The sequence below is a fragment of the Ailuropoda melanoleuca genome, chromosome 8 (genome assembly GCF_002007445.2).
Source record: "Ailuropoda melanoleuca isolate Jingjing chromosome 8, ASM200744v2, whole genome shotgun sequence".
In the NCBI taxonomy this organism is placed as follows: Eukaryota; Metazoa; Chordata; class Mammalia; order Carnivora; family Ursidae; genus Ailuropoda; species Ailuropoda melanoleuca.
This window is the reverse complement of record NC_048225.1, coordinates 58112252-58184340: the sequence shown is the minus strand read 5'-3', so window position 1 is coordinate 58184340 and position 72089 is coordinate 58112252. Positions and strand designations below refer to the sequence as shown.

The 72089-nt window shown below is 35.2% G+C and overlaps 5 protein-coding genes across 5 annotated transcripts; all 5 read right to left on the bottom strand.

Annotated features, from left to right (window-relative positions):
• Positions 1-1712: 1712 nt before the first annotated feature.
• LOC117803350 (putative olfactory receptor 56B2) lies at positions 1713-2672 on the bottom strand. Its single transcript, XM_034666171.1, has one exon. It carries the CDS (start codon positions 2670-2672, stop codon positions 1713-1715), a length of 960 nt encoding a protein of 319 aa, XP_034522062.1.
• A 9739-nt stretch (positions 2673-12411) lies between these two features.
• On the bottom strand, positions 12412-13371 carry LOC117803344 (putative olfactory receptor 56B2). The gene has a single exon (XM_034666107.1). It carries the CDS (start codon positions 13369-13371, stop codon positions 12412-12414), a length of 960 nt encoding a protein of 319 aa, XP_034521998.1.
• A 12354-nt stretch (positions 13372-25725) lies between these two features.
• Positions 25726-26692, bottom strand: LOC105240626 (olfactory receptor 52N4-like). The gene is given in 2 exon segments (XM_034667616.1): positions 25726-26016; positions 26018-26692. Coding segments are annotated over 2 exon segments (966 nt in total).
• Positions 26693-41899: 15207 nt separating this feature from the next.
• On the bottom strand, positions 41900-42865 carry LOC100473467 (olfactory receptor 52N4). Its single transcript, XM_002926087.4, has one exon. The coding sequence runs from the start codon at positions 42863-42865 to the stop codon at positions 41900-41902; it is 966 nt and encodes a 321-aa protein (XP_002926133.2).
• Positions 42866-56142: 13277 nt separating this feature from the next.
• LOC100473724 (olfactory receptor 52N4) lies at positions 56143-58126 on the bottom strand. The gene is given in 3 exon segments (XM_034667730.1): positions 56143-56174; positions 57195-57685; positions 57687-58126. Coding segments are annotated over 3 exon segments (963 nt in total).
• Positions 58127-72089: the final 13963 nt, after the last annotated feature.

The window sequence follows — 72089 nt, the reverse complement described above, 5'->3', positions numbered from 1 at the left end:
AATAAACCAAATCCAAAACCCCTTCATAATCATTAACCAACACTCCATATGGATTCATCCTTCCAAGCCAGGGCAACAGCTAATTTGCTTTTTGGTTCAATGGACATTTATTTATTCTGGACATACCAAATAAATGGAATCATACATCCTTGTACAATATGTAGCTTTTTGTGTGTGACTTTTTTCACTCAGCACAGTGTTTACAAAGTTCATCCATGTAACAGCACATATTGGTACCTTATCCTTTTTGTGGATGAATAATAATGCCCTATATGAATATGTCTCAATCTGTTCATACATTAGGCTGCTGATGGACATTTCCATTATTTCCATTTTTGTCTAATATTGCTACTATGAATATTTGTGTACAAGTTATTTTTATAATATTTGTGTACAAGTTATTTTTATAATATTTGTTTTCAATCTTTTGGATATATACTTAGAAGTTGAACTGCTGTGTCATATGGTAATTGTGTTCAGTTTTTTGAATAAATGTCAAACTGTTTTCCACATCTCATGTATGATTTTACATTCTCACTAAAAATACATGAGGATTCCAATATTTACACAAAATCTCCAACACTGGCTAATTAAAAAAAATACAGCCATTTTAGGAAGATTGGAAGGAGAAGAAAGGGAAGAAGAAGGGGGGGCAAACAGAAGGGGGAATGAACCATGAGAGACTATGGACTCTGGGAAACGAACTGAGGGCTTCAGAGGGAAGGGAGGTGGGGGAATGGGATAGGCCAGTGATGGGTATTAAGGAGGGCCGTATTGCATGGAGCACTGGGTGTTACACGCAACTAATGAATCATTGAACTTTACATCAAAAACTAGGGATGTACTGTATGGTGACTAACATAATAAAATATTATTAAATAAAAAATACATCCATTTTAGGGGATATATGGTGTCTTATTGTGGTTTTGATTTGAATTTGTCTAGTGACTAATGAGATTGATCTTGTCTTCATGTGCTTGATAACTATTCCATAACTTCTTTTTTTTTAAAGATTTTATTTATTTATTTGAGAGAGAGAGAGAGAAAGCATGAATGGGGGGGGCAGATGGAGAGGGAGAGGGAGAAGTAGACTCCCCGCTGAGCATGGAGCCCAACGTGGGGCTTGATCCCAGGACCCTGAGATCATGACCTGAACCAAAGTCAGACGCTTAACCAGCTTAGCCACCCAGAGCCCCATTGCACATATTCTTTAGAGAAATGTCTATTCAAGTCCCTTGTCCATTTAAAAAGATATAAGACACATTGGAAAGCAAATAGACAAATGGAAGGAGTAAGTCCTATGTTATCAGTTATCACTTATACCAATTATCAGTTATATCAATGTACATGGATTAAACTCTAATTAAAAGAAACAGATTGACAGATATCTGCTGACTACCTCAATTCGATATTGTCTAGAAGTTCTAGCCAGGGCAACTAGGTAGGAAAATGAGATGCATATTCCACTTGTCCTTCCCTTGGATTCCTTGAGATAATGAGCATCATTTTGTTCAGCTGAAGATCATTCTTGAATCCAAGATTTCAAATATAGTTTCACCACTTTTTATTTTGAAGTTTCATTTTCACCAGATTCATTATACTAAGTGAAAAACTGCCAGTGTATATGTTTCTTAGTTCTTCTGCCACATGCAATGTTTGAGAATATAATCAATGAATAAATATGCAAATTAGAAGTGAGCTTCATCACCATGTTAGTTGCCCTTGATGTCCAGCTTCAGAACCTTATACAAGCCCTGCCTGAGCTCCTTGTTCTTGAGTGCATACACCATGGGGTTGAGGGCAGGAGGAATGACATTGTGTAGTACATTGAGTAGAACTGGGATGAGGGGAACCGTCATGGCTGCACTATGGGTGATGGAAATGACAACAATGATAGTGTAAAAGAACAAAATTAGGATGAGGTGAGAAGTGCAGGTACTTAGGGCTTTGGATGCAGCTTCTGCTGAGTTCAGCTTTAGCACCGAGTGAAGTATCAAAACATATGATAAGAAAATCAAACCCAGGTCACTCCCCATCAGCGTCCAGGCCAGAAATAGCTGGTAGATGCTGTTGATTGTCCTGTCATCACAGGATAAGCGAGTGACTCCAAGATTAGTACACAGGCAGTGCTCAATTTGGTTCTGTGAGCAGTAGTGTCTCTGTGCAGCCAACACAGGCACTGGGATGGTAGTTAGGGTATTTCTTAGTGCCATGACCACAGTTGTCTTGACAACAAAAGATTCAGTAATTATTGATGGATAGTGTAGAGGTCTGCAAATGGCTACATATCTGTCTATAGCCATGCAGACAAAGATACCTGACTCCATGGCCACAAAGCAATGTACGGCATACATCTGAGCAAAGCACTCAGGGAGACTGATGGCCTTAGCATTGAACCATAAGATGGCCAAGATCTTGGGCATGATGTTGGTACCCAGGCCCATGTCTACCACAGCCAGGATCCCCAGGAAATAGTACATAGGCTGGTGCAGTGTGGCCTCTTGTTTGATGGTGACCAGGATAAGGATGTTGGCAGTGAGAGCTAGGAGGTAGAGCAGAGCCAGGGGCAGGGAGAGCCAGTGCTGCCAGGTGTGAATGCCTGGGAATCCCATCAGAATGAACTCAGAGACTTGGAACTTAGAGATGTTGGAATGTGTGAGATCCTGCAACATCCTTCACTAGGAGAAAAAAAATATTCAAAGTCACTATTCTTAGCAGACTGTCAAACAGTATTTGAAAAGAAGTTACCATGTTCATGGTTTTGAAATGGAGGATTCTTCATCTTCATTCTTCTGATTCTGCCACTAACATTTTTTGGACAGTTTCTAGTGAAACAAGAACCAAGGTAGCACATTCTACATGTTGCCTCAGACATCATCCTAAAACTCCATAAGGCAGGACACACTATTTACACCCTCTCATAATTGAAGAATTACACATTAGAGTTGTCAGGAACTTGATCATTATCTTCCACCTGGTAAATCATGGAATTTGGAGAAAAGGAAAGTGATCTGATATCACAGTCTGGCCTCTTCAGTTTGGTTGTCCTAAGGGGTTATTTCTTTAGAAAGCTAAGTTACAGAATCAGAGTAGAGATGTTTATGCATTGAGATACAGATCAAAGGGTAACATCACAGGTCACAGACGAGATTATAGATCAAATTATGGATTATCCAAAAGAACTGTGTTTTTTTCAACTACACAAGAATTTTTGAGGTATTTATGAATATTTTTTAGTCTCAATGAATATGTATGATGGAAAAGAAAAGAAAAAAAAATGTATGAAATACAGTAGAATACCCAATATTTTGTGAAGAAACACATGTCCAAAGTTTCTAATGACCTACCGAAATCCAAGTAACTATAATAGAGAGATATATGTTTCAGGAATCAGTATTCTTTAAGTCCAATTGATTCAGGTTTTGAGTAACTTTCCCCTCATAGTACACACTTTTTCTTCTTGGGACCAAGCATATCTTCACAGTATAATGAGTAATACATGTGTTTGAAACATGAGTTTGAGATAAGTATTTTAAATCATATTACTGAGATCAAATTACTCTATATCTAAACAATTGCTTGATTCAATCATTTCTTCATTTTCAAAGGTAAAAATGAGACAGATTTTCATGATGTGTTTCTACCAAATAAGTGCTATTTATTATTTGTTTCTCTTAAAAAATGTAAATATTAAAGACTTAATATAAAAACAGAGTACTTGGAAAATACTGTGGTTCAAATTACAGCATCCACAGAAGAGCAGTGTGTATATAGACATGATAGATATATTCTTCCTTACCCAAGTAAAGATATTACATTTTATTTATAACATAATGAGGAATTGTAAATTACAGAAGATATGTTTTATATAAATATATCTATTCTGCTTTATATATATTATTTTCATAAAATATTACTTTCAATTCTTTATTTTTTTAAAGATTTGTTTAATTTTAGAGAGAGAGAAAAAGAGAGCAAGTGTTTGGTGGGGGGAGAAGGAGAGAGATAGAATCCTCAGGCAGAGTTCCCACTGAACTCAGGACCTGGTGAGGGGTTCAGTCCCAGGACCCCGAGATCATGACCTGAGCCAAAATCAAGAGTCAGTCACTTAACTGACTGAACCACCCACGTGCCCCTCATTTTTTTTTTATTTTTATAGCTTGCTTTTTAATCTTTCATTTCGGATCTATTTGTCAAATATCTTGCAAGTTTCACTATTAATTCACACTTAATGAGAAGTCTTTGAAGCTGATTTGAATCTGCAGTTGATAATCGAGTCTCAGCAACTGGGAGGATTTACTTTGAGTCCCTGTAAGGAGCTCTTGCTTCATTGGTGACATCCTTAGTTATCAGTGTTTACAGGTCTTTACTCAGCGAATTTTTTCAGGAAAGAATCCACAGATGTACTTCCCGGAGGAATATGTGACGGGCTTCCAGTGTTCTTGGAGTTGAGTGGTAGGACACTGTGGGTCTCATACTTCAATATGAATATTGGGCTCAACCTTCTCATTTTCTATGATGTCTCATCCTTGGCCCACATCACAGCTGATGTATTTGCCTTTATAGCACATGTTAAAGTTTCTTCCCATAATAAACAGTCATCATAAGATGATAATTAATATTGTTTAGAGTAGTGGATGAGTCAGGGATATCAAGTTCTTTATGCAGTTTTTTCTACCTACATTTCTCTTTTATCTTTATTCTCACTGAAGAATGAAAGATTTGATACTTCAAAAAGCAACACTTTTTGGAAATAGCAAAGCAACACAAAGCAAACTAATTCCGAATGCTCCTTGAAGTTTGTTCTGGTGTCATCACAGACTCATGCAGGAGGATGATAAAGGCAATTAAGCTAAATTTTGGAGGAGCTCAGGAAATTTTTCAAAGAGGAAAAGACAAATGCTCTTGGACATGAAGCATGATTAGGATTCTGCCAGATCAGCGATCTGTTTCATTACTGTTTGCTCTTTCCTACCCAGACCATGCTGGTAATTCCAGCTTTGTGATTCGGGAACCCTCTGATCTATTTTGTGTCCTCCCACCACCAAATCCAGCTTCAATCATCATCTTCTTCAGGAGGACTCAACTCCCTCTCAGAGAGGATAGAGAACCACCCCTTAAATGTTCTCAATATGTCATACTGGGAAAAGTGGCAGACTCTGTAGGTAAGGAATACATTTGCCAATGGATCCATCTCTGTTTTATTTTAACATCACGGTATTGTCAAAATGTACTGATGTTCTTCAATCAACCACAAGTTAACCAAACTGTTAATATTTGAACATATCGTATTGATATTTGTATTTGCAGTGTCTAGCAAGACGCTGTGCATGTATTAGATGTCAGCAGATATTTTTGAGTGTACAAATTATTAATGTAAAAATGAGTCAAATTTCATAATAGACTTTAAGCATTCTTATATGTAGTTTTTTGGAGAGCATAAAGGAATGACTAAAGGAAACAGAAGTATAATGTCTACTTCATAAATCAATAGAAAACTTAAATTTCAAAAAAAAAAATCCCCCTCATAAAATAGAAAAAAGAAATCAAAAAAAGTAGAGAAAAAATACAGCATCAGGCAAAACAAACATTTTGGATTGGGCAAAAAAGGGCAGTTAATTAACATATATACTACATATGGGTCAGAACTCACAGCGATTTTATATACCAATTTATGCTATAGATATATGCATTATGCTATATATATGCATATATATAAATTTGCATATATATGCATATATATAAATAAAATATGTTTTTGAACAGTATATAAGATGTGCAAACAAACCATACACAAAGCATGCACAGACTCTTGGCTAACAAAAATCACACTAGCACAATAAACACATCCCCCGAAACTGTTAGGAAATATTAATGTCAGACAAAATAGAAATCAAGCAAGCAAATTTTGGATCAAGATCACTTTCGAGAATCAATAGATGACATGTTTCACACAGTGCAAGTAACTCCGATTGTATAAAATGTTTCAACTCCAGGTGTGGTATGGTTTTCCATTCACAAAAGGATAGGAAACTCTGAAATAATATTTTTCACTTTATCAGTCCATAGAAAATTCAAAAGTGGGGAATTCACTAAAATATATTGCAACTCATTAGCTAACCCTCAATTTTTTGTATAGTAATATTGATGGGGATTTAAGTTAATAATTGCAAGACTCTCAAAAGCCTTAAAATTTGCATTATAGACAAAGAATAGTAGGAGTTTACAGTATTAGAATTTGATTCCTGGCGTACCAAGATTGTCATTAAGTGTTTTTCTGTGAGGCTTGTAAATTTCTACTTAATATTTTTATATGTTCCTATATTTTCATTTTCTTTTAAAAATCATTGAGAAACAAAACTGCAACAATTTATATACATGTATATATACATATATATTTTTATACCCATATAGATAATTGATTGCTGTATAAATATGATAGATTTGAAACAGATTATTTTAAATATTTGACTAGTGTTACTGTCAAAATCTTGGAAATAGGATCAGTTAATTCAATTATTGATTCTGTGCAACAAGAGAAAGTAGAAAATTAGCTAAAGCATACATACCCATCGTTTGAATTAAGAAATATGTCTCAGATTAATTGTGCTATTTTCTTAAGAATGTGTATGTGTGTGTGTGTGTATATATGTGTGTGTGTGTGTATATATATATATATATATACACTAAGATTTTATTTATTTATTTAACAGAGAGAGCACAAGCAGATGGAATGGGGGACAGAGAAAAAGGGAGAGGGAACATCAGGCTCCCCTCTGAGCAAGGAGCCTGATGCAGGGCTCGATCCCAGGACCCTGGGATCATGACTTGAGCTGAAGGCAGATGCTTAACTGACTGAGCCACCCAGGTGCCCCAAGAATATATTTCTTCCATGAGATAAATATCTTATTTATGCTTCTTGTGTTTCCTTTTGATAGTTCTAGTGTTGATTACTATCATGGTTTTAATATTACATGAGACATTTAGGTCCACCTTCAATACATTTGCTGAGTTCTCAATTAAAAACTCAAGTTAATATCAAATAATATGGTAATAACCACAAATCATGGATCTTTTCCATAACAAGCTTAAATGATTTCAAAACGTTATAACTTAATTTTGTGCAGGGAAAATGTACTCATTATGCTGTAAGTGTACAGATATATTGAAGTAGTAACATTAACACACAAATATAGCCACTTATAAGGTTAAAAGTTTTATCATCTGTTGTCTATTTTCATTCCCAAACCCCATAGACAATAAACTTCTTTCCTCACAGGATGGTCCTTATTAAACAACTGAGAGTGTTCTCTCAATATGACAGAGGTTTCCTCTAAGTAGGTTTTGCTATCTAGCATGCAAGAGGCCTAGTCACAAATAACCCTCTCTAGAAATGGAGTGAGTAGATTAGATTCTTATTCCAAGACAATGGTAGGGCAGGGAGAGAGCAAGACTGCTCCGACCATGACTGAGAACTATTCTCTAGCTCTTCTCCGTTTTTTCTTGTCATGGGGGTGATTCATACCTAACTTCTACTGCTACAGGACCAGTGATTTCTATTTGGTTAGGAGATAACATAGATATTCATAATCATGATGGAAAGTTACAGGGAATGGTACTCTGAGAATTAAGGAGATAAACATTTTCAAGAAAACCCAATCTTTTACACATTAATGTCTTCATATTTATGTCCTTTAATACCTTAGTTTCTGGATAGCAGACAGTGAGCTGAATGAAATCTGGTCCAGGTATTCAGGTCAAAAACGTCCTGATTCTATATGTACATGCACAACCCTCAACCTCTTAATCTCTTAAGGTCTGTACTACTGAACTGAATCTTTAAATAAAAATGTGTGTTATACATCCCAAGGGGATATTACAGCACTTTAGAAACACAGACACTGGTATAGGAGCAAGCTAACCTCTACTGGGGGAGAAAAAGAGAAGCTTTATATTCTTGCTACTTATGAAATGATGCACAAATAAGAAAATAATTCAATATGCATGTACCTTTATTGGTACTTGTGTGTGAAGATTTATGTATGGGGGCGAGGATGACCCAGACAATAATTTTAATGAAAATTATTGAATTTAGTATTTATTGAGAGTTTAATCTCTTTTAGTATGAAGACTTTTAGGACAAAAGCAGAAAGCACTTAAAATTCTTCACAGAATTTCAGTCACTGTCACACACATTTATTTGTTCTTTAGTTGTTTGTTTTCACTTTCTTTTTTATTTTTTTTATTTTTTAAAGTTTTATTTATTTATTTATTTATTTATTTATTTATTTATTTACTTGACAGAGAGAGAGATTGAGAACAAGCAGGAGGAGCAGCAGACAGAGGGAGAGGGAGAAGCAGGGTCTCTGCTGAGCAAGGAGCCTGATGTGGGGTCAATCCCAGGACCCCTGGGATCATGACCTGAGCTAAAGGCAGATGCTTAACTGACTGAGCCACTCAGATGCCCCTTATTTTCACTTTCAAGTGGTGTCGATGATGAATATTATGGCATTGTAGAAATTCAGGTTCAGGCTTACTATGCCTCCCTATTAGGACAAGAATATTTTGATGCTCTAATAAGTAATAATAATTTGAGACACTAATGATGATGGTGATAATAGCAATAATAATGAAACATAATTGATTTTGAATCATGGCTGAATATTATTATTGTTTGGAAAAATAAAAATGAGTTTGGGATAGACAAATAGAACTCGAATTCTATAATGTAGAGGTAACTTCTAATACATTTAATATACTTTTGCTATATATGTTTCTGAAAAAAGTTTGGATAATATCATATTAAAACACAATTTCATGGTGCACTGGGTGTTATATGCAACTAATGAATCATCGAACTTTATATCAGAAACCAGGGATGTACTGTATGGTGACTAACATAATATAATAAAAAACATTAAAAAAATAAATAAATAAATAAAACACAATTTCTGCCATTTTTTATTTACATTATGTAAGAAGCACACATAAAATATTATGATTATGTACCATTACATACTATATATTTACACAATTTTTAAACCATTTCCTCTTCTTAGACATATATGTTTCTTTATTTTGCTGGAAATGATAAAACAAATACATATGTAGAGAACATTTTTAGCTCTTTCTCCACTTAATCTTTTTTTTTAAGGGGTGAAATTCATATACCATAAAATTAACCAATTAAGCCATTTGAAATTGTGCAATTAGGTGGCTTTTTGTGCATTCTCAGTGCTGTGCAGACATCAGCACTTAATCACTCCAAAACATTTCCATTATTTCAAAAGGAAACTCCATAACCATCAATCAGTCATTCCCCATTCCCCTGTTTCTCCTGCCCCTGGGAACAACTAATATGCTCTCTGATTCAATGGACTTACCTACTTTGGACATCCAATAACTGTAATAATAAAATACATAACTTTTGGGGCACCCGGCTGTCTCAGTCAGTTAAAACATACAGCTCTTGATCTCAGGGTTGTGATTTCAAGTCCCATGTTGGTCCTGGAGACAACTTAATTAAAAACAAACAAATAAAACCTAAAAAAAAATGTATTGATAACATGTAACTTTTGTGTTTGACGTTTTTCATGCAGCATGATGTTTTCAAAGTTCATCTCTGTAATAGCACATATCAGTATTTCATCCTATTTTATGGATGAATAATAATGCCTTGATGAATATGCCTCAGCCTGTTCATTCATTGGGCAGCTGGTGAACATTTGTGTTCTTTCCATTTTTGGCTAATAATGCTATTATGAACATTCATATACAAGTTGTCAGAAGATGTGTATATAATAAGAAGTTGAACTGCTGAGTCATTTGGTAGTTGTGTTCAATTTGTTGAGTGATTTTCAAACTGTTTTCACATCTCCTGTATGATTTTATGTTCCCACCAGCAATGTGTGAGTATTCCAATATTTCCACAAAATCTCCAACACTGGCTAGTTAAAAAGAATTAAAGCCATTTTTGATCAGATTATTCATTGTTTTGGTGTTGAGCTGTGTAAGTTCTTTACATATTTTGCATACTCATCCCTTATTGGATGTATCATTTGGAAATATCTTTTCCCATTCAGTAGGTTGCCTTTTGATTTTGTTGATGGTTTCCTTTACTCTGCAAAAGACTTTTATTTTGGTGTAGTTGCAATAGTTTATTAGTTTACTTTTGGTTCATTTGCTTGGGGTGACATATCTAGAAAAAAGTTGCTAAGGCCAATATCAAAGAAATTACTGCCTAAGATTTCTTCTAGAAGTTTTATGGTTTCAGGTCTCATAGCTAGGTCTTTAATCCATTTTGAGTTTATTGTGTGGAGGGTGTAAGAAAGTGATCCAGTTTTATTCTTTTACATGCAGCTGGGCAGTTTTCCTAGCACCATTTGTTGAAGAGATGGTCTTTTCCCCTTTGAATATTCTTGCCTCCTCTGTCATAGATTAGTTGACCATATAAGTGAGGGTTACATTCTGGGTTCTCTATTCTGTTTCATTGATCTATGTATCTATTTTTGTGCCAGTGCCATATTGTTTTGATTACTACAGCTTTGTTGTATATCCTAAAATCTGGAATTATGATACCCCTAGCTTTGTTCTTCTTCCTCAAGACTGCTTTGTTATTTAAAGTCTTTTGTGGTTTTTACAAATTTTAGGATTATTTGTTCTAGTTCTGCAAAAAATGTTTGTATTTTGATGACATTGGATTGAATCCATAGATCGCTTTGGGTAGTAAGGACATTTTAACGATATTGGTCCTTTCAATCTATAAGTATAGAATAACTTTTCATTTATTTGTGTCATCTTCAATTTATTTCATCGGTGTTTTATAGTTTTTTTTAATTTAAATTCAATTAGCCAATGTATAGTACAGCTCTGTTTTTAACTTATTGAGGATTCTCCATACTGTTTTCCAGAGTGGCTGTACCAGCTTGCGTTCCCACCAACAGTGTAAGAAGGTTCCCCTTTCTCCACATCCTCACCAACATTTGTTGTTTCCTGTCTTGTTAACTTTTGCCATTCTAACTGGTCTAAGGTGTGTTTTATAGTTTTTGAAGTACAAGAGAAAAAGAAAACTTTTCTGGTGGGAATGCAAATTGATGTAGTCTCTGTGGAAAACAGTATGGAGGTTCCTCAGAAAATTAAAAATATAATTATCATATAATTTTTAATTCCACTAATGGGCATTTATTCAACAAAAATGAAAACATAAATTCAAAAACATATATGCACCCCTATATTTTTTTTGCAGTATTATTTACAATAGTCAGGATATGGAAGCAACCCAAGTGTCCATCAGTAGATGGATGAATAAGGAACATGTAGTGTATATATATAATGAAATATTACTTGCCATAAAAGAGAATAAGATTTTTCCATTTGCAACAACATGGATGAACCTAGAGGATGTAATGCTAAGAGAGAGGCAGAGAATGACATTCTCAGACAGAGAATGACAGATACCATATTATTTCACTTATATGTGGAATTAAAAACAACAAAACAAATGAACAAAGAAAATGGAGACCAAAAAAAATTAGACTCTTAAGTACAGAGAACAAATCGGTTGCTGCCAGAGGGGAGGTGAATGGGGAAGGGGTAAGTCTATAATAATGTATAGAATTGCTGAATCATTATACTGTACACCTGAGTCTAATATAACACTAAGTTAATTATACCTCCATAACAACAACAACAATAACAACAATAACAAATTAAAGCCAATTTAAGGATTAGAGTGCTATCTTGTGGTTTTGAATTAAATTTGTCTAATGATTAATGATGTTGGGCATCTTTTCATGTGGTTGATGATTATTGCACATCTTCTTTAGAAAACGTCTATTCAAATCCTTTGCCCATTAAAAAAAAATATAAGACACATTAAAGAACAAAAAGACAAATGGCAGCAGTAAGTCGTATGTTATCAATAAGCAAATTAATGTGTGTGGACTAAATGCTTCAATTAATAAGAAGAGATTGGGAGATATCTAGATATCTAGAAGTTCGAGCCAGGACAACTAAGTAAGAAAATGAGATGCATATTCCCCTCCCACCCCCATAGATTGCCTGAGACAATCAACATCACTATGCTCTGATGAAGATCTTTCCTGAGTTCCAAGGTTTCAAATATTAATTTCACCCCTATTTTTGAAGTTTCATTTTCACCACAGATTCCTTATACTAACTGAAAAGTTACTCTCACCACAGATTCTCACCACAGATTCCTTATACTAACTTATACTAAAGACTCTTATACTAAAGACTTCCTTATACTAAAGACTCTCACCACAGAATCCTTATAGTAACTGAAAAGTCGCCAGTGAAGTTCCTTACTTCTTCAGCTATGTGTGATGATTGGTGAATATGAGGGGGGAAAAAATACGTGGGAGAATTATCTAAGTGAACCCATTCTCAGTGTTAGTTACCCTTGTTGTCCAGCTTCAGAACCTTATACAAGCCCTGCCTGAGCTCCTTGTTCTTGAGTGCATACACCATGGGGTTGAGGGCAGGAGGAATGACATTGTGTAGTACATTGAGTAGAACTGGGATGAGGGGAACCGTCATGGCTGCACTATGGGTGATGGAAATGACAACAATGATAGTGTAAAAGAACAAAATTAGGATGAGGTGAGAAGTGCAGGTACTTAGGGCTTTGGACGCAGCTTCTGCTGAGTTCAGCTTCAGCACTGAGTGAAGTATCAAAACATATGATAAGAAAATCAAACCCAGGTCACTTCCCATCAGTGTCCAGGCCAGAAGTAGCTGGTAGATGCTGTTGATTGTCCTGTCATCACAGGATAAAAGAGTGACTCCGAGATTAGAACACAGGCAGTGCTCAATTTGGTTCTGTGAGCAGTAGTGCCTCTGTGCAGCCAACACAGGCACTGGGATGGTAGCCAGGCTGTTTCTGAGTGCCATGAGCATAGTTGCTTTGACCACAAAAGATTCAGTAACTACTGATGGGTAGTGTAGAGGTCTGCAAATGGCTACATATCTGTCTATAGCCATGCAGACGAAGATGCCTGACTCCATGGCCACAAAGCAATGTATGACATACATCTGAGCAAAGCACTCAGGGAGACTGATGGCCTTAGCACTGAACCATAAGATGGCCAAAATCTTGGGCATGATGGTGGTGGCCAGTCCCATGTCTACCACAGCCAGGATCCCCAGGAAATAGTACATAGGTTGGCGCAGTGTGGCCTCTTGTTTGATGGTCACCAGGATAAGGATGTTGGCAGTGAGAGCTAGGAGGTAGAGCAGAGCCAGGGGCAGGGAGAGCCAGTGCTGCCAGGCGTGAATGCCTGGGAATCCCATCAGAATGAACTCAGAGACTTGGAACTTAGAGATGTTGGAATGTGTGAGATCCTGCAACATCCTTCACTAGGAGAAAAAAAAAATATTCAAAGTTACTATTCTTAGCAGACTCTCAAACAGTATTTGAAAAGAAGTTACCATGTTCATGGTTCTGAAAAGGAGGGTTCTTCATCTTTATTCTTCTGATTCTGCCACTTACATTTATTGCACATTTCTAGTGAAATAGGAGCCATGGCAGAATATGCAAAAGAATGAAACTTGACCACTCTGTCACACCATACACAAAGATAAACTCCAAATGGATGAAAGACCTTGATGTGAAACAGGAATCCATCAAAATCCTGGAGGAGAACAGAGGCTGCAACCTCTTTGACATCGGCCACAGCAACTTTTTTCATGACACATCTCCAAAGGCAAGAGAAACAAAAGAAAAAATGAACTTGTGGGACTTCATCAAGATAAAAAGCTTCTGCACAGCCAAGGAAACAGTCAAAAAAAACTAAGAGGCAGCCCATGGAATGGGAGAAGATATTTGCAAATGATACTACAGGTAAAAGACTGGTACCCAAGATCTACAAAGAACTTCTCAAACTCAATACACGGGAAACAAATAATCAAATAAAAAAATGGGCAGAAGGGGGCGCCTGGGTAGCGCAGTCGTTAACCGTCTGCCTTAGGCTCAGGGCGTGATCCTGGAGTTCTGGGATTGAGTCCCACATTGGGCTCCTTCACTGGGAGCCTGCTTCTTCCTCTCCCACTCCCCTGCTGTGTTCCCTCTCACGCTGGCTGTCTCTCTGTCACATAAATAAATACAATCTTTAAAAAAAAATGGGCAGAAGATATGAACAGACACTTTTCCAAAGAACATACAAATGGCTAACAGACACATGAAAAAATGTTCAAAATCATTAGCCATCAGGGGAATTCAAATCAAAACCACATTGAGATACCACCTTATGCCACTGAAAATGGCAAAAATTGGTAGGACAGGAAACAACAAATGTTGGCGAGGATGTGGAGAAAGGGGATCCCTCTTACACTGTTGGTGGAAATGCAAGTCGGTACAGCCACTGTGGAAAACAGTGTGGAGGTCCCTTAAAAAGGTAAAAATTGAGCTACCCTATGATCCAGCAATTGTACTACTGGGTATTTACCCCAAAGATACAGACGTAGTGAAGAGAAGCACCATATGCACCCCAATGTTCATAGCAGCATTGTCCACAATAGCTACATTGTCCACAATAGCTAAATTGTGGAAGGAGCCAAGATGCCCTTCAACAGATGACTGGATTAAGAAGATGTGGCCCATATATACAATGGAATATTACTCAGCCATCAAAAAGAACGATTTCTCAACATTTGCAGCAACATGGACAGGACTGGAGGAGATAATGCTAAGTGTAATAAGCAGAGAAAGACAATTATCATATAACATAAGAAGTAGGAAGATTGGTAGGAGAAGAAAGGGAAGAAGAAGGGGGGTAAACAGAAGGGGGAATGAACCATTATAGACTATGGACTCTGGGAAATGAACAGAGGGCTTTAGAGGGGAGGGGGCTGGGGATTGGGATAGCCAGTGATGGGTATTAAGAAGGGCACGTATTGCATGGTGCACTGGGTGTTATATGCAAGTAATGAATCATGGAACTTTACATCAAAAATTAGGGATGTAGTGTATGGTGACTAACATAATATAATAAAAAATTATTATTAAAAAGAAAAAAAAAGAACATTCTACATGTTGCTTCAGACAATTGTATGACTCACCTGAACATAAACACTTAACCTTAGCTTGAAAGAAATTCAAGTAGAAAATTACAAATTTAAAGTTAGGTTTAGAAATTTTAAAATATATTTCTTAAAACAAATATGTAAACAAAAATTGGTAATGATATAAATCTGATAGCAGTATTAACAATTGTGTATCAAAGGGCTTAAGTATAAACCTACATACAAAAAAATAGGAGATTATAGGTCACTTTGAACACATAATATCAGTCTTGTTCTAGATCATAAATGAGAATTAACAAAACAATTAATATCATACAGACCAAAAAAGAGACAAAAGAAGTGCATATATTTGGAAAGATTCAGTAATAGTATGAAGCAATAAATGTTTCAAATATAATATAATATTGGAAATTGCAAAAAGGAAAGAATAGAAAAATAATGAGAAACTTAAAACTTTGGGAGTATGGTTAATAAATTTGTAAATTTAATAAACATTTAACAAATCTGTAATTTTAAATGAACATATTACAAAAACATAGTAGGTTAATCAATTAATACAAGGCATTATAGTAACTAACTTCAGATTAAACAAAGGAGACAGTAAAAAGAGCATAGTAGTGGAATCAAAAAAAATAAGAATTTTTTTAAAATGAAAGATATTATTAAAAGAATCATAAAATAGGCACAATCTTGGGGATAAGGGAATGGGAAAATGGGTAAAGGGGACTGGGAGATACAAGCTTCCAGTTATAGAATATTCAAATAAATCAGAGGGATGAGAAGCACAGCACAGGGAATATATTCAGTGGTATTGTAGCATTATATGGTGACAGATGGTAGCTACACTTGTGGTGAGCAAGCAAAACATACATACTTTTCAAATGACTGTATTGTACATCTGAAACTAATGTAACACTGCATGTTAACTATGCTTCATTAAAAAAATAGACACACCCTAAGAACTTATTCAAAGGAAAACAAAAAGTTGAGACATAGCATTTGGAAAAATTATTTTAAAATATTAAAGGATATAGTGAGTTACTTTATGAATCAAAATTGAACATTAGGAACTGTACAATATATTTTTTAAGGTTTTATTTATTTGAGAGAGAGGGAGAGCAGGAGCCAGGGGAAGGGCAGAGGGACAAGCCGGTTCCTCACTGAGCAAGGATCACCACGTGGGGCTTGATCCCAGGACCCTGAAATCATGACCTGAGCCAAAGGCAGATGCTTAACCAACTGAGTCTCCCAGGCACTGCTGAAAATGTACAATATTTTAAGGAGTATAAAACTACAGTTGACTAAACAGATAAATTGAGGCGGAAGTTGGAAATGTATAATACCAGAAGAATTTTGCAGAGGATTTAATATTAACTCTTAAACAAAATTTACTCCTTAGAAGATATAATTATTGTTATGTAGTTATTCAAGGAATTATAAAAAGAGAAAAACTTTCCAACAGCTAAACTAAGACAATTTCAAACTGGGAAATGCATTTCAAAAAGAAATGTTTTAGGACAATTTTGATTATAAATTTCAAATATTTGCAAATATAATTATGCAGCATATACAAATAGATACACACGACCAAATATAATTTAGCATTAGAAATATACTAGGAATAATTCACAACATTAAAAATATTATTTTAAAAATACATGTATGGGGGCAGGAAGTATATAGGCTATCTCTGTACCTTCTGCTCATTTTTTTTTATTGTGATGAAACCCAAATAACATAAAATTTATTATCCTAACCATTTTTAAGTGCACATTTTGGTGACATTAAATACATTCCTGTTGTTGCTCAGCCATCACCATTATCCATCCCCATAAATCTTTTGATCTTGTAATACTGAAATTCTATAACTATTAAATAATAACTCTCTATTCTCTCCTCCCCTCATCCCCTGGCCACCACCCTTTCTGTCTTTACAATTTTTGACTACTAAATATCTCATATAAGTGGAATCCTATAGTTTTTGTCTTTCTGTGACTGGTTTATTTAATTCAGCATAATGTCCTCAAGCTCCATCCATGTTGCAGCAAATTGCAGAATCTCCTGCCTTTTTAAGGTTGAGTAATATTCCATTCTGCCCGCACACGCACACACACACATAAACGCACACACATTTTGCTATATATTTGCTGGTCAATGTTCCTTTGGGTTGCTTCTATATTTAAGCTATTGTGAACAATGCTGCTATATACATGGATGTATAAATATGTCCGTGAGACCCAATTTTCTATTTGTTTAGCTATACACCCAGAAGTGGAATTGCTCGATCATATGATAATTTTAAAAAATTTTTTGACCTACTGCCTTCTGCCCAATTTTGTTTTGAATCTAGTTGCTCTAAAACATAAATACTACTAATGTTTTTAAAAATTAAAGTAAAGTCAGTATAGGTCAGATAGGTCAGAGTATTTGATTTTATCTATATATTTAAAAAAATAAACAACAGATATTTTAAAAGGAACTTGTAAGATGGCAAGTATTAGGTAACAAAATTCAAAGATTACTTATTTAATCAAGACAGAGGTGCTCACTATCTCAGTTTGCATTCATCAATATATGGGAGATTAAATCGCTAATCATGTGTTCGTAAGGGAAAAAAAATAGAGTTCAAAATATAATCATCTAGATTGAAATACCAGAAATTTTAAGACAAACCTTTTAAAACATGAAAAAGTACTTGGAAGACAACTGTATAATGTATTTTTTTTCCATTTGTGTTGACTTTGGGTTTTGTTATTTTTTTTTTTAGTTTTTAGTTTAATTCCAGTTAGTTAACATACAGTATAATGTATTCTTACAGTGGATTATGTTTTTTTATTCACTGATTTGTACTAAAAATTAATATATTTTGCCAGACATGTAAGAGAAATTGCGTGTCCTTTCAATTACAGGGTTTCCCATTGAAACCCACACCTGAATGTCTTGTTCTTATTGTTCAGCAAACATTCAACTATTTTGAGTGAAAATGCAGCTCCACGTGGCCTATGAACTTAAAAAATTATATTAAGCTGTAGGATCCTCTGTTCTAATCCAAAAAATAAGATAATTCATTTCTAGCTCCTGAATTTGGGTTAAGAATTAAATTCTATTAAAATCCTTGCAAAATACAAGGAGAATTAATATTTATGGGGTCAGTTTAAATGTGGTCCTGGATGGTTCTTTCCTCAGTCAGGACGGTAGCCATCAAAGCCTGATTCCATGAGACTGATGATTAGGAGTCAGAAAGCTAAGAAAAGCTTGAGTATGAGTATGTATAGAAACCCAGAGGAGAGGGATGACTTTGATACAGCCAACTAAAGCTTGGCCTTTGAAAATCTTCTAGAAGAATTGTAAAGATATGAAGCATCTAATAAAAGAAAATTGACAAAACAGTGGATATGGTTCTAAAGAATATCAGTACTAACATATTTTACTATGTGTTTGTGTATATATATATATACTTTTTTAATTTTTTTCTACATATTAGGGCATTTTGTCCCATCAAGTTTGGTAGAATTTTCCAGGATTTAAGTTAATTTGGCCCGAGTGCAGCTCATGATTTCTATAGAGTCACTGCAGATTATTATTCAGTTATACTTACCACAGACGGGTCCTTTTCTTCTATAGAAAGCATCCCCAAATCACTGCAGAAGATGAAAAGACTGGCTCCGTCCCCAACTTTGTCCTCACTGTGGGGGGGCCATGCTTGGCATGTCTTAAGTAGTGGACTTCAGGGGAACCAGAGATGGTGAACATGTATTGCAGATGGAGGTGAGGATTTTATGATCAGTGCAGAGAAACTCAAGGGCCTGCTTTGTGGAGAGAAAGCCAGTTCCCTAGAGCCATAAATCCCATCAGTCTGAAGTCAGTCAAATCCAACACTGTAATTACGGAAAAGTATTGAAATCACATCATTTAACTAACATCCTAACTTGGCCTTCATGGACCTAAGCTTTTATTAAATACAGCATAAATGTATTTAAATGTCTACATTTTAGGATAGCTTTCTCTTTAAAGAAAGTCTTTTGGAAGTATTTTGTTTTTAAGGAAAAGCAGAATATAAAATCTCCCTATTTTTTTCTGTGTTTGAATAATTTTATTTTTTGATTCAAGTATAATTAATGTACAGTGTTATATTAGTTGCAGATGTACAATATAATGATTCAACAATTCTGTACATTTCTCAGTGCTCACCCAGATAAGTGTCCTCTTGATCCCCTTTATCTATTTCATGCACCACCCACCCCCACCCCGGCTACCTCCCCTCTGGCAACTGCCAGTTTATTCTCTGTATTTAAGAGTCTGGTTTTGTTTGTTTGTCCCTTGTTTTTTTCTGTTCATTTGTTTTGTTTCTTAAATTATGCATATGATGAAATAATATGGTGTTTGTCTTACTCTAACTGACTCATTTCACTTAATGCTATACCCTCTAGATCCATCCACGTTATTGCACAGGGCAAGATTTCAGGCTTTTATGTGGCTGAGGAAGATTCTATAATATTCCATATATACAAGGAATACCACATCTTCTTTATCCATTCATCTATCAATGGACACTTGGGTTGCTTCCATAATTTGGCTATTGCAAATAATACTGCAATAAATATAGGGGTGCATATATCTTTTAGAATTAGTGTTTTTGTTTTCTTTTGGTAAATCCAAGTGGTGGAATTACTGAATCATATGGTCATTCTATTTTTAATTTAAGGAAACTCCATTCTGTTTTCCGCAGTGGCTGAACCAATTTGCATTCTCAGCAACAAGACATGAGGGCTTCTTTTTCTTTACATCCTCACCAACACTTGCTACTTCTTGTTTTTATTTTAGCCAATATGATAGGTATAAAGTGATACCTTATTGTGATTTTAATTTGCATTTTCCTGATGATAAGTGTTGTTGAGCATCTTTCATGTGTCTGTTATCAATCCGTATGTCTTCTTTGGGAAAAATGTCTGTTCAGGTCCTCTGCCTATTTTTTAATAGAATTATTTGTGTTTTTGGTGTTGAGTTGTGTAGGTTCTTTATGTATTTTGGATATTAATCTATCATCAGACACATCATTTGCAAATATCTTCCCCTATTCAGTAAGTTGGCTCTTTGTTTTGTTGATGGTTTCCTTTGATGTGCAAAAGCTTTTTATTTTGGTGCAGGATCCAACAGTCTCTCCCTATAATTTTAAAGTTTTGTATAGACAGAAAATGCAGACAGATTTTTCTCTCAATTTGTGTCTCTAGGACTTGTCCAATTTTGAGTAAGACAAAGCACTCTGAAAATAACTGGGTTGGTGAGCCCTAGATATCAAATAATACTAAGGGACTGATGGACCACCAGACAATAGAGACTTGGAGTTCTTGCATTGTGTTGTTCTTGGCTTACATAGTCTGCATACCACTACATCAAGGGAGAGAAGACTATACGCTTAGCTCTCTGCCAGGCTGTACCCTAGAAGCAGTCTTCAGGAAGAGTTAAGTCAACTCAGTCTTATCCTCCAACACACCTCACACAAACATATGCACATCAGAAAAACACAATTTTATAATATTCCATATCAACACATATGCATGTTTTAATGGCGTAGGGTGTCCACAACATGCCTTCTCAAGCTAAGAGTTCAATTTTTTAAAAAACTAATAAATATATAAGTTCTTGAGAAGAATGCCCCATTTTAGAGAAGGGTCTACAAATATATCAAAAGGTGAGAAGAGAGAAAGAAGAAGGAAGATAATATTTTCTGTAAATTTTGCCTGCTTCTTACAATCAAAGTCATAAGCACAGTTCCATTCCTACCCCTTTTCACCAGACTGCCTGCTGGGGTGGAAAAGATCTCTTCTCCTCCCACTATTGCCCCCAGTTGTGCTCTTGGTCTCAGATACTTATTTTATTATTATTATTTTTTGGCCTTTATGGTCTGTATTTCAATTTCTAGTGCTTCCTCCCTCAGACATTTAAACACGTTTAATTCTCAATCATTTTAAGAAGAAACTACTCTAATACTCTATTTGCTTCATAGATAAGATTTTCATAGGTGTTGTGGTTTACTTTTCTTCTCTTCCTACTTATTGTTAATTCTACTGTAATATGGCTTCTTGTCATTAAACCCCCTTACTAATGAAATCTTTGTAGAGACCCCAGTGAATGTTCTGTCTATAGCCACACTCTTAGATCTATAAATTTGTACAGACCTCTGTGTAATATCCTGGCCTTGGATCTATGACTTGCTTTGGTCAATGGAGCAGTACCAAACTTGATACAATTATAGGCTTGCAAAAATACATGTACTTCCCACCTCCTGACCAGTGACACCCTGTGAACAAGCTTGGGCTTTCCAGCTTGAAAGGATGTGTGGCCTATGTAGTAGACGTGAGTATTCTCGAATGAGTCTGCCCTCCAGTCAGCCTCAAGTCAACCAGCCAGCTGACTGCTGGATACATGAACAAGCCCAGCTAGGATCAGCAAGACAATTCTGACTTAAATTAACACAACTCCCTGGGTGATTCCTAGGCCCATGAACAAAAATAATTATTTATTGTGTGCCTCTGAAGTTTTGTGGTTGCTTGTTATACAATTTTACTGTGGCAAACTATAACTGATTCAGTCCTTCATCAGAAAACACTAACTTCCTTTGTATTCAGAGACATTATACACCAATAATTATTTTCACATCTCCATTTATTCCTTTCAAGAACCTTGGATGGTCTTTTATTCTAATGTCCACTCTTTAAATACTATTGTTCTTCAAAATTTTCACTAAAACTCCTTTTCCTAAAGTCCCTTTTGATAATTTCACCAATGCATTTATTTATTTATTTCTTCAACAAATATGTTTTGAATGTTGTGTGTGTATGCACATGCACGTGAACCACGCCTGTAGTTACTACACTGAGCAAGAAGAACAATGTTCTTGCTCTCAGGAGCACTCTGGGTAGAGAGAAAAATCAATAAAGAAGCATATAAATAAAAATTTTTTTAACCTTGATGATATAGTAACTTGAGAAACCCCTTTACTGACACTGGACCTTAAATCTGACACACGTGAATAAAAAAGCCATAAATAATGTGATTAATAAGTAAGAACAAAGAAGAGATACAGAACCCTACAACAAGCAAAGAAAAAACACACTTCTGTTAATGAGACCACAAGATCTGTGCACACAAATCTATATTGGGTTCCAAAAAAATGTCTCAATCCCCTCAAAATTTACATCAATAAAATATGTTATCTGACTACAACAGAAGAAAACTAGAACTTAACAACAGAGTTTGGCCAGAATCTAAAATACATGTTACTGAATATCTGGTAGGGAAAAAAGGAAATTTCATAAAAACAAATTAAACTTAAGGAACTTCATGATAAAATGTGGATGACATATGAAAACCTATAACCAAGTAAGTTTTCTTTTTTAGATTTCTAACCTCTATCAAAAAGTAAAGGACATATTAACAATAACAAAGTAGACATTTGATACAGAAGTACAGATAAAGAGTAAGTGAATTAAGCCACAAAAAAAAAATAATTAGGACAAGGACAGAAATTAATGCAATCAGAACAGGAAAAAAACTATGAAAAATAAAGAAGATTAATGAAAAAAACTGATTCTAAAAATAGTATTGAGTTGGATACATTTCTTATAAATCTGATTAAGGGAAAGTAAATTATAAATGAGATGCAAGTAAACCAAATTTGGACCCCCTAAAAGCACAAGACCTAAGTAGCGTGCTCTCAATTCAAATACTTTGTACATTTTAAACACTACATGCTAACATATTTGAAAACAAAGAGAACTAAAAAATTAAACAGGGCAAAATTAAAGAAATTAATATCATATTCAAACCCTTCCAATCCACTACATTCCCCAAACAAGCAAATATGCTGTCAAAAACAATAGGCCCATATTGTTTCTGTTTACAGCAGAAGAGCTAATTTCAAGTGACAGATTTTTTTTTTTAAGAGAGTGGGAATGGGAAGGGGCAGAGGGAGAGGGAGAGAGAGAATCCCGAGGGACTTGATCTCATGACCTCTCATGACCCTGAGATCAGGGATCATGTCCTGGGCTGAAATCAAGAGTTGGACACTTTAACAGACTGAGCCACCCAAATGCCCCAGATTATTTAATTATGCAAAATATACCATAAAATGGTAAAATAGGTGAAGATCCACAATTCATTTTACAAAGCGCTTATAATGTTAATTTCAAGAGCATGTGGTATAGAGGTAATATAAAGAAACAAAATTATAGACATAGTTTCTTCATGAATTTATTTAGAAAAATTGTAAATAAGAGATTAGTTACCCAATAACAGTGTATTAAAACTAAATAATAAACAAGAACTGTTCAGCTCAGTGATACATAAGTATCACATAAGCAAAAGTATATACCTTACCATAAGAAAAAAGAAACAAAGATCATATTATTATATTAATATTTGTAGAAATTATAGAAAATGATTTTATATGGTCCTATATGAATTTATAATAAAAACAGTAAAAAAGAAAACTTTCTGGCTTAATAAAAGGTACATATGAAACACCCTAGCTTGTATCATATTCAACAGAGACTCCATCCTACTAACATCAAGTGCTACTGATGAGTCATTTTCATATTGGCAAATAAGAATAGGGTATTTAGGGGCGCCTGGGTGGCACAGCGGTTGGGCGTCTGCCTTCGGCTCAGGGCGTGATCCCGGCGTTGTGGTATCGAGCCCCACATCAGGCTCCTCTGCTATGAGCCTGCTTCTTCCTCTCCCACTCCCCCTGCTTGTGTTCCCTCTCTCGCTGGCTGTCTCTGTCTCTGTCGAATAAATAAATAAAATCTTTAAAAAAAAAAAAAGAATAGGGTATTTATCAAATTCAGTTAACTCAGTCATCTGGAAGACATTTCTTGTAGTGGAACATTTCATTTGTTCCCTGTGGTAATAAAATAAACACTCTCTTCATATGAAAAAAAAAAAAAGAGCAACAAAGATATCCAATGTCACCCCATAATACTAGAGGTTGTAAAGAGTGTTCTGCAAAAGTGGAGAAAAACATGAAATTTTTTGTGCTTCTGAAATAAAAAAAAATGGATTTCAAGACAGCAGGAATAAATGAATTAAATTCAATATATATGTATTTTTGAGAGGCAAACAAATAGTTATTTGGGATCAAAGAATTGCAATTCACGGAGCACAGATTCAGGTAGAAACTCAAATAGCGTCCCTGCTTGTAGAGTGAAGGCAAGGGTCTTTTATATGGGGAAGAGGAGAGGGGTAATTGCATGAATTGAAGAACTGAAAAAAAAAGTTTTCCCATGGATGTAAACAAATTAAGCTATTCTTGTTTATACAGGTACAATATTTCTGAGAGGTAAAGTTAGATGAGATTAGAAAATGATCTATCCAATTTAACCTGGAAGGCAATGGTGGAATTACCAAAACTAATTTCAGGTGATGGGTAGGAAAGACAAAATACAGGGGGAGTGGTTTTGTTTGGAGAAGAGAAAGTGAATGTTGGCAATTTTTTTATAGAAGTCTTGCTATGAGAAGTAAAAAGATGATGCATGGAAAGTAATATTTTGAGGGCTGGGGTGGATGTTTTGCAGGATTTTATAATGGGAGCAGTAGAGGAAACTTGACATAAAAGTTAATGAGTACACATAAATTGAATCAGGGAAAGAAATGTGTATTCATGTTATTTGGATAGGGAGGAATTACAGTAAATAATTGATTTTACTCCATATTTATTTGGCATTATTTCCATGAAATTAATGTAAAATTACTACTTTTTGGACTATCTTCTAATTATTAATTTGTCAGAGCCTCAAAAATTGAAAACAAAGTAGATTTTATTTCATGAATTTCATTCTCAAAAAGAAAGAAGACAAAATAAGTAATTTTTATTCTTCCCTATTCTTGTGCTTATAAAATAATGCATACTATTATCTTTCTTAATTTAGTTAACAGAATTTTCTACCTTTCCAGACTATGTGCTTTGAAGTCCATCTTGAAAAGGAACTGCATATCCCACCAGTCTGTAGGGAAGCAGTTTTGTTTGGGACAAGCTAGGAGAGATGTGATGTGATGTCTGACTTATTTCCAAATTAGAAATTTAGAGGCTGAAACCTCATCAAGCCAATCACCTCATGGACATTTCATAGCTTCTCCATCAGGAAGACAACACTGAGAAAGTAGAGGAATTTTGGTAATGATGACAAAAATATAACAATTAATTTAAAATATAACAGATATAAGTAACATTATTGTTCAAATGGGAAATTCCAATCACTATTTGGAAATAAGACAAGCCAACATCTGGTTGTAGATGATTGCCTTCCATCAGGCATCCATCAAATCTGATTTCATGTCCCTCAATTGTCCCATTATGCTTTTGTTTGTGGAAACCTGGTTAATGATGAGACCAGTCTTTCACAGAGGAGATGAAATACTCACAGGAAAGGTTGTGGGGATGTCAGTGATACTGGGATTCTGAAGACATTTAGTGAGAATGCACCACTCAACACCCTCCCTTTTCAAGGACAAAATGGGTACTCTCAGGAAGGCACTATTAGACTCTGACTAAACAGCCAACAGAAGTACCTCTTTCCTTCTATTTCCTCCTGTATATTCCCTTCCCTTCTCTTCCCTTCCTTTTTCTTCCCCTTTGCTCCTTTTCTCCTTCACTTCTCTTCCCTTCTCTTACAAATATCCCTTTCATGTGCTATGGGATTTGAGGTCCTTAGAACACAAAAGGATCTTTATGACACAGTCACGTATCTGCTTGGTTTTCGCCCCATAGACAATAGGGTTCATAGTGGGAGGCAAGAGCAGATAAATATTGGCCACAATGATGTGGCAAGATGGAGGGATATTGTGACCCCCAAAACGGTGGGAAAAGAAGCAGAAGAAGGCTGGACTGTAGGAGAAAACAATGGCACAGATGTGGGCAGTGCAGGTGCTGAAGGCTTTCTGTCGAGCATCTGCTGAAGAGAGGCTGACCACTGCCCCGCAGGATCATGGTGTAGGAGACTGTGATGCACAGGATGTCAAAGCCCCCAATCAGGAGGGCAACCATCAGACCGTAGATGACATTGGCCTTGATATTTCCACAGGATAATTTGGCTACAGACATGTGGTCACAGTAGGTGTGGTATAGTATATTCCCTCTACAGTAGGGTAGTCTCTTGATGATGAAAGTCAAGGGAGTGACGAGCAGCACCACTCTCAGAAAAGTAGCAAGCCCAACCTTTGCAATGACAGGATTGGTGAGGATAGTAGAGTAGCGCAGCGGGTAGCAGATGGCCACATAGCGGTCTAGGGCCATAAGCATGAGCACCCCAGACTCCATCCCTGTTGAGGTATAGATGAAGAACATCTGGACCAGGCATTCATTAAAGCTGATTTCCTTAAGATGGAGCCAGAAGATGCAGAGAGCTTTAGGGATTGTAGTGGTGCACATGACAAGGTCAGTTAGGGAAAGCATGGCCAAGAAGTAGTACATGGACCTGTGCAAGGAGTCTTCACGGTAGATGAGACAGAGGAGCCCACAATTCCCTATCACAGCCACAGCATACATGGAGCAGAACGGGAAGGAAATCCACGTGTGCATGTTCTCCAGTCCTGGGATCCCATTAAGAATAAATGAGACTGGGGTCAGGTCTGTTTGGTTCAGCATTAGCATGATCAGGCTATTATAATCATTAAACAGCTTATAGATGTTTGTGTGTTTCTCGTTTTTTGTTTTCTGATCCTCCAGTATTAGGGAAAAAATCTTTAAAAAAGAAGAGAAATTTTAGCCATATTTTCTCTCCCATTCTCCCTTTTTCTCTTTGTCAAGTATGCATTTTAATATCAAACAACAAATATTTCAAACATGAGAAAATCTTTAAACATAGTCCGAATCCAGTAAGTGTTGTTTAATTCATTAATTTATTGATTCATTCAACAATACATATTTAGCACTCACTAATTACCGGGTTCTAAGACATATTGTGTCTACATTATAGAAACAGAAAGAAATAGATTAAATTACTCCTAAATTTATAATGAAGGATAATTATATCTGCTATTTTTTTCTAATCATTTTTGATATTTCTAATGATATTTTTGTTAGAATATCTTGTTTAAATGTTAATTACTATGTACATCTCCCTTTAAATGTTCTCTTAAGGATAATAATGAAAATAAAAAATATCCAGCTCCATCTTTCCAACTGTTGAAGTCCACCTACCCAGAGTTGGTCACAATTACTTATTAGGTCTCTACTAGTGTTGACCTTTGTATTTCTAAATAATTTGTCTAGCCTGCTTTTTCTTCCTATTTCCCTTGAAATTGTTTTTGTTAAAATTATTATTTCATGTTTAATTTATATTATAATATAGGTGTTATCTCTTGCTAAGTCACATGATCTGATGACTATTATTTTCTTCTCTATTCACCTACTTTTTGTATATCTATTTGCAGATCTGATTTTTTTCATTCTATGTTTCCAGGACAGCATGGAAAACACTTTTTTGAGAGTAGCAGTGTCTGAATATGGTTTAGTCTATTAATCATTTGGCTGGATTTAAAATTCTAGATTAATAAAAGCATTATTGTATTGATCTCCTAGCTTCTAGTGAGATATTAAGAGGACTATTCCATTCCAGTTTCTGATCCTTTGTACATGAATTATTTACCACTGGCATTTTTTCATTTGTGTTGTTTTTGACCCTGAACTAACATTAAAAATTTGTGTTTCAAAATTTAATGGCAATGATAGAAGGGTATGTGTGCTTGTGCATGTATAATTGTAAAGTCATTTATGGGATTTCTGACAGTGGAAATCTAACACCTTTGACTCTGAAAATTTACTTAACTTCTAATTATTTATTCCCAATATTTTTCTTGTTATTTTTCTACATATTTTTTTAGTCAGATATTGGTTCTTCTGAAATTATTCTTTTTTTTTGTAATTGAAAATTTTTTAGGCTAAATCTATTTAATCCACTTTCTGAAAGTGTTCTGAAAGAGTTATATATCCCAAATATCTTGGCATTTTGTTGTTGTTGTTGTTGTGTAATATTACAAATTTCCAGCATCTTATTTTTCTCTGAATAGTATGAATGTACGAAAATTATATATACATATATTTATTCTATTTTTGTATATTATTTCTATAACTTTGAAATTTTAATAATTTATTTTTATAGTTTATTTTTATCATTAATTTTGGAAGTGTATTTCAACTGTCTGATAATCTTTGACTTAATTTATCCATAATAGTCTTTAGAAAGCTGATTTGAAACTCCAGGTGATGACTGAGTCTCAGCAATGGATAATATTTACTTTGAATCCTCTGTAGGACCTCTTTGCTTCTCTGTTGACATCCTTAGTTGTCATTGTTTATAGGTCTTTTCTCAGGGACTTTCAATTTTTCCAAAAGGATCCACCAATATACTTCCGGGAGTGAAAATTTACTTGGCTGCCAGGGTTCTTGGAGTTGAGTAGAAGGACACTGCAAGTCTCACACTTAAATATGAATATCGGATTAAACCCTCACATATTTTATGATACCTCATCCTTGGCCTTTGTCACACCTGACATATAAGCTTTCAGAGGACTTGTTAGTTTCTTCTGAGAATAAACTTCCAGTCATCATAAGAAGATAGTTAACATTGTTTAGGATAGTGGATGAATCAGAGATATCAAGTTGTTCCTTATTCCATTTGTCTTCTACCTGCATCCCTCTTTATCTTTATGTATTCACACTGAAGGATGAGAGATTAGATACTACAAAACACAACTTATTTTAGAAATAGCAAAACAACCTTGAATGAGTATGTTATTAAGAGTGCTCTTCAAAGACCTGTTTTCACATAATTATGAAATCTTGGTGTCACATAAGCATAGATAGAAACCGCAATTTAACAAAACCTTGGAGGAGATCAGGAAAATTTTCAAAGAGGAAAAGGCAAATTGTCTAAGACCAGAAGCATGATCCATTCTGTTGCTGTTTATTCGCATTACACTCGTATTTTTAGCTTTGTGATTTTCCATTTCTTTATCCTATTTCTGTCCCCCTCCTCCCACCAAATCTAGCTTCAATCACCAATTTCTTTAGGTTGATTCAACTCTCTTTTGGAGAATATAGAGTGCCATCCTCTAAATCCTCTTAATATTATGTAATTAGAGAGGTGGCAGGCTTACAGGTAAGGAATAGAACTATTGATGGAATCAATTTCTTGTGTTGTTTTAATAGCATGTATTCTGAAAATTTATTTATATACTTGAATCATCTTCAATGTAATAACACTCTTATTATTTGTTCAGACTGTATTTATTTTCATATCTGAAGTGTCTAGCAAGACACTGGGAACATTTTAGATGTTAATAAATGTTTTTGAATGAAGCAAGAGATAAATGAGTGAATGAATCAAATTCATACTTTAAGAGTTATTTCTCTGTAGTCTAAATATTATTTCTTGGAAAGCATAAGAGGAAACACAAGAAGAAACAAAACTATGATGCCTGCTTTATCAGTCACCAAAAAACATAAATTTCTAAAATTCTCCATTGGGGCACCTGGGTAATTCAATTGGTTAGGCATCTGGCTTTTGGTTTTGGCTCAGGTCATGATCTCAGAGTCATGAGATCGAGCCCAGTGTCCGGCTCCATGCTCAGTGGGGTGTCTGCTTGAGATTCTTTCTTCCTCTCTCTCTCTACCCCCCCAACACTCTATGCTCTGTCAGTCTCTCAAATAAACAAATCTTTTAAAAAATTAAAAAATAAAATTCTCCATCAAAAAATAAAGAATATATATACCTTTTTTATTGTGTAATATATATTTACTTATGTTTTTATTGCATGTTGAGTCAAAGCGACTTTTCGAGAAACATTACATTAAAAAATATGAAGTAGAGCTCTTTAATTTGAACCAATTTATACCAAATTATTGCAACTCCAGGCTTGACAAGGATGCTTCACAACCAAAATAATAGAAAACACTGAAATTATTTTCCTCCATTTGTTACACAATAGAAGTTTTAAAATTTGGGAATTCACTCAAATCATTCATCAGCTTATTAGCTAATCCTTAATTTCCTAGCTTCTATCATTGATGTGAACTTAATCTAATATTTGCTAGGCTAACAGAAGCCCTGTAATTTGCATTATGGATAAAAGAAAAAATATGTTTTTATAATGTAAGAAGGCATTTCCTTGATCATCAAAACTGCCATCAAGTTTTTATCTAACAGGTGTATAAATTCTACTTTTTGTACAGCATTATGTTTTTCAGATTACTTTTACAGATATTATTAAAAGTAACAAAAGCTGTAATGATTTTTATATATGTACATTTACATATATGTATATATAAACATGTATACACACACTATATATATAAAATATATAAACTGTTTTTATGTTTAAAGCATAAACATATAATATATATAAAATTTATATATATGTTTTACCTCAATTGATTATTGTAGAAATAAGAGAACCTTGAAATATATATACATATATATATATTAGTATCAAGGTTTTTAAATTCCCATTAGTTAACATAAAGAATAATATTAGTTTCAGGAGTACAATTTAGTGGTTCATCATTTACATATAACACCCAGTGCTCATCACAAGTGTCCTCCTTAAAACCCATCACCCATCCAGCCCATCCACTGCCCACCTCCCCTCCGACAACTCTCAGTTTGTTCTCTACAGTTTAGAGTCTGTTTCATGGTTTGCCTCTCTCTCTTTTGTTTCCCCATGTTCATCAGTTTTGTTTCTTCAATTCTACATATGGGTGAAACCATACGGTATTTGTCTTTCTCTGACTAACTTATTTCACTTATTTGACCAGTATATGCCAAATTCTCACACAAGTTGTTGAAAAATAGTATCACTACTTATTTATTCACCTCAATACAGTTGAAGAGTTAACTCTTAATTTTATGTATCCATGCAGTAGAAACAAGGAGAGAAATTAGGGAAAGCATAGAGACCCATAAACTGAAAATAAGAAATGTGTTTCAGACATCGTTTGTGCTCTGTATTTAAGAACGTATTTCCTAAATATGAGATAAATATCATATTTATGCCCCTTGTGTTTCCTTTTTATAACTCTAGTGTCAATTGATAAAACTAGCTTTATTGTTACACGTTACACTTACACATTTGCAAAACTCTTAAAGATTCACCAGGTTTATACCAAGTAAAAAAGTGTTACCCACAATTTAAATTACTTCTCTGAAACAAATTTAAAATTCTTTTCGTACCTTACAATTTAATGTTTCTACAGGGAAAATGGACTCTCATTATGCTATGCATGAGCAGGTTATTCTGAAGTACTAACATCAACACCAGAATATCACCACTTATAAAGTACATTTTTATGTCATCTGTTGTCTATTTTCATTCCCCAAACCTGTAGATAATAAATTCATTTCCTCACTAGACTGTCCTTAACTTAAAACAAAAACCAAGTTTTTCTCTCAATGTGATGGTGGATTCCTCCAAATAGGTATTTCTATCTAGAATGGAAGAAATACAGTCACAAATAAATCTCTCTAGGAATGAAGCAAGGAAATTAGGTTCTTATTCTGAGAACAAGGGGAGGGCAGGCAAAAAGCAAGAGTATTCTGACCAGGACTGAGAAGTCTTCTTTAGCTCTGCCATTTCATCTTGTGAGGGGGCTGACTCATACCTGAACAGGACCAGTGATTCCTATTTGGTTAGGAAGATACCACAGATATTCATAATCATGATGGTAAGTTACACTGAGTTGCGGTCTGAAAAATGGGAAAATAAACATTTTTCCAGGAAAACCCAATCCTTCACAACAGTTCTGCCTTCAAATGTGTGAATGGAATCAAACCTTTGTTTCTGGGAATATAATAATCAATTGTTATATATCTAAAGACTCTCTCCTCTTTATTTACTGCCTATAAAATTTAAAAAAAATCCTGTCTCTAGTCCCACTTTTTAAAAAGATTTTATTTATTTTTTTAGAGAGAGTGTGTGAGCAGGGGAAAGGACAGAAGGGGAGGGAAAGAGAGAATCTCAAGCAGACTCCATGCTGAGTGCAGAGGCCAAGGTGGGGGATGGCGGCTCAATCTCATGACCCAAGATCATGCCCTGAGCTGAAATCAAGAGTCATACCTCAACCGATCGGGTCACCCAGGCACCCCTTTACTCCCATTTTTGTATGTCCTTTAATACCTTGGTTTCTGACAGCAAAGCAATAAGCTGAATGCAATCTGTTCCAGGCGTTCAGGATGTTGGTCACAAAGCATCACTATTATACAATATATGTACATGTACAGACCTTAACCTCTAAATCCTTTGATATCTGTACTATTGAATTAAACATTTAAAGAAGCATTGTGCTTTTCTCAAGGGGGAAAATTGTGTATATCTCAAGAGAATATTTCAGAACATTAGAGACACAGGTGCAGGTGTGAGAGTCAAGCCTAACCCTAGGAGAGGCTCTCAACTAGAGGAAACTTTCCATGCTCAGTAACCATATAATATTACATAAATAAGTGAATAATTGCATATGTTGTGTGTTTGTGTAAACATGTATATATGAGGGAGATGAAAATAAACATAAACTTTTAAAAATGAATATTAGTGATTTTAATATTTGTTGCAGAGTAGTCTCCTTCTATGTACAGTCTGATAGGACACAAGTTGAAAGCACTTAAGTACAGAATGTTTCAGTCATTCACACATCTATCCACTTCTTTTTGTTTGTTTGTTTGTTTATATTTTTGTGTGTCTAATTAAATAACATCATTGGATATTGAGTACTTCCCAAGTCAGGCTAAGAACTATGAAAAAAGAATCAGATAATAGGTGTCCTAGTTTTAAAGAAGTTTACTCTCTAGTAGCATAGATAATGAATATTATGGCATTCTAGAAATTCGTCAAAAGTTCAGGCTTGTTATGCATACATGTTTGGAATAATTAGCTGCCTACATTTTGACATAATAATGACGATGGTGAGAGTGGCAACAATTAAATAATAATAACTGATTCTAGTTTTTTATTCCTTTAATTAAATAGCAAAATTGGAAGCCACCTAAATGCTCATTATCAGGTGAATTGATAAACAAAATATGGCACATTCATATAATGGAATACTATTCATCAATAAAAAGGAATGAACTACTAATATGTATATAACACAAATGAATTTCAAAACTGCTACATTAGAAAATTCAACCTAATCTACAGTGACAGAGAGCAAATCAATGTTTGTATGGGCCCAGGGTGAAAAGAGGCATGAACTGCAAGTTCATTTTTAGTGCAAAATCTCTGTATAAAAAAGTTCATTTTTATACAAAAATCTTTGAGGTGATGGAAATGTTTTGCATTTTCATTGTGGGGGTGGTTTCATGAGTGTATACATATGTCAAAACTCATCAAATTGCACACTTTAAATGAATACAGTTTATTGTCTAAAAATCGTATTTAATAAAGTTGATTTTCTTAAAAAAATGCTTTTTGCTTGATTTTGAAAAATAAATGTTTGGAAGGAGATAAACTGCATTCTTAAGTTTCATAATATAGAGTTTACATATGATACTTTCTTTGATTTATATATATACACATATAACTAATGTGTGTGAATATATACATATATATTTATATGCATATATACATGCATGCTAGCTATATGTATTTTAGCAAAAGTCTTGATTATAGCATATTAAAATATAAATTTGGAATTTTCAATGACATTATGATCGAAAGAAGTTCTTTATACAATTAATTTAACAACTTTCCTATTCTTAGACATGTAGATTCTTGTAATTTGTAAGAAAAAAATACAATAATATATATGTAGAGAATATTTTTAGCATAATTGTTTAACTTCTTTGGTACTTTTTGAAGTTGAGGTTAATTTCGCACAATATACAGTTAACCCTTTAATCATTTAAAAACATACAATTGAGTGGCTTTTAGTACATTCACAATGCAGTGCAAACATTACCACTATATAATTGCAGAACATTTCCACTACCACAAAAAGAAACCCCAAAAACATTAAATAGTCACTCATTATTACCCCATCCCTGAGCCCCTGGTAACAACTAATTTGCTATATGTTTCTATGGACTTACTTATTCTACACATTTCATATAAATGGAATCATACAATATACGTCTTGTTGTTTCTGGCTTTTTCCCTTTAGCATGTTTCCAAATACATGTGCATTACTGCATGGACCAGTACCAGAAAATAACTAGTGTAAATGAAGATTTGGATAAAATGGGACCCTCAAACTTTGCTAGTGGGAATGTAAAATAATATAGTCATTGTGGAAAACAGTTTGACAATTCCTCAAAAAGTAAAACACAGAATTATAATATGACTGATCAACTCCTCTGCCAGGTATAGAGAATTGAAAACAGATGTTCTCAAAAAATGTGGACATAAATTTTCACAGCAACGCTATTCACAATAGTCAAAATGTATTAACAACCCAACTGATAAATGGTTAAATAAAATGTGATAGACATACAATGGAATATTATTCAACCCTGAAAAGAAATGAAGTATTGAACATGCTACAGCATGGATAAATTTTGAAAATGTTATGCAAAGAAGTCAAATAGCCATGAGTTGCATCATCCTATTTTTATGAATTACTCAGAATGGGCAAATTTGTAGAACAAAAAGCAAATTAGTGGTTGTCAAAGCTTGGAGGAAAGCTTGAAGGAGGGGAGGGGAGTAACTAATTAATAGGTTCAGGGTTTCCTTCTGGGGTAATGGAAATGCTCTGGAATTATATAGTGGTGATAGTTGTACAATATTGTTAATGTACTAAAGCCACACAGTTTTGCACTTTAAAATTATTAAAATAGTTATTTTTACGTTGGGAGAAATTTGTCACCATTAAAAAGAAACTGGAGGGTATTATGCTGAGCAAAATAAGTCAATCAGAGAAAGACAACTATCATACAGTTTCACTCATATGTGGAACATAAGAAACAGGGCAAAGGACCATAAGGGAGAGGGAAAACAGAATGGGAAGTCATCAGAGAGGGAGAAAAACCATGAAAGACTCTTGACTAAAGAAACAAACTGAGGGTTGCTGGAGGGGAGGCAGGTGGGTAGATGCAGTAATGGGGTGATGGGCATTAAGGAGGGCACTTGATGTGAAGAGCACTGGGTATTATATGAAACTGATAAATTATTGAATGCTACCTCTGAAACTAGTACTATAAGTTGGCTAACTGAATTTAAATTTTAAAAAAAAGTAACACAAAGCTCACTTACTGAGTTTCAGCTGTTTTTCCTAAGTGTATCTCTAATTTCTGTAAGCCTCCAATTAGTAACAAGAGTTCTGAGAAAATGGATTCTTATAGTTTTTCATTGCTTTTGTGAAGGACAGACTTTTGGAGTTTCAACTTTGCCATTTGGCTCTTGTCATGATTGCTTACAGGTTTTTGTGACAACATAAGTATTCATTTTTCTGGGATAAATGTTCAAGAATGCCATTGATATGTTTTATTGTATTGTGTATTTAGATTTTTATGAAACTGCCAAATTATTTTCTAGAGTGGCTGTACCATTTTTAATTCCCACCAGCAATGACAGCAGTGTATGAGTTATCCAGTGTCTCTATATCCTTACTAGCATTTGATATTGTGACAATTTTTTATTTTAGCCATTGTATTTGTGTAGTGATATCCCATTATGATTTTAATTTTCGTGTAACTAATTAGTAACCATACTAAATATTCTTTCATGTATCTATTTTTCAACTGCATATCCTTTTCAGTGAAATATGTTTTTTGCTTATTTTTTAAATGGTTGGGATTTTTTGTTTAAGTGTTGAATACACACACACACACACACACACACACACACACACACACACAGACTAGTCCTGTTCTCAGGTGAGTGGCTTGTAAATGTTTTTTCCCAGAAATAGCTTGTCCTATACATTTTGCAAAGCAAAATTTTTATTTTTATAAGGACATATTTATCAGTTTTTTTAATGATTGTTATTTTGATGTCAAGTCTATATTGCTTAGCTCTAGATCTTGATGATTTTGCCCATAATTTTAAAAACTGTTCTAGAGCTTTACATTTTACATGAACCACTTTTATTTATTTATTTATTTAACATGAACCACTTTCAGTTCATTTTTGTGTAAGTACAATAGTAAGAGTTGGGTCGAGTTTTTGGTGTTTCTGTTTTGTTTTGTTTTTTCTATTTCTGAGTTCTCTGTTCTGTTGCATTGATCTGTGTGTCTATTCTCTGCCAATACCACACTGCCTTTATTACAATGATTATAAAATAAATCTTGAAATTGTGAAGACTGTTCTTTTTTTGTTTTCATTATTTTTCAATTATTATAGGTATTTGACTTTCTTTTCTCTATACTTTATATACTATATGTATAGACTTTATATAATTATTATATAGATACATATATACTTTAAAATCTTGTTCAATATAAACAAAAAATCTTAAAGTTGTTGTAGGAATTGCGCTAAATTTGTGTATCAGTTTGGGAAAATTAATATCTGTACATCAATAAACATGATGTGCCTCTCCATTTGCCTAGATTGTCTTTGATTTCTCTCATCAAAACTGAGTACTGTTTAGCATACAAGTCCTGTAAAAGTCTCCGAGATTTACATTTAAATATTTTCTTTCATTCAGCAACTGTAATTGAATTTTCAATTTATTTTATTTTATTTTCTTATTACTAACATATGAAACTACAATTGATTTTTGTATATGTATCTTATTTCCTGTAGAAAGAACACTGAACACTCTTAGTAGTAGGATTTTTTTTTTTTTTTTGGTAGATTCCTTGGGAGCTTCTTTCTTTCTTTCTTTCTTTCTTTCTCTCTCTCTTTCTTTCTTTCTTCTTTCTCTTTCTTTCTTTCCTTTTTTTTAAAAATATTTTATTTATTTATTTACTTGTCACAGAGAGAGAGAGAATACACACAAGCAGGGGGAGCAGCAGTCTGCGAGAGAAGCAGGGTCCCTGCTGAGCAGGGAGCCCAATGTGGGACTCAATCCCAGGGCCTTGGGATCATGACCTGAGCTGAAGGCAGATGCTTAACCGACTGAGCTACCCAGGGGTCCCTTCTTTCTTTTTATTAAAATATTGCAACAATGTTGCAATAAAATATTAAATATTAAAATATTTAATTTAAAATATTGCAATAAAATATTAAATAATGCAACACTGTTGCATTAGTTTCAGGTTTATAACACAGTGATTTAACAACTCTATATGGTATGCTATGCTTATCACATGTGTAAATACCATCTGCCACATTCCTTGGTAGTTTCTATATACAGAATCATAACATCTGCAAATAGGGAAATTATAATTTCCTGTTTTCAAATTTGTGTGACTTTTCTTGTCTTGTTTTATTACACTGGCCAGAATTTTAAGCACTACGTTGAATAGTGGTAAGGCCAAATATTCTTGCTATGTTCCCAGCATTGGGGGAAAACATTCAACCTTTCATTATTAAGAATATTAGTTTTAGGAGACCCATAAATGATCTTTATCATATGGAAGACATTTCACTGTATTCTTATTATTAAAGGATTTTTTAAGAACCGTGAATAAATATTGAGGACATCAGCAAGATGGAAAAATAGAAAGCCCCAGCCCTCATTGACTTCTAGATACACTGACTTAACACTACGTGGTCCAAAAAACTTCTAGAGGAACTCCAGAAATTACTTAAGAAGTCACAATACCCCCACGGAAGTCCAAAGCCAAGAACAGCTACATTGCAATAAGTTAAAAATGTTTTATTTCTTTTCTCTTTATTATTTTAATTTTTATTTTTTTGTTTCAAGTTTTTATTTAAATTCTAGTTAATTAACATTTAGTGCAATATTGGTTTCAGGAGTAGAAAGTAGTGATTTATCATGTACATATAGCACTCAGTGCTCATCACAAGTGCCCTCCTTAATATCCATCACCCATTTAGCTCATCCCCCACCCATCTCCCCTCAGCTTATTTTCTATTAATAAGAGTTTTTTATGGTTTGCCTCCTTCTCTCTCTCTCTCTTTAAATTCCCTCTTCCTCTATGTTCATCTGTTTTCTTTCTTAAGTTCCACATGTAAGTGAAATTATATGGTATTTGTCTTTCTCTGACTCACTTGTTTTGTTTAGCATAATACACTCTAGCTCCATCCCCATCATCGCAAATGGCAAGATTTCATTCTTTTTGATGGCTGAGTAATATTCCATTGTGTGTGTGTGTGTGCGTGTGTGTGTGTGTGTGTGTGTCTCACATCTTCATTATCCATTCATCAGTCGATGGACCTTTGGGCTCTTTCTATAATGTGGCTATTGTTGATAATGTTGCTATAAACATTGGGGTGCATGTGTGCCTTTGAACCAGTATTTTTGTCAGAACCAGCATACTTTGGTTGCCTGGGGGCAACCAAAAAAAAGAGAGAACTCAATTTCTTGTTGTAGTTCCAGAAAACTTGTAATACTGTAGACAGAAACTAGTACTACTCAGCACAATCATGAGAAAGTGTCCAGTTCATAGCTTCCTCCTTGGGAGGGGGAGGGGGGGAAAAGAGTTAAATAAATGTCAAATGGTCTGGCTTTTCAGAGGGCTGCCTAAGGGACTGGTATTTCTTTCCTCACTTAGAACACTGGCAGACTCAGGATACTTTGGATTTCTGTAGGCTGCTGAAAATAAAATAGAACTCAGTGGTTTATTGCAGTGCCTGAGTATCTTCTACAAGTAGACTGATACCAGAGGGAGCAAGAAATTACAAGCTCTTGGAAAAGAAACCAGAGGTCAGCTGACCTCTATAATTGAGAAATTAAACACCAAGCCCAGGAAAATGCATTTCCACAAAAGGTTTGAGAGGCCATCAGAATTTCTTGTCAGGCTGATTGGTGAAGATCTTCGCTATACAAAGAAAGTTCGTGAAGATTGGGAAAAGTTGTTATTTTCTCAGATGCACAAATCATTGCAACAAAAACAAAAATCACAAGGCACAAGAGCAAAATAAATCTTTAAAATCTGACTACAAAGAAATGGAGATCTATAAATTACCTGATAAAGGTATTCAAAATAGGCATTGTAAATAAGTTCAATGCACTACAAAAGAACATAAACAGGCAATGAAACAAAATCTGGAAAAAGGTGCTTGAACAGAATGAGAATATCAACAAAATAAACTATAAAAGGGAATCACAAACTATTGTGGAAATGAAGAATACAATACTGTAATTAAAAAAAATCTACAGAGCATAAACATCAGTTTTAGTCAAGAAGAAAAAAAAAAGAAAAACACTGAACCTGAAGACAGATCATTTGGTATTGAGACAGAGGAACAAAAAGAAAAAGGAATGGAAAAAAAAAAGTAAAGGAAAACCTAAGGCATTATGATAAATCAGCAAGAAAATCAACATATGCATTGTGGGAGTCCTAGAAGGACAAGAGGAAGAGAAATGGACAGTGAGTTTATATGGAAAATAATCAGAAAAAAGTTCCCAAATCTGAGGAAAAAGTAGACCTCTAACTTCAAAAAGCTTAAAGGATTCCAAATACAATAAACCCAAAGAGGTCCAGAGATACATTATAAACAAATTGCCAGAAGTCAAGACAAAGAGAGAATCTTAAAAGCAGCAAGAGAAAAGCAGCTTATCATGTACAGGTGAGCTTCTATAAAATTAGCAATCAATTTTCAGCAGAAATGTTTTAGGTCGTAAAAGAGTCAGATGATATATTCAAAGTGCTGAAAGGAAAACAAAACAAACAAACAAAAAAAGCTGCCAACCAAGAATATTATCTGGCAAAAATGTCTATCAAAAATGAAGGTGAGGGGTGTCTCTGTGGCTCAGTCAGTTAAGCATCTACCTTCAGCTCAGGTCCTGATCTCAGGGTCCTGGGATCGAGCCCCATGTCAGGCTCCCTGCTCAGCGTGGAGTCTGCTTCTCCATCTGTCCCTACCCCGACTTGTGCTCTCACTCTCTCTCTCTGTCTCTCTGTCTTTCAAATAAATAAATAAAATCTTATTTAAAAAATGAATGAGAAATAAAGACTTTCACAGATAAACAAAAACTGAAGGATTCATCAATACTAGATCTTTCTTATAAGAATTGCTACGGGACCTGAACTTGAAACAAGAGGACATTAGACAGCAACATGAAATCATGAAAATATAAAGCTCTTTGGTAAAAAACAGATATATACAGAATCTGGTAATACTGTAATAGCGGTACATAAATCATTTAATTCCAGTGCAAAATTTAAAAGATAAAAGCATAAAAAATAACAATGAGACTATACTAATGGTACAAAATGTAAAATAATGTAATTTGTGACATTGATAACAGAAAGTTGGGGTAGAAGAGATGTAAAGGAGTAGCATTTAAACAGAGTCATAATATGATATAAATAAATATTAATTTTATACAGTCACCACAGTAGCCACAAAGAACATACATAAGGTACATAACAGAAATAAAAAAGAAATCAAAGCATGTTACAACAAAGAAATTAATGAAAGACAAAGAAAGGAAATAAGAAAGAAAAAAGACAAAATAATTAAAAGACAAACAGAAAATAGTGAACAAAACAAGAATGCTAGGTCCTTTCCTAACATTAATATTTTAAATGTAAATGGATTAAATAAACATCATAAGCAAAAGACATGGAGTGACTGCGTAGATTAAAAATGCAAGAACCAACTATATGCTGTATACAAAAGACTTTAGCTATAAAGATATAAATAGGTTGAAGGGAAAAGGATGGAAGAAGATATTTTTGCAAATGGTAACCAAAAAAGAGCAGTGAAGTCCATAATTATATGTGACAAAATGAACTTTTAGCCAAACTGTCACAAGAGATGAAGATGGGCATTAGATAATGATAATAATCAGAAGGATCTAACATTTCTGCCATTCTGTAGGTGCATTCTGTATTTTTAGAAGTCTGTTTTTTATTTATTTATAGTGTTTTCACAGTGTATCTCTTTGCATAGATTCTTTAGTGGTGGTTCTATGTATTGTATTTATATACATAGCATCACAGTCTCCTGACATCATCATTTGGACAGTTCAAGTGAAGTATAAATTTTACCTCTCTTTAAATCCCTTTACCCTATCTCATTTGTAGTTAGCTTAAACATTTTTTAACATAAATTTGGAACTATATCCACAAAGTTATAAATTTTCTTTCAATAGCCAAACATAATTTAGAAAATCAAAGATGAGAAGAAAAGATTATTGTATCATTTTTTTCTTACTATATATATTTTTTTCTTTCCATATTCCAGGGTTTCTTCTTTTATGTGATTAGTAGACAAATTTCTTTGGCCATTTAGGAGTTTCCTAGAGGATACATGGTCAGATGACTAATTTACTTCCAAATTAAGTCCAGAGGCTGAAATCTCATTAGAATAATGACCTCAGAACATACTTACTAGTTTCTCCATCAAGAGGATGATATTGAGAAAATAGAGAAATTTGGATAATGATGAGAAACATATAGCACTTATTTTCCAGAGGTAAGTAACAACTATCTTTCAAACTAGAAATTCTAGTCCCTGTTTGAAAACAAGACAAACTATCTATTTTTGGCTCGTTCTGATTTATTCATTTCTTTTGAAAAGTTACTCAACTTCCCATTGTGTTTTGCTCGTGGGAATTTGGGTCAATGATGAAACTATTTCTCCACAGGGGTGAGGAGGTGAAAAACTCATAGGGTGTGTGAGGGCCATATCAGTGACTTTGGGATTCTGAAAACATTTCATGTCCCGTCTGGTCCTTCCCTTGTCAAGAACAAAACAGAAATCTTAAAAAAGGCATCTTTAGACTCTAATTAAGCAGCCAACGGAGTATTATTTGCCTCCCCCTTCACCTCTTCCATGAAAAATATCTCTTTTATATGCTATGGGATTTGATGTTCTTAGAACCTGTAAAGACCCTTATGACACAGTCTCGTATCTGCTTAGTTTTCACCCCATAGACAATAGGGTTCATGGTGGGAGGCAAGAGAAGATAAATATTGGCCACAATGATGTGGCAAGATGGAGGGATTGCATGGCTCCCAAAACGATTAAAAAAGAAGCAGAAGAAGGCTGGACTGTAGGAGAAAACAATGGCACAGATGTGGGCAGTGCAGGTGCTGAAGGCCTTCTGTCGAGCATCTGCTGAAGAGAGGCTGACCACTGCCCGGAGGATCATGGTGTAGGAGACTGTGATGCACAGGATGTCAAAGCCCCCAATCAGGAGGGCAGCCATCAGACCGTAGATAACATTGGCCTTGATATTTCCACAGGATAACTTAGCTACAGACAGCTGGTCACAATAGGTATGGTGTATTATATTGCCCTTGCAATAGGGGAGTCTCTTGGTGAGGAAAATCAAGGGAATGATGAGCAACACTGCTCTCAAAAAAGTAGCAAGCCCAACCTTTGCAATGACAGGATTGGTGAGGATAGTTGAGTAGCGCAGAGGGTAACAGATGGCTACATAGCGGTCTAGGGCCATAAGCATGAGTACTCCGGACTCCATCCCTGTGAAGGTATGAATGAAGAACATCTGGACAAGGCATTCTTCAAATCTAATTTCCTTGAGATGAAACCAGAAGATGCAGAGAGCTTTAGGGATTGTACTAGAGCACATGACAAGGTCAGTAAGGGAAAGCATGGCCAAAAAATAATACATGGGTCTGTGCAAGGAGTCCTCATAGCAGATGAGGTAGAGCAGCCCACAATTCCCTACCATGGCCACCACATACATGGAGCAGAATGGGAAGGAAATCCACATGTGCATGTCCTCCAGTCCCGGGATCCCATTAAGAATGAATGAGGCTGGTGTTACATCTGATTGGTTCAGAATTATCATAATTAAGCTGGTGTAAACATTAAGAAGCTTATAGGGTTGAAGTTTTATTCTTGTTTTGTTTCATTTTTGACCCTTCGAGATTTGGAAAAATACAAAAAAAAAAAAAAAAAAACACCTTTGTTGTGCTCCCTCTCTCAGTTTCTTCTCTCTGTTAAATATTGCATTGTAATAACAAGAAAACAAACATTTTAAATGCCAGGACATGTTTATTTAAAACTATTTAAACTAAGTTTAACCCATTATTTAATTCATTAATTTATCAGTTCATTTAACAATGCATACTTCACACCTACTATGTGTCAGGTTTGTGTCTACGTTACTTTAAACAAAAAGATATAGATACAATTCCCATAAACTTAAAATCAAGTGTAATTGTGTTACACATTTGATTTATGTCAGTATGATCACTCAGATTGATATTTGTTATGATATCTTATTTAAATATTAATTATTATAGCCTCTCCGTTGGGTGTTTCTTAAGGTAGAACTCATTGATTACCTCACTGGTGACACAACAGATATGATTAGGATGTATTTGTTATTGTTCTTACTGTTTTTATTTTTTATTGTTCTTATTTTTAATAATTCTTATTTATGCTTACTATGTACTAAGTAAAGTTCTAAGGAGTTTATATACAGTAACTCATTTCATCCTCATTACAAGCCCAGGATGCATTTTTATTAATCGACACTTCATTAGTGAGTAAATGGAGGCTCAGTGTAGATGAGGTTTCTTATGTCTGAATTTCAAAGGCATTCTCAATCTCCTAGTTTAAGGTTCAGTTATTAAGAGGACTGTTGATACTTTTTACATGAACTCTTCTTCTTTGCTTTTCTTCATTTATTTGTTTTCTGGTTCTGAAATAAAATGTTCTTAAGAACATTTTAAAATTTCGATGCTTTCATACTCAATGCTGGAAATGGTGATAGATAGAGGTGTATGGGTGCATGTATGTGCAGGTATTTATTGGGCATTTTAGGGTCTGGAAATCTGTGACTTTTGGTTTTAGAAATTTTCTTGTATTAACTTTTTTTTAAGATTGAAGACAATTTTATTTAAAAAGTATATATGTATGTATATAATTATGATTTAATTTACATTCCATAATATTTACCTATTGTAACTGTACAATTCAGTGACTTTTAAAAGGACAATTTTATTATTTTTTTCTGGTTTTTGTAGTTTTTTTTATGTGTTGTATTAACTTTTGATAATATCTTCCCAACTTGTTATTTTACTATTATTACTTTTAATTAGATATGGGATCTTCTGGCCTTATTCCATTCTTTTCATTTTTGTCTTTTAAAATTTTTATATTGTATCTCTTTAATTTTTAATCCATTTTCTAGAAAAATTCCTGAACTCTATATCCCAAATATCTTGGCATTTTTTGGTTGTCTAATATTACAAATTTCCAGCAACCTATTTGCTTCTGAATCTTGTGAATCTGACAGTAATATATATGTACATATGTATATGCTTCATATATAATTTCTTTATCATCTAAGTTTCAATTATTTATTTTTTTAGCTTCTGTCTTTTACTTTGGAAGAGTTTCTCATATCTGGTAATTTTTGAATATTGATTCACTGTTAAGAAAGAGGCTATAGACAGCTGATTTGAAACTCCAGGTGATGAGTGAATTTCATCAATTGGTAGGATTTACTTAGAGCGCTCAAGCAGGGACCTCTACTCCATTGGAGGCATTCTTAGTCATCAGTGTTCATAGGTTTTTTCCTCAGACACTTTTGATTTTTGCAGAAAATCTGTATCCTGGAGGATTGTATAACTGGCTGACAATGTTCTTGGAGTTAAGTAGTAGAAGGGTACCGAGGAACTCACATTAAAATAAGAATACTGGGTTCAATTATCTCATTTTTTATGACTCTTCATCCTTGGCCATCACCACACCTTTTATACACATTCATATTATTAGCTGCAGTTTCTTCCCAGAATATACTTCCAAGTCACATAAGAAAATAATTAACATTATTTAGGATAGTGGAAGAATCAGAGATATCAAGTTGTTCTTCATTCAGTTTTTCTACCCACACTTATGTCTTATCTTTATGTATTTGCACCATGGGATTAGATACTGCAAAAGACAACTTTTTTGGAAATAAAGTGACGTAGGATGAGCATGTTTATAATAGTGCCCTTCAAAGATCTCTTCTATGGCATCACAAAAATCATAGATCATATAGGAGCAGAGAGAAATGGCAATGAATTTAACTTTGAGGCAGATCAGAAAAGTTTCTAAAAGGAAGAGACAAATGCTTTTAAACATGAAACATGGTTAAGTGTAAGATGGGCCAAACAGGCAGGGCAGTGTTCTCTCTTGCCGCTTGCTATTTCTTACTCAATCATACTGACATTTTAGCTACATGATTTGGCAAACTTCTTTTCTTTTTGTGTCCCCCCCAAATAGCCTCTAGTATAATATATTTCAAGAAGACTCAACTCTCTGACAGGTGAGAAAGCCAACCCCTACAGCCTCTTAATATCATGTAATTAGCAAAGTGCCAGGATTACACAGGAATAGATTTGTTTATGGAATCAATGTCTTTCGCTATTTCAACATCATGGTATTATAAAAATCTTATGATATTCTTGAATCATCCACAATTTAGTGAAACTTCATATTAACACAGATTGTACTTTATGCCTGCACTGTCAAGCAAGACAGCACATATTAGATGTTGATAAATAATTTTGAATAAATGAGCAGATGAATGAATTAACTAGTCATAGTCTACACTTTAAGCATTATTAAATTAAATGCTGTAGTATAAATATCATTACTTGGAAAGCACAAAGGAACCACCAGAAGAAATAAAACTAGGATGTTTACCTCATAAATCACCAGAAATTATAAATTTCAAAAAAATCCTGAAATAGAGAAAACAAAGGAAATTCCAAGGAAGCAGAAAAAAATAATGTGCTAGGAAAAATAAATATATTGGTTTGGGAAATAAAAATCACCTATGTAAACTACACTACAAATTGGTCTTAAAGTGATTTTATAACAGTATATTTTTTTATATATTTTAATATATGATATATATTTATATATTGTATGTATTTTATATATATTGTATATATTTTTTAACTGAGTATAGTGATAAAAGTTTATTGAGCTAGGATACAGAAAAAGCTGTCAGGAGTGAGAGGAGTCCCAGGATGGTTGCCAGTGAGGGCATCCAGTAAAAGTATTGCTTTAAGAAGAAGTACATCAGAAAGTGTACCATACTCAAAGTATGAAGAGACTTTTGTTTTGTTAATAGAAAACATAACAAATATGGGGCGCCTGGGTGGCACAGTGGTTAAGCGTCTGCCTTCGGCTCAGGGCGTGATCCCAGCGTTACGGGATCGAGCCCCATATCAGGCTCCTCTGCTATGAGCCTGCTTCTTCCTCTTCCACTCCCCCTGCTTGTGTTCCCTCTCTCGCTGGCTGTCTCTATCTCTGTCAAATAAATAAATAAAATCGTTAAAAAAGAAAAGAAAGAAAGAAAAAGAAAACATACCAAATAACCAAAATAACAAAACACAACAAAAATTTTGGATAAAATATTGCACTCAGATAATGCGGAAATAAAAGCAAGAAAATATTGGATCAAGATCACATTGGAGAAAAAGAAAAGGAAGCTTTGACACCTTGCAATGAAAGCTGATATAACAAATTGTTTTATCTGTAGTTTTGGCAAAGTTTCTCCACAACCAAAACATTACTCAGTGTTCATGTAATCGTCTGGCTCATTTTGTTAGTACACAGATTTTTAAAAAGAGACACTTAAAAATAAGTAAGTAAATAAATAATAAAATGAGATTCTTTAAATTATATCACAGCTTATTAACTGCTCCTTAGTTTCTTATTGTAGCGTCATTAGTATGGCCTTCAACTAGTGTTTCCATGAATAACAAAACTGCAGTCAAGTTTCATTCTGTTAGGCTTGTAAATGTGTACATTATGTTTGAATACAACACTTTTTTATTAATTTCACATATATCATGAACTGAAATTTTAAAAACTATAAAAATCACATATATGTATATAATTGCATATATGTTTATCCATCTAAATATGTTTTCTACTAAAATAAAACAGATAGTGAAGTTTATTTTGATAAATAGTTGACTAGTATACAATAAATTGTCATAGGTTGTTGAAAAGATAGTATCACTACTCAATTCTCCTTAGTACATTCAAATAGTCAAGTCTTTGTGGATCTGTACAACAGAAATTTAGGAAAAGTATTGGTACCCATAATTTTAAAATAGGCAATATATTTTTTGAGATTCCTTGTGCTGTATTCTAGGGAATATCTTTCCTAAATACAAAATAAGTATCCTACATATGTCTCATGTGCTTTCTTTTTATAGATATGTCTTTAACTGCTAAAACTGACTTCATGTTACACAATAATTTCAGGTCCCGTCTTTAATACATTTGCAAAACCGTCAGAGGTCCACACTTATACACAGGTAATATAGTACTAACCACAAAATAACTAAAGAAATTTCCAAAACAGATTTAAAATGATTTCAGGGGCGCCTGGGTGGCACAGCGGTTAAGCGTCTGCCTTCGGCTCAGGGCGTGATCCTGGCGTTGTGGGATCGAGCCCCACATCAGGCTCTTCTGCTATGAGCCTGCTTCTTCCTCTCCCACTCCCCCTGCTTGTGTTCCCTCTCTCTCGCTGGCTGTCTCTATCTCTGTCAAATAAATAAATAAAATCTTAAAAAAAAAAAAAAGTATACTTATAAAATGATTTCAATACATCATAACTTAATTGTTCNTGTTCCCTCTCTCTCGCTGGCTGTCTCTATCTCTGTCAAATAAATAAATAAAATCTTAAAAAAAAAAAAAAGTATACTTATAAAATGATTTCAATACATCATAACTTAATTGTTCTAGCAAGAAAAATTAACTAATATTATGTCATGGGTGTAGACAGGTGTTTTGGAATAGTAACATTAATACACGTATGTTATTTGTAAAACACAACTTCCATATCATCTTTTGTCTATTGTCATTCCCAAACCCCATACACGGCAAGCTTGTTTTCTCCTTAGACTGTCCTAAATCTCTAAAACCCATGGTCTTCTCTTAACCAACAGTGGGTCCTTCCAGGCAAGGGTTGTTATGGATGAAATACAGTCTTAACTAAATCTCTGTAGAAATGAACCAAGAAAAATTAGGTTCTTTTTCTGAGAACAAGGGGAGGGCAGGTAAGAAGCAAGTGTTGTGAGCATGACTGAGAACTATTCTCCTAGTTCTCCCCCATTTCTTCCTGTCATGGGCGTGATTCATACCTGACTTCCTATATAGCAGAACCAGTGATTCCTACTTGGTTAAGGAAATGACGTTAGATATTCATAATCATGATAGAAAATTACACTGAATTACAATCTGAGAATTGGGCAAACAAACATTTTGTAACCTCCCAGGTTCCCACAACACTCCTGCCTTCAAACATGGTGAATGGACTCAAATCTGTGTTTCTGAGAATATCATAAACAATTCATACACATTCAAAGCCTCTACTTTATCTTTCTGCCTAAACAATTTTAAAAATTCTGTCTCTAGTCCCCCTTTTGTATTCCTTTAATACCTTAGGTTCTGGATAACAGATGGTGAGCTGAATGCAGTCTGGTCCAGGGGTTCAGGATCTTGGTTCAAAAGCATAGGCTATATGTACATGCACAGCCCTCAATTCCTAAGTCCCATGATACCTGTACTAGTGTATTGGGTGTTTAAGAAAAATGTCCTACATATCCTAAAGGGATGGTACAAAACTTAGAGACACAGATGATTGCGTAGCAATCAAGCTAACCCTTATGGGAAGAGTAAAAAAGTCAAAGCTTTCCATTCTTACTGCTATATGATGATACCTAAGTGAATTATTTCATATGCACGTGTGTGTGTGTGTCCATGCACACATGTGTGAGCACGTATTTAATGAAGAGGAATTGAACACAAGTTTTAGTAGAAGTGAGTGATGTTAATACTGCAGTTTTTTTTCCCTGTGAGGCCTTGTAGGACACATGGTGGAAGCACTTACACAGAATGTTTTAGTCCCTCACATATCCATCCACCCATTTCTTTTTTTATTCACTTATTTTTTAATGTCTCTAATTCAATAATGTCACTGAATACTTAGTCATCTCCAAGTCAGGGTAGTAAGAATAAAAAAGAGATTAGACAACATGAACCTTGAAAACTTTATGCTAAGTCAAACGATTCAGAGACAGATAGCCACATATTGTGTTATTCCATTTATATGAAATATTAGGAATAGACAAACCCATAGAATAGAAAGTAAAGTTTTGGTTGCCATGGGCAGGGTGAAGGAGGTGACTACTTAAAATGTATAGGCTTTTTTGGAGAGAAGACTAAAATATTCTGGAATTAGATAGTGGTGATGATTGCACAGCACTGTGAATGTACTAAAAGTCACTGAATGGTACACTGAACATGGTTAATTTGGGAGGCTCCTGGGTGACTCATTTGGTTAAGCGTCTGACTGTTGGTTTGGGCCCAGGTCATGATCTCATGGGTTGTGAGCTCATGCATCCTGAGATGAAGCCCTGCCTCAGGCTCGGTGCTCAGTGGGGAGTCCACTTGAAGATTGCCTTCCTCTACCCCTACCTCCACTCGTGCTCTCTCTCTCTAGTATAAATAAAATAAATCTTTTTAAAATGGTGAATTTCATATTAATTGACTTTTATGACAATTTTTAAAAAGTCACAAAGCTCTCTTACTGAGATTCTGCTGCTTTTTGGCTTTATTTAATTATTTGGTTTTGTGCAGGGTAGATTTTATTTTTTAAAAATTTATTCATTTGAGAGAGAACAAGAATGAGCGAGAGGGCGAGCAGTGGTCAGAGTCAGGAGTCAGAGGGAGAGGGCGTAGCAGGCTCCCCCCTGAGCAGGACGCCCCAACAGGGGGCTTGGTCCCAGGACCTCAGGATTGTGACCTGAGACAAAGGCAAATGCTTAACCGAGCCACCCAGGCGCCCCTGTGCAGTGCAGTGCAGATTTTGTTAAATAAAATAAAATAAAAAATAAAATAGAATAAAATAAATAAAACTTCCCTTTTTCCCCCTCACTTTTTTGTTTTTAAATTTAAATTCAATTAGCCAACATATAGCACATCATTAGTTTTTGGTGTAGTGTTCAACAATTCATTAGTTGCGTATAACACCCAGTGTTCATCACATCACATGCCCTCCTTAATGCCCATCACCCAGTACCTCCATTTCCACAACCCTCAGTTTGTTTCCCGGAGTCAAGGGTCTCTCATGCTTTGGCTCCCTCTCTGATTTCTTCCCATTCAGTTTTCGTTCCCTTCCCCCATGATCCTCTGAGCTATTTCTAACAGTCCACATATGAGTGAAACCATATGATAATTGTCTTTCTCTGATTGGCTTGTTTCACTTAGCATAATACCTTCCAGTTCCTTCCATGTCGACGTAAATGGTGGGTATTCATCTTTTCTGAAGGCTGAGTAATATTCCATTGTATATATGAACCACATCTTCTTTATCCAGTCATCTGTTGAAGGGCATCTCAGCTCCTTCCACAATTTGTCTATTTTGGACATTGCTGCTATAAACATTGGGGTGCAGGCAGTGAGGTTGTAATGAGTTTAGCATACATCTATTCCCATAGGCTTCTACACAGAAGTTGATGAGACATATCTCAACCAATGAAGATGTTACTTGAAAGACACATACCCAGTGCAGGTTCAGTGAGTTAACAATAGGGCTACTACCACACTTCTACACCTACGTTTACATACACTTAGATCTTGGGGGGGGGCGCTCTTTGTTTGTTTAATTCATGACCATGAGATAAGCTGAGATCAAGAGACAGACACCCAACCACTGACACACCCAAGCATCTCAGATCTTAATGAAAAATGTGTTAGTTGAAAGAGGGTTTATACACTGTGTAGTTTTAATGAGTTAAGTATATGGCTATTCCCATATGCTTCTACATGTGTGTAAACACTTTATATTTTATTTCTTTTGATTTTTTTTTAATTTGAATATAATTGACACACAATGTTATATAAGTTTCAGGTATACAACACAGAGATCCAACATTTCTATACGTAGTGTTACACTCACCACAAGTGTAGCTGTCACCACACAACACTATTTATTACAGTATCATTGACTGCATTCCTTATGTTGTACCATTTAGTCCCATGACTTCCTCGTTGCATAACTGGAAACTGTATCTCCCACTCTCCTTCGCCCATTTGGCCCATCCCCCCACCTTCTTGCCCTCTGGCAACTACCAGTTTGCTTTCTGTATTTATGGGTCTGATTTTGCTTTTTGTTTGTTTGTGAATTCATTTCTTTTTTTAAGATTCCACACATAAGTGAAATCGTATGTATTTGTCTTTCTCAGTCTAACTTAATTTCACTTAGAATAATGCCCTCAAATCCATCCATATTGTCTCAAATGGCAAGATCTCATTCTTTTTAATAGTTGCATATTTTCTTGTTATATATATCACATCTTCCATATCCATTCATCTGTCAATGGACACTTAAGTTGCTTCCATATTTTGACTCCCGTAAATAATGTTGCAATAAATAGAGGGGTGCATGCACCATTCCAAATCAGTGTTTTTGTTTTCATTGGATAAATACCAGAAGTGGAATTATTGTATCATATGGAATTTCTGTTTTTAATTTTTGAGGAAACTTCATACTGTTTTATACAGTGGCTCAACTATTTTTCTGGATAAGTATTCCCCTAGTTGCTGCCAACTTTTAGGTAGTATCAAGAAGGTGAGAAAGTTGATTTTGACTGCTGTTTTTTTTGTTTGTTTGTTTTGTTTGTTTGTTTTTTAGTTATCCATTGCTTTTATTAGGGACAAACTTTTTAATATTGTTATTTTGCCATTTTCACTTATGTCACTCACAGTTCACTGGTTTTTATGTGAACACAAGTATTTCTCCAGGATAAATGCCCAGGAGTGTAACAGTAAATTGTATGATAGTTCCAGTATTGTCTTTTAAAGGAACTGCCAAAATATTTTCCAGAATGTCTGTCCCACTTTATATTCCTACCAGTAATGTATTAATGATTCAGTTCCTCCACATTCTTGCCAGAATCTCATGTTGTTCGTAGGTTTTATTTTAAGTTGTGTCATAGTTGTGTAGTGATATTCTATCTCAATTTTATTTTCTATTTGTGTATGGCTAATGATGTTAAATGCTTTTTAAAATGTTTTATATAAATTAAAATTAGTAAACACATTGTGTATTATTAGTTCAAGGGTACAATTTAGTGATTCATTAGTTGCATATAACATGCAGTGCTCATTACATCAAGTGCACTCCTTAACGCCCATCACCCAGTCACCCCATCCTCCACCTCCTCCCCTCCAGCAACCTTCAGTTTGTTCCCTATAGTTAAGGGTCTCTTATGGTTTGCCTCCCTATCTCTTTTTTATCTAATTTTTCCTTCCCTTCTGCTATGTTCACCTCTTTTGTTTCTTAAATTCCACAAATGAGTGAGATCATATACTATTTTTTTATGTTATCTATTTGCCATTTGTATGTCCTGATCAATGAAATGTCTGTTTATATTTTTTGTCTATTTTCTAATTGGATTTTTTTTTACCTTTGAGTGTGTGTGTGTGTGTGTGTGGGTGAGTGTGTGTGTGAAAAACTGCATATGTGCGTTGGTTAGGTCTTGGAAATATTTTTCCCATTCCATAGCTTGTCTTTTCATCCTCTTAATATGCTCTTTAGCAGAATAAAAATTTTTTAAAAATTCTTAATATGGTTTATTTTTTCACTTTTTTTTTTCATTGTGCTTTGGTGTCAAGTCTAAGAACTCTGCTTAGTCCTGGATGGTAAAGATTTATCCCATTGCTTTTGGAAATGTTTTACAGCTTCAAATTTTTCACTTAAGGTCATGATCCATTCTTTTGAGATAGCTTGTGTGTAAGGTACAATCAACAATCTTGATTTAGGTCAACAGTGTTCTTAGTTTTGCCTATCAAGACCCAACTCTTCCCACAGACTTTATTGAAAGGCTACATTTCTTTTATTGAATTTCTTTTGTTTGTCAAAAATCATTGGGACATATATGTGGGGGTCTATTTCTAGGTTTTCTATTCTGTTTCATTGCTCAATGTACCTATCCTCTGTCAATACCACAGTCTTGATTTTTGTAGCTATGTAAGTCTTGAAATTGCAAAGACTCCATCCTCATTTCATTATGTGTTTTCAATTGTTTTAGCTATTGTCATTCCTTTGATGGTCCAAATAAATTTTAGAAAAATTTTGTCTATATCAACATAAAATCTTGCCTGGATTTTTATAAGAATTGCAACACACCTGTGTATCAGTTTGGGGATAACTGATATCTCTTCCCCCATGAATATTGTATGTCCCTTCATTTAATTGGATTTTTAAAAATTTCTTTAATTGGCAATGTATAGTCTTGTTAAATAAAATAATATGCATGTTAGTATAATATATAAAGGTAACTACCATTCCACCTTCTACTTCTGTGAGCTTAACTACATTAAAATACCTGATTTAGGGGCGCCTGGGTGGCACAGCGGTTAAGCATCTGCCTTCAGCTCAGGGCGTGATCCCGGCATTGTGGGATCGAGCCCCACGTCAGGCTCCTCTGCTATGAGCCTGCTTCTTCCTCTCCCTCTCCCCCTGCTTGTGTTCCCTCTCTCTGTCTCTATCTCTGTCGAATAAACAAATAAAATCTTTAAAATAAAATAAAATAAAATAAAATAAAATACCTGATTTAAATAGGATCATAACAATATTTGTTCTTGTGTGACTGACTTATTTCAGTAAACATAGTATCCTTAAGGGCTATCTATGACATAGCATATGACAGTTTACTTTTTTTATGCCTGAATTATATTACCTTGTATGTATATACTACATTTCTTTACCTAGTCATCTATCCATGGACCTTTAGGTTACTTCTATATTTTGGATATTGTGAATAGTGCTGCAATAAACATGAGAGTACATATATGTCATTGAGATCTTATTTTCAGCCTTTTGGGGTAAATGCTCAGAAGTGGGATTTTGGGATCATATGGTAATCCTATTTTTTAATTTCTTAAGGAAATTTTTTCATAGTGGTTGCACAATTTTTCATTCCCACTGGCCGTGGACATGGGTTCTAAGTTTTCCACATCCTCACGTAAAATTCTTTATTTGATTGATCTTATAGTTGCCATTCTAACAAGAGGAGAAATGATATCTCATTGTGGTTTTGATTTGCATTCTCCAATGATTAGTGATGCTGAGCATCTTTTCATACCTGTTGTTCATTTGTCTGTCTTCCTATTAAGCAGGAGTAGTGAAAATCATAAAATGTGTAGTGCTTCTGGAGTAAAATAATGAAAATGTTTCAAGTTATCAGGAATACAGAATCACATTTGCTATTCCTGAGCGATAGAGTTAGATGAGCACAGAAAGAAGCCTATTTAATTTGTTAACATGGAAGCCACTGGTGAAATTGACAAAAGCAATTACAGGTGATGGATGTGATAACAAAAAGACCAATTAGAGGGAGAACGATTTCAAGTTGAGAAAGTAAAGGGAAAGATGATTACAACTTGTTCTTTGAATAGGTCCTCAAGAGGGCATGACCCCAGGTTGACCTGAGCACTGAAACCAGGCAATTGTAGGCTCCTCATGCTCTCCCCTGTCCTTGGACTGTGCATTGCACTTGCCTCCCCCACACTAGAAGCTACCTTAAAGACACAACCTTAAGACAGTAATGTGCTGCTGAGACCATCTGGATGGTATGCGTGACTGAACCCAGTTAAGACCTCCATATAAACGCTTAAGATTCTGGCCAGCAGGGACAAAGAGCTCGTCATCTTGCAACCACCCAAGTTTTGTACATATGTTCCCTGGCTTATTAAAACTGTCACCTACCAATCTGTAGTGGTCTGCTTCTCACTTCAGTTTCTGCTTGCTCTCTATGTACAAAAGCCAGTTTATGGACCAACACTTGTTCTAGAAGTTTTGAAGTCAAGGTAAGCAGAGAACTAGGGTAAAAAGTGGAAGGTGGTTATATATTAGAGGAGGGTGTTGTTTTGTAAGATTTTAAAATGTGAGATTATAAAGAAGGACCAATTAAGTAACTAAATGTAATTTGATTGGTATAGTTAACTAAACTGGGCAGAGATAATAGGTATTCTTTTAAGTTGGACAAAGAAATATAAGAATAAAAATTCAGGGGCGCCTCGGTGGCACAGCAGTTAAGCGTCTGCCTTCGGCTCAGGGCGTGATCCCGGCGTTATGGGATCGAGCCCCACATGAGGCTCCTCCCGCTATGAGCCTGCTTCTTCCTCTGCCACTCCCCCTGCTTGTGTTCCCTCTCTCGCTGGCTGTCTCTATCTCTGTCAAATAAATAAATAAAATCTTTAAAAAACAAAAAAGAATAAAAATTCAGCTTATTCTATATTCCTTACAAAATTGGCTCAGATCACGAGACATTAGTATAAAAGTACTATTTCTTTCAGTCTTTCATTTGTTCATTAAAGAATCTTAAATATTAGAAAGAGATAATTAATTTTATTTATTAGGTTCACAACTGTAGATAAGAGGAAACAAGTTGATTTTGATCCCCTCTCATGCTGCTTATAAAACATTGTACTGTGCGTTATATTTGGTTAAGAGATCTATCCACCTGAACCTACAGATTGTGTGCATTCAAAGGTCCTCTTGAAGTAAACTGGGTATCAGATTAGTCAGTCATGAAAAAATGTGTGTGTCATGGTTAGGAGAGATTATTCAGCCAGATTATCTCAGACGTCCAGAGACTTAAAATTCATTACATTAATGACTTCATATATAGGATAATCTATAGTTTCTCTTTCAGGAAGAAGTCATTGAAAAAACAGATTTTAGTAGTGATTAAAAGTATATAACACAAATTTTCCAGAGGAAAGAAACAACCAGTTTTCAATGTAGAAATTATAATAGCTATTTGGAAACAGGATCACCTACTCTCACTTTATTTTTTAATGAAAGTGGGCTAATGAGGGTTTTTCAAAGATATGTATTCCTTCTCACAGAACTGAGAAGGAAAAAAATTCATAGGAAGTTTGGTTGGCAGACCAGTTGAGATTCTCAAGGCACGTATTTAGAAATACATCATACAACAAGCTCCAACTCATGATCAAAATAGTATTTCCTGAAATATTTTACATCTCTTGCCTAAACAGGTCTCTGTCATGGAAATGTCTTTTTTTTTAACATCTTGTTTATATATCATGGGATTTGATGTCCTTAGAACCTGAAACAATCCTTATGACACAGTCTCGTATCTGCATAAATTATGAACATCAGAGAAAAGTAATTTTTAGAAGTTGGGCAGGAAAAATCAACTTGCAATCTTCTTTATGCTATCTGTGTCAATGGTGTAAAACTAGCATTATTTGTAGTTTCTTCATGTTAATTTAGAAAGAACTTGAATATTGTACAGAAAATATTCAAGCAATTCTTAGTTCAATTCTCAGCTCAAAAGAAGAGAAGTAACTACTGCTCCCCATAGGCCGTACTTGTAGAAATACATTTATTGTATTTTGTAGTGGTCATTAATATCTGTCATTATATATATTTCAAAAGTGTTGTAATCTTATTCATAGCTCCTTCCAAACTGTGCATTTTTTGAAAGCCTCCTTGAAGACAAAAGACAACCCACCAACTGGAAAGGAAGCAATTACCTGAATGTCTCATGCTAGAACAGACCCAGTCAGGTACAGGGTCACCAAGGTTCTCATAAGACCCCAGAGGCTTACACTTCATACACAGAAGACTTTCTAGTTTCATCTTTAGAAGTTGCTAAGAAAACAGGATTTTTGTGAATAATGAGACTATATATTTTTTTCCAGGGTTAAATTTTAGTTATCCATCTAGAAATTCCATTTACAATTAAAAAGAAATAGAACAATTTGGGTCATCTAACCCCAGATCATTAGTTTCACTTGATTCAATTTTCTGGATAATTGCCCCAGCTTCTCATTAGTACTTTTCTTTCTTGGAACCTAATATTACTGAGTCCTGGAAGTAAAGTTACACAGAAAACCTGGAGGTGAAAACCTCATATGGAGGGTGACAAGGCATGAAAAATTACTTTGGTATTCTGAAGAAAATTTAATGGGAATGAACTACTTTCATCATGTTTACCTGGAAAAATCTATATACCTATTCTTGGAAATTCTCTTGCCTAAACAGAGAGAAACATTCTTTCCCTTGCATTCCAACTCAGGCAAATATCCCTTTCATTTGGTCTGGGATTTGATGTCCTTAGAACCTGAAACAATCCTTATGACACAGTCTCGTATCTGCTTGGTTTTCACCCCATAGACAATAGGGTTCATGGTGGGAGGCAAGAGCAGATAAACATTGGCCACAATGATGTGGCAAGATGGAGGGATCGTGTGGCCCCCAAAGCGGTGGGAAAAGAAGGAGAAGAAGGCTGGACTGTAGGAGAAAACAATGGCACAGATGTGGGCAGTGCAGGTGCTGAAGGCCTTCTGTCGAGCATCTGCTGAAGAGAGGCTGACCACTGCCCGGAGGATCATGGTGTAGGAGACTGTGATGCACAGGATGTCAAAGCCCCCAATCAGGAGGGCAACCATCAGACCGTAGATGGCATTGGCCTTGATATTTCCACAGGATAACTTGGCCACAGACATGTGGTCACAGTAGGTGTGGGGAATTACATTCCCTCTGCAGTAGGGCAGGCGCTTGGTGAGGAAAGTGAAGGGAATGATGAGCAACACCCCTCTCAGGAAAGTAGCACCCAACCTTTGCAATGACAGGATTGGTGAGGATAGTTGAGTACCGCAGTGGGTAGCAGATGGCCACATAGCGGTCTAGGGCCATAAGCATGAGCACCCCAGACTCCATCCCTGTGAAGGTGTGGACGAAGAACATCTGGACCAGACATTCATTAAAGCTGATTTCCTTAAGATGGAGCCAGAAGATGCAGAGAGCTTTAGGAATTGTACTAGAGCACATGACAATATCAGTTAGGGAAAGCATAGCTAGAAAGTAATACATGGGTCTGTGCAATGAATCCTCATAGCGGATGAGGTAGAGCAGCCCACAATTCCCTACCATGGCCACCACATACATGGAGCAGAATGGGAAGGAAATCCACATGTGTATATCTTCCAGTCCTGGGACTCCACTAAGAATGAATGAGGCTGGGGTCCAGTTTGTTTCATTCAACATTAGCATGATGAATTAGGGCTAAAATTCATGTGTGTTTTCTAGAGTAAGAAAAAGAGAAGGAAAATATACTTTATGGCTACTGTCTTCCTCTCACACCCATGTTAAAATTCCATAGTGCATTTTAATGATCAACCAAATTTTCTGAGAGTCAGGGATTAGTGGTTTTTTTGTATATTTGCTGTTTATTAATTAAAGTATCTATTCATCTAACAAATTCTTATTAAACAATCCAAGTTCTCACCACAGATACTACTCCTACATTATTTTTTTAAAGATTCCAATCCTCACAGATTTATAATCAAGTGTAACTCTGTTATGACTTCTCCTAAGGGCTTTTGTTAGAATACCTTACTTACCTATTAATAAGTGTATGCATCTCCCCGTTGATGTGATCTCGAAAAGAGTTCTTTGATTACATCACCAATGACCCAACAGGTATCATCATTTTATATTCATGTTGTTAATTGATGGCCAATAATTATTTTTGATTACTAAGTTACTGTTTGAAGTATTTGTAAACATTATATCACTTTTCCCCAATGGATCTTGGGATCTCCCAATTCAGTAAAATTTTTAATTCACTCTTCTCACTTTTAGGACACCTCATTTTTCTCCTGTACCTATTTATGCTTTTAAATTTATATTCAGAATAAACTTCTAATTAAACCTAGAGAACAGCTAATGTTGCTTCAGATGCTGAATCTGTCACTGGTAACAAATCACTTCTTTCCTTCTGTCTTTCTACCAATCTGTTTTTCCTTCAGACATTGCCCTCTGAGATTATCTGGTGTCTATGGCAAAACAGAAAACAAATAAGCAAAATAAATAGTACCTTCATATTATTATTAAAGGCAAGGATACATCTTTCCTCCAGTATGCTAGTTACTCCAGTAATACTTATAATTCGATAAGATGTTGACATCAACGATTTTTATTGTACTCATCTGTTCTTTCTGACTTGGTTTACAGTTTTTCCAAACATTAGCAATGGAACCCATTTTAGTTGGGTTCTAGTGGGAGCTAATATAAATGAAATTTAATACTTCTAGCCACATATCAAATTCATTTTTTTCCAAGAGAAAAATTCATTAATCCCAAATTCTGTACTAACAACTAAACTTCATTTTCAAGTTAACTAAATATTGGGGGTAGATAAATAGCATCTCATTCTTTCATTAATCTCTTCCTTCCTCATAAATATTTACTGAGGACTCGCAATGTGGTGATGTGGGGAACGAGACCCAGTTTCATCCTTTCAAGAATTCCGAGTTTAATGGAGAGACCAAAGATGGGGCGCCTGGGTGGCACAGCGGTTGGGCATCTGTCTTCGGCTCAGGGCGTGATCCCAGCGTTATGGGATGGAGCCCCACATCAGGCTCCTCCACTAGGAGCCTGCTTCTTCCTCTCCCACTCCCCCTGCTTGTGTTCCCTCTCTCGCTGGCTGGCTGTCTCTGTCAAATAAATAAATAAAATCTTTCAAAAAAAAAAAATGGAGAGACCAAAGGGCACACAAATAACGACAGGAAACATAACAAAAACTAAAATAGAGGTGTGTACAAGATCCAAAATAAGCACTACTTTAGTAAAGTGGATGTGCATTTTTGGAGTGTTTGGAGGAGATATTAGTGATTGACAGGACCATGATGAAGAGAAGGTGCTTGCTATCTATTTTGAAGGAACACAAGGTGTAAGGGAGATACCTTTGTCAAAGGAATTCCAGAGGGAAAAAGTCAGTATGTGTAGAAATCAAAACAAAAACAAGCAAACGAACAAAGAAACTGAAAGAGTCGTGTCTGTGAGAATTCACAGTAGGAAGGGACCAAATGATAAACTGGACAATTGTCCAGGGGCTAGATCATAAAGACTCTTGTAGTTAGTTATCAGATAATAGGGAATTCCTTGATAATGGAGAGTACATAACAAAGAATTCACAAGAATGCAGAGGGTCAGGAGTGAACCCTGTGGTGCTTGGAAGACTTACTAAGCAGTGAGAAAGTCAGGATCCTCCTCTTGCCCCTCACGGGAGTACTCTCCAACACTCAGACCATTCCCAGAAGAGCGAGCAGACGGAGGTGGAAATCTTTGAGATATTGTCATCTCTGTTCAACAGGTAAGCAAAATAAGAATTAATGAGAGATGGAAGCTGATTAGAATGGCAGGTAATCATTTAGTTAGCAGACTCCAACAATAAGCAATTTATGGAAGATTTCTGCTTCCTGAAAGGAAAGGAACTTTGGCCAGGCTTCCCAGACAACCCAATTGGTTTCCATTAACCACCTTCTCAGTAACCCTACAATGACCAGAAACAGGAAAAGGTGCCTATGATTTTCCACAGAAAACTGTCAACTAATATGCTAGAAATTTTACCAATTTATTAGGCAGAACACTTTGAGCCCAGAACTGATTTTTGTAATTCACTTAATCTCTTTTTTGGAGGTGTTTTTGCTCTTTCAATGTCTCTAAGATCAGGTCAGGACAACAGGAGTAGAGTCTTGCTGAAATATATGGATTTTAACCCAATCTTTCCAATTCCTAAAGGTATACATGTGGACGATTTATAACTTCCTTAAAAATTAGATAACCTATCCTTTTATATATAGTAGTATAAAAATACTACTGTAAGAAATAGAGTCTAGAAAGCAAATCCTGAAACACAAATTAAGCCATCTAATTTATGACAAAGGAAACAGATTATGAACAAAAATCACATTTTCAAGGGGTCTTGGCTAGCTTAGCTTGTAGAGTTTGTGACTCTTGATCTCAGGGCCATGAGTTCAAGCCCCAAGTTGGGTTAGAGCTTACTTTAAAAAAATGGTATTTTCAATAAATATTCCTAAGTCATGGGTGTATGTGGGGAGAGAAAAGAAACATACCTTGTTCCCTAAATCATGTGATACACAAAATCAATCTTAAAAAAATATTAGAGACAGATATGAAATACAAAACATGTCTTCTTTGATATTTGGAGTAGGCAAAGATTTGAAAGCAGGGCACAAAAATTGCTACCCATTAAAAAAAAAAGATTAAATTGTTACAGTTAAGTTTTATTTGAAAGACACTGTTAAAAGTGAAAAGATAAGCCACAGATGAAGAGAGTATATTTGCAAAGCATATGGTCAACAAAACTTTCACATCCAAAATATATGAAATACTCCCACAATAAAAATAAACAGGTGGGAAGGGACAGATTACTATACATTTCACCAAAGAGGAACAAAAAAATACCAATAAACACATAAGGAAGCACCAACTTTTCTAGTCATTAGGAAAATAAATGGAAATTGAATCCCTCATGACATAACAATACATATCGAACTAAATAATTCAAATGAAAAAGACTAAAAATACCAAGTATTGGCAAAGATATGGAACAACGGCTGGTAAGAGTATAGAGTTGAACTATTTTGGGCTTACCTGGTGGTGATGAATATGTGTATGGCCATTAGTTCCATTCCTAACAAAAACAAGCACATATTTTTACCAGAACATATCAACAAGAATGTTTATTGCAACACGATTGTAATATATTAGTAATCAAAAACTAGAAAATACTTAAATGTCCATTAACGTTAGAATGGGTAAGTAAAATTTGGTACCTTTCCACGATGAAATTCTAGATAGCAATGAAAACAAACAATCTATAACAGCATGCGCAATATGGATAAATCTCAGTGTTTAATTTAAAAACCAGACACAAAATAGTGTGTCATGTTTGATGTCATTCATATAAAATACAAAAATGGATCAAACTAATGTGTGCTGTTAGCAACAGGGGAATGTTTTCCCTAGGTGGGAGAGAGTGGAAACTGGAAGGAAGTGTATGTAGAGGGGTTTTTTGAAGTGCTGCGAATACTTTTTTTTATATACAGTTGTGAGGTATATGAGTTGCAGTTGTGAGAATTCCTCAACATGTAATCGTGAAAATTGCATATGTATATTAGAATTTATCAGAACAAAAGAAAACATATTGCTGAGAAAATGAAGGAGATAGCATGGTAAAACACACTACCACATTTTAAGTACTCGATACCTGTATTTGTATATTCTTAGACTGATAGCAATTTAGGCATTTACAAAAGTTAACATCATAGAAAGCAATTGAATTTTCCACTAAATAAATTCTCTTCTGTGTTCCCTCAAAGGAAATATTAATTCTCCACACCATTAAAAAAAAAAAAAGACTATTTTAGCATCATCATCAAATAGGGAAAACAGTCACATGGAAATTCTGCATCACGTATGATACCAAGAGAGGACAATCAGATTTGCCAAAAGGTAACCTGATTTGGAATAGGAAGGAAACACAGGTCGAACATAGGAATAAGCATGCTCTTCAAGGACCTCTTCTTACATCATTGTAATGGTAGAGTTATACTAGGTGTCATAGAAGTGCCTGTTAATCCATCCTAGCCTCAGGAGAACCTTCTAAGAGAAAACACCAAGGGCTCTTAGACCTGAAGCATGAATAGGATGCTGAAGGATCAAAATGGAAGAGGCACTGTTCTCTCCTGTTGCTATTTGCTGTTTCCTACTCACATCCCACTGGTATTCTTGTCTTTGGAATACAAGGTCCTCTGTCCTTTTGTTGCTTCCTTCTAAGGCCCCCATCAAAGGTTTCCCTTGAAGAATGAATAGGAATTAGCCTTATTGTCTTGATTTCTGCACAGAAAGAACTACTTGGGTTGGAGAAAAAGATACTATATTTTTCAAGTATGTTTCCTTAGCTCTATTGCACTTTAACACTATATCCATGCATAAGAAGAAGGGAGAGAAATTAAGAAAAACCTAAGCACCACTAAATTAAAAACCGAAAATATTTTTCTGGGATTACAAATGCACTTTTTTGAAGGATGTGTTTTTAAAAAGTGCTAGATAACCATTCTCTTTATACTCCTCAATTTCCTTTTTATCTGCATAGCTGTAGTCATTAAAACTGGCTTATGCTTACACAAAAATTTAGGTCCCGTCTTCAATGTATTTGCAAAACTCTCCAAGATCTAAGTTAAAGATCTACGTGTTAACTACAAACTTAAACAGTTTTCTTTTTCAAAACAAATTTAAAAGAATTTCGATGCATCAGAATTCAAGTTGTTCTGCAAGGAAATTTGATTTATATTATGCTGCCATGTAGACAGGGTTACTGACATAGTCATATTAACATATGATTGGCACCAAGCTTATAAGATACAATTTTGATATCACCTGCTCTCTATCCTCATTCTTCACCCCTACAGGTAAGAAAACTTGTTTTTTCATTAGACCATCTTCAATTCTTTACAGCCATATTTTTCTTTTCATATGAGGATTGTTTGCTCCATGCTGTTTTTGCTACCCAAAGTCAAAGGAACAAAGTCACAGTTCAGTCTCTTTAGAAAATAATCAAGGAAAATTACACTATGATTTGGAGGATGAGTAGGGGAGGACAGGTAAGAAGCAAGAGGAAACTGGTCATTGATCTAATGGTGGAGAATGATTTTCTAACTATTCTCATTTTTCCTTGTCATGGGAGTGATTCAGGCCTAACTTCCACCACTACTGAATAAGGATTCCCAATAAGATAGAGAAATAATACAAAAGATCATAATCACAATAACATTATGCTGAATTTTAATGCCTTTTTGGGAAAACACACATTTAAGAAGAACACCCAATCCCACACAATATTTCGGCCTTCGAATTGTGTGAATGAAATCAAAGATTTATTTCTGGAAAAATAATAAGCAATTGATATATACCCAAAGCTCTTCTCCACTTTACCTTACTGCCTACCGTAAAAAGAAAGAAAAAAAATCCTGTCACTAGCCCCTCTTTTGTATATCTTTAATACCTTAGTTCCTGGATAACAAAACAGTAAGCTGAATGCAGTCTGGTCCAGGTATTTAGGGTCTTGTTGAAGGAAAATCACAATTCAAAAATAAATGTGCATGCGCAGAGCCAACCTCCAACTTCCTTGATATCTGTATTATTGAACTAAGCCTTTAAAGGAAAATGTGTGTCATGTGTCCCAAGGGAACATTCCAGTGTACTGGGGACACAGGGCTTGGTGTCTGGATCCTAATAACCTCAATGGGAGGAGAAAAAAAGAGCAAGAAATTTCCATTCTTAGTGCCCAAATATGGATAAATAAGTGAAAAATCTCACGTGTGTGCTTATGTGTTAATATGTATGTACAGGAAGGTAAAGAATGAAAATGAACACCTGTTATTTTTAATTAAAATTAAGAATTAATATTTATCACAGATTTATATTTCCTTTTTTCCCACTGCCCTGGGGAAAATCAGATCAAAAGCTCTTGAGCAGAGAATTTCTTGGATTCACACACTGATTCATTTTCTAATTTCTTCTTTTATTCATGTATTATTTCACCTCTTCATTTGATTACTATTTATTGAAAACTTTCTAGTCTCCAAGCTATGCTAGGAAGTATGTAGGCACGGCCCCTGGTTTAAAAGCTTACATTTAAGGGAGGAAAATGGTGACTACTATGGCAATCTAAAAAAGAAAGGAATCAAAAGTTTAGGGCTATTACACCTACATATTAAGTGAAGAAAAATTAGGTCATTATAGATCTCAACATTTTAGTGATACTGGTGCCCTTCTCACCAGTGCATTCCTTGGTAAATGTTGTGCCTTCAACACATGGGGCTTTCCCATAGAACAGAGTTCTCTGATGGCTTCTGGCTTTACATAAATACATCAACTACAGCATGCCTACTGCCTTTACCTTGTCATTGTTTTCTCTACTTGCTCCCAGGGCAACTCAGTCATTTCCACTTTCTCTAGGCTTCAAAGAGGCACTTTGTGTGTGAGTTTGTCTTATATCACAGAATTTTTACCAGGGTCTCAATATAGTATCTTCAGAAAGCTCCCCAATTCAATAAATTCTTGTTTATCCTCTATGTTCTTCTGTCTTACATTCTGGTCTCCTTGTTCAATGACCCTTAAATTCCAATGCCCTGGTTCCTGTTAATACACACTATCTTTCTCTTGCAACTCATTCATAGTGCAATCACATTGAGATTTAACCTTAGTTACCAGGTTGGCAACCTGGAGAGGGCGATGACCATATTCTTGTATGAGAGAGACGTCTTCATCGACTTCCTGCATGAGGGTAGCCTTAACTCTTATAAATAAAGGGGTAGACCATACTCTGAGGGTTCAGAGTTATGCAAAGCCAAACCCTTGGGGGCATCCATCCAGATACCCACATGCAATGTTTCAGGATCCCAGGTTTTCTAAACCAGAGACAAGCCGTTAATATAACAGACCTGCCTTGCTAAGTATTAAATGACTATTGGGTTTTGCAATTCATTTTTCAAGGTCAAATTCACTCCTCAGCTGTGTTCTTTTTAATTCAGGGTATGAGTCTCTGCAAACTCTTTGAAATCTATTGCACTTAAATTTACTATTGGTTAACTGCCTTCGTTTTCTCATTATTGCTTAACATGGTCTCAATACAACATAGTAATAACCAGTAAACTCCATGGTTCTAGCTATTGTTCTCCTCCCCCTAACCCCATCATTTCACCATCGGTGAACTCTTCAGCAAGTGCACCATCACCTTGTGCTAGGAACTAACTGTGCCTCCTTCTCTCAGATTGGGGTTCTTCTCGCCACTGTGAAGTGGGAGATCAATTTCAGAATTATTTCTAACCACCTATTTTCTTAAATCACTCTATGGTTATAGACTTCTAAGAAGCAGACTATAAGATAGGATAGACATTGAATAGATGTATTAGGGAAAAAAGCTATGAGGTGTTAAGGTGAAGGAAGCAAGAGAAAATGAAGAGAGGCTTTAGCCTTAGATACAGGTCTGACACCTATGGAAAGAGGGCAGTAAGGAAGGATTGCACAAGCCCTCAGTGCAACTCTGAGAATGCCACCGCCAGCTGGTAGAGAATCTTTGAGCAAAGTTGGAGACCATTAAAGGAGTCCCTTTTTGGGCAGGAAGGGCCTAGCTGAAGTTCCCCTGCTGTGTTCAGTGATTATTTGGGAGCACCCAAGGGAAGCAGGACCTGGTGTGAGTGTCGTTGTGCACCCAAAGGTGCAGGAGGTGAGGCCATCAGTCAGTGGAGTTTCATGTCAGGTGCTCTGGAAGGATCATGTGAAAGGGACACACCCATGACCACCACACTAATTATAATGAAATCCTAGACATTCCAAATTGAGAGACATTTTGCAAAATACCTGCCTCGTACTCTTAAAAAATGTAAATATCAAAGAAGTATGAGGAAATGTCCCATATTAAAATGAAAACATGGCAATGAAATGAAATGTCTGATCTTGGATTGGATCCCAAACCTGGAAATAATTGCTACAAAGGACCTTATAAAGACCTTTGACAAAATATAAATATGAACTGTGAGATTATAGTAAAATATCAATGTAATTTCTCTGATTTTTTGTCTGTTTTATGGTTATGTAAATCAATGTCTTCATTCTTAGAAAATACACTCTGAAATGTTTATGAGTAAACAACCAAATTATTTTCAAATTGTTCAGAAAAAATTTATGTAAATATACATATCTACAAATGGAAAGAAAGAAAAATGATAAAGTAAATGGGGCAAAATTAAACCATTGGTGGATCTGTGTAAAGAGTATACAAAATTTCTTGTTGTGGTCTTAATACTATTCTATCAGCTTCAAATTATATCAGAATAAAAGCTTCTTTAAATTTTGTCAGAGGTATTTACCAAGCAGTACAATAATTAAAAGGTTATTTTTTAGGATTTTGTAATATATATGTAATTTGTCAGCATTCAAAATAGTGTTATTAATTCTGTTATTTTGTTAGAGATATTTACCAAGCAGTACAATAATTAAAAGGTTATTTTTTAGGATTTTGTAATATATATGTAATTTGTCAGCATTCAAAATTTGTTATTAATTCTTCCTTCTATAGGCTAAGTAAATATTTATTTTATAGGTAAAATTTTATTTTAAGTGAGCTCCTAAATTTGCATGTGTTTCAGGCTCTAGAAAACCTGAATGCACACCTGACCACACGCATAGAGATAGAGAAAACTGACCTGCATAAAGAAAAAAGTTACGTTAATTCCCTCCCTCCCTGTCTGTCTCTGTCTCTCTGTCTCTGTCTCTCTGTTTCACTGTCTCTGTCTCTCTTTCTCTCTCATACTCACACACACATACACACACACACTCACACACATACAGGAGATAAGAAACCATGTAGCTCAAAGGAATAGGGAATATTTAGTTCATTATGGGATTCAAATTTCTGAATGAGAAATGCCAGTTTCATATTCTCCCTAGCTTCTAAAAGCATCTGTCTTTGTATTAAATCACGTATTTTTGACTGATATTGGTTTAAGGGATATTATGCTTCTTAAAGCCAGAAGAAACCCTCTTGATTCCCACACTCAAGATTATATCTGTACAGAATAAGTACTCTTATTTTTTTTAAAGATTTATTTATTTATTTATTTATTTATTTGAGAGAGAAAGAGAGAGCGTGAGTGGGAGGGGCAGAGGAAGAGGGAGAGAAAACCTGAAGCAGATTCCATGCGCCTCGGGGTTTGATCTCAAGACCCTGAGAATCACCTGAGCTGAAACCAGGAGTCAGACACTTAACCAGCTGGGCCACATGGTGACCTGAAAATAAGTACTCTTTAATTTATATCTTTATGCATTCTTCTCTTCCTCTTGCTTTTCTTTATTATATAAGGTCTTTATTTGGACTACTAGATTGAATTAGAATAACACTATGATCTTGAAAATCACAGCAAGTAGCTTGACAAAGCAAGAATACATTAAGTCCTACATATATATTTTTATTTTTTAGTGCTCAAATCTCCTTTTTTAGGTGTAAAATTGAATATATATATATATATATATGTATATATATATATAGTACATGTATCATACTTGCCTGCCCTATGCTGTTTGAGTTCTGAGCATACTCTCTACTCATAAGTGTAAAATTCAACATCATTTTAATTTTGAGAGTTTGATGATACAGATTTTAAAACAAACATGCATGTATCAAATCAAGTAGGTTTTTTGTTTTTATTATTTTGTAATCATTATTTATTAATTCAATTAATTAACATACAGTGTATTATTAATTTCAGAGGTACAGTTTAGTGATTCATCAGTTGCATATAATACCTGGTGCTCATTACATCACGTGTCCTCCTTAATGCCAATCACCCAGTTTCCACATTCCCCAATCCCCTCCCCTCCAGCAAACCTCAGTTTGTTTCCTATGATTAAGAGTCTCTTATGGTTTGTCTCCCTCTCTGATTTATTCTTGTTTTTTTTTCCCTCCCTTCTCTTATGCTCTTCTGTTTTCTTTCTTAAATTTCCCATATGAGTGAAATCATATGATAATTGTCTTTCTCTGATTGACTTATTTCACTCAGGTTATAATACCCTGCAGTTCCATCGATGTCAATGTAAACAGTAAGCGTTCATCCTTTTTGAAGGCTGAGTAATAGTCCATTGTGTGTATGTGCATGTGTGTGTATTTACATATTTATACCACATCTTCTTTATCCATTCATCTGTTGATGGACATCTGGGCTCTTTCCATTGTTTGACTATTGTGGATATGGCTGCTCTAAATATTGGGGTGCAGGTGCCTCTTCAGATCACTACATTTATATCTTTGGGATTAATACCTAGTAGTGCAATTGCTGGGTCATGGGGAGCTCTATTTTTAACCTTTTGAGGAACCTCCATACTATTTTCCAGAGTGGTTATACCAGGTTGCATTCCCACCAACAGTGTAAGAGGGTTCCCCATTCTCCACATCCTTGCCAACATTTGTTGTTTCCTGACTTCTTAATTTTAGCCATTCTGACTGATGTGAAGTGGTATCTAATTGTGGCTTTGATTGGTATTTCCCTGATGCCAAGTGATGTTGAGTAATTTTTCATGTGTCTGTTGGCCATTTTTATGTCTTCTTCGAAAAAATGTCTGTTCATGTTTTCTGCCCATTTCTTGTTCTTTGAATGTTGAGTTTGATAAGTTCTTTATAGATTTTGGATACTAGCCCTTTATCTTATAACACATTAAATCAAATGTTTTAAGACAAAACCTACCTATCAGTTGTTTACATCTTTGGTAAGAGGAAGAAGATGCAAAGATAAGGTACTTTTCCCACTCTACCTGCAATGTATATTTTTTACTTATTTTTTGCATAATTCTTATATCTTTTTACATATTTTTGCTCACCCCTTTTAAAAAGTATCAAAATCTTAGTAGCCTTGTTTAATGTAATCAAAATACTGTTTCATAAGTACAAAAAGGATCAGGTAGAATGAATAGTGTAAAATATACTGATGGTAAGAATAAAAGAATACGAAAAGCTTCTATAATATTCCACATAGGGAATTTTACGATTTTTTTAAATTTTTTTTTTTTTTTAAAGATTTTATTTATTTATTCGACAGAGAAAGAGACAGCTAGCGAGAGGGAACACAAGCAGGGGAGTGGGAGAGGAAGAAGCAGGCCCATAGCGGAGGAGCCTGATGTGGGGCTCGAACCCGTAACGCGGGGATCACGCCCTGAGTCGAAGGCAGGCGCCTAACCGCTCTGCCACCCAGGCACCCCGATTTTTTATTACCATAAAGATAAGCAAAGGATATTCATAACCATCTACCCTCTGATTCTCAAATATGAAATAGCACAGTGCATGGAAAGCATAGTTATTGTTTGATAACATTCATATTCCAATCATCTAAGCAAGTGCCTGGAGGTGGGCATTGTAAAAGGGAAAAAGATACATAGAACATAAGGGAAATGTCAAGAGCCCCATTTCAGGAGCAGAGAAGACAATGGTTCCTTCAGTAGACAGCTCTGAAGTCCCCCCCACCCCAGAGTGCAAATCCCTTCTTTCCTGCTGACTGCTTTGTGGGAGGTTTTGGCAGTATCACTGCTTTTTACATCTTGGAATATACAAACAAATTTGTCAAATTTCATCTTCCTATATTTATTCCTGTCACCATCCAGCATTGGTTTTTGAGTAATATCTCTCGCTTTATATCCCACTAATGACGTATTAGCTAACCTGAGAAGCTCGGGATATTCAATCACACATTAATCCGTTGTTGTTGGGATCAACATTGGCCAAGGTCTCTGAGTTCATCAGGCTCATCTTCAGAAATCCGAGTGGGAACCATGTCATCCATTTAAAGTACATCTGTGAGGCTAAAATGCCACTAGAGATGGACAACTTCTCTGAAGATAAGCTGGCTAAACACCACTTTCAGACCTGCTCAGGGTGGAACATCACTTGGGACCTGATCTGGCCCAACAGCTGTGACCAATGCACCCAGACAATTTCTGTCCTCATAATCTTCGCATCTGTTGTGGTTTTCTTTTCAGTGACAGAGCAGAGTAGCTTATTTTGAAAATCTGTGGTCTACCACAGAAACTTGAATTTATTTATTTTCATTTAAATGCTCATAAAAAATACTGAATGTCCTATGGACTCATAAAATCACTTTTTTTTAACCATGATATATTTCAGGACAAGATAATGAATATATATATATATATATATATACACATATATATATACATATATATATATATACTGCCTTTTGTGTGGGGAGCCAAACTAATAAGGAAGATCCTTCACATTATTTTTATTATACTTGAGAACTGATAGAATTTACCTTTTATATCTCAAAAAGAAGATGAGTGACAGTATACAGTGTGCAATAGAGCTGTTAGCATGTGGTAGGCCTACGCCCCAAATTAATCCTCATTTTTCAAGGTAATCCATAGAATATGCCAACTACTTAATGAAATACTCCAATCATAGGCTCAGTGGAAACCAGCCCCAGAGCATAATGGAATTCATGACACTATTAAGGTAAGCCTTATTTCTGCTGTTCATTGGTTTTAGGAAAAGACAAGAGCATATTCAGGGCAAGATTTTTCACTGGGATAAATATCCCACATCTGCCTCCTGCTTTACAGACTTCTTATTTCTGCCCATCTATAAATCTGCCTCTGGCAAGAAATGAAAGGCACACACAAACGTGAATCTGAGGAGAATTTCATGAAGTTGGCATTAACTAGTTGTGGGCGAGGTTAAGGAAACAAAAGCGGATGTTGAAAAAAATAGTGGCTGTTTGGTACCTGGAGACCAATGTAATGCCTTTATCGCTTCCTTGCCCTGAAGAGGAGAGAATATTTTTAAAATGTTTTTGGGGGAGCACTGGGTGGCTTAGGTTGTTAAGCTTCTGACTTATGATTTCCACTTGGTTCATAATCCCAGCCAGTGTCTTCATGAGATTAAGCCACAGTTCAGGCTGCACACTGGGTGTGGACCTGCTGAAGATTCTGTCTGTCCCTCTCTCTTTGCCCCTCCCCACTTCTCACATGCTCTCTCACTCTCTAAAATTAAAATAAAAATGTAAAAAAAAAAAGCCTTTAAAAATATTCTCGAGTAAATCATACATGCTGTAGCTGTTGCAGGTGTGTTGCCTGAGAAGTGCTTCAGGGGTGGGAGAAGAATAAATAACCCAAACTCTTCTTGCACTCCAGTTACCAGCCAGTGACTCCATTGAAATATCCTAAGGGGATGCTAGAAACAGAGAAGCCCAGTGTACACTGTGTATGAGCTTCAGACCTCCAGGATACAGAACAGTGCAGGAAAGCAGACAGTAGCCCTGGAGAGACAGATGGAGCAAAAGATAAATCCTTCTGTGCATCTGTATTTTCTGTCTCTCTCTGACTTCCTCTCTCTTCTCTCTCTCTCTCTCTTTTATTTTATCTCTTTGTTTTCTCTCCCTCTCTTATCTACCTACCTACCTATCTGTATCTTTTGGCTTCCGTTTATCCAAGTTTGGTGATCTTGCCCTATTGTATGCAGAGCCCCATCATAAACTGATTTGTCATTGTTCCTCTGAAGTGTTTTCTATTTCTCTTCATGCACATTATTGGAATGAATTTGTTCAGGCAGATAAACTTTGGTCCCAAGTAACAACTGTCA

Excerpts from the sequence above, each read along its gene's own strand:
- LOC117803350 (XM_034666171.1), bottom strand. The coding sequence starts at position 2,672 with ATGTTGCAGGATCTCACACATTCCAACATCTCTAAGTTCCAAGTCTCT.
- LOC117803344 (XM_034666107.1), bottom strand. The coding sequence starts at position 13,371 with ATGTTGCAGGATCTCACACATTCCAACATCTCTAAGTTCCAAGTCTCT.
- LOC100473467 (XM_002926087.4), bottom strand. The coding sequence starts at position 42,865 with ATGATAATTCTGAACCAATCAGATGTAACACCAGCCTCATTCATTCTT.